The sequence below is a fragment of the Lampris incognitus genome, chromosome 3 (assembly GCF_029633865.1).
Source record: "Lampris incognitus isolate fLamInc1 chromosome 3, fLamInc1.hap2, whole genome shotgun sequence".
Classification (NCBI taxonomy): domain Eukaryota; kingdom Metazoa; phylum Chordata; class Actinopteri; order Lampriformes; family Lampridae; genus Lampris; species Lampris incognitus.
The window spans coordinates 65,579,202-65,651,290 of NC_079213.1; the positions used below are offsets into that span (position 1 = coordinate 65,579,202).

At 42.4% G+C, this 72,089-nt stretch overlaps 1 pseudogene; it reads left to right on the plus strand.

The window, feature by feature from the left end:
- Positions 1 to 21,793: 21,793 nt before the first annotated feature.
- Positions 21,794 to 23,585, plus strand: LOC130109793 (piggyBac transposable element-derived protein 4-like; annotated as a pseudogene).
- The last annotated feature ends 48,504 nt before the right edge of the window (positions 23,586 to 72,089 follow it).

Consider the following 72,089-nt stretch of genomic DNA (forward strand, 5'->3'; position numbering starts at 1 on the left):
CACTGCATTCAGATGAAGGCCCCTCTGTGCCAGCCCTAGGGTTTTATGATGGCCTTTGCTCTGCCATACGTAGATCGACTCGATTGCGACGATACAAGGAGCCCTCGACCTCTACCAGATATAACCGTGGGGCCACTTTCTGCAGACGCACTCCCCGTCGCCAGATGCCAGTCCTGTCCCCCGTAAGTGGTTTCATCCGAACTGCTTCTCCCACTGCGAGCACAGGTAAGTCCTTAGCAGTCCTGTCATAGATGAGTTTCGATATTTGTTTTCTGTGCCTCAGTTTGTCTACAACATCTGTAATGACGCGTGGCTCAAGAAGTGCATCAACCACTGGCAGAGCCGACTTCAAACGCCGTGACATCAGTCATTGGCAGGACTGCTGTCCATACCCTCTGTTGGGGTGTTTCTCTATTGTAAGATTGCCTTCCAGGCATCCTCGCCATCCCGTCATGCTTTCTTGCACAGGCTCTTTGCGATTTTGACCGCTGCTTCCACCTTCCCATTGGCCTTGGGATGTCTTGGTGAGGAGGTGATCTGGTCAAACGCCCACTCCACAGCGAATTGATGGAACTGAGTACAGGCGAACTGGGGCCCATTGTCGAAATGACCCTGTCAGGTTGCCCATAACGAGCAAATTGAGCCTTGCGTCGTTTTATTGTTGTCTCTGCGCTAAGGTCTGGCAGAACATCAATCTCCCAGAAATCTGAGTAGTGATCAACTACCATCAGAAAGTCTTTCCCACTGTGTTGGAAAAGATCCAGACTTATGATTTGCCAGGGGCGTGTGGGCAGTTCATGGCTCAGCATTTTCTCCTTTTGCTGCTCAATCGCATATTCATTGCATGTAGAGCATTTACTGACATAATCCTTGATTTCGCTCTGCATTCCAGGCCAGTATATGGTCTCCTGTGATTTTCTGTAGCGGGCCTCGCCGCCGAAGTGACTGCCATGTACTCTGGCAAGCATCTCAGGATGCAATGATTTTGGGATCACCACTCTTTGCCCCATAAACAAGACTCCGTTCTGGACACACGGTTCCTCTTTGATAGGCCAGAACTCTGACTGCCTGCTCTGTTTCATCCTTATCAGCGGGCCAACCCTTCAGGATAGTAGACTTCACGACTTGCAGCTGTCTGTCGTCGTCTGTGTGTTGCTGTATCTGTAGCAGCCTTTTGTCTGTGACATTCAGATAGTAGGCCATATTTATGTGCTCAATTGCCAGCTGCTCGACCACCATACTGCAGACTGTGTGCTCTGCATGCATAGAGCCAGGGTGTGTTTTGGAAGTGACAGCCCTGCCTAATGTGTCACTCGGACATTTCCGGTCCTGGTTTTTAAAAAAAAAAAAAACATATTTCTAGTTTTTCCCCTTATCCCACCTGATTAACACAATGACATATGGCCGGAACTCTTGTCGAATAACTCCCCTGGCTCACGTTTCCACAGGCAGGAGATAGTCGTTACACCAGCTTCCTTCAAACTCGTGTTGGCTTCTCTCGCTATTTTACACGCTGAAGCCTCGTATGGATTGCATCATCTTCAGGCCGCGAAGGAGGCATAGGGAGAATGCTTTCAGTTCCTTGGCTGCAGGCGCCCGGTGGGCCAGAGGGGTTGCTGGAGAACGACGAGTCCCTGAACACTAATGAAGGCCTTACCCCATGGATGCTCTGGCCGTGACCGGCTACGGCGAGTCTGGGATACGAACCTCCCAGCCACATGACGAGCGGGTTGCGAGAACGGCGGTTTATTCTGCTCGGCCACCAGAGCGGCCTCTGGTCCTGGTTTGTAGATCACCCCCGGGTGGTAATTCTGAAGAGCCAGTAATATGCTCTGCAAGCACTTGGGAGCGTTGAGGAGAGGCTTGCTAAAGATTGTTACGAGGGTCTTGTGAACTGTCTCCACTTTGATATTGTCTCGACCGTACAGATAATGATGGAAACTCGGGCAGGCAAATACTATGCTGAGGCATTCCTTCGCTATCTGCGCATAGTTTTGCTCTGTAGGCGAGTGCCCTCGATGCAAAAGCAATAGGCTATTGCTCCAGCATCCGACAGCAGCCCATGCCATGCTGACTGGAGTCACATAGTATCGCAGCACAGGTGTCTGTGTCACAAACTTTTATCTCCCTGACAGCAGGGAGCGGCATCGTGCCTCGGCAGCCAGTGCCAGACTGTGTCCTTGTCTGTGAGTCTCCTCAAAGGCTCGCATACTTCTGAGGGCCGTGGGAGAAAGTTAGCCAAGTACATGACGGATCCGATGAGTCTCTGCACACTCTTGACGTCAGATGGGGCTGGCATGTCCAAAACCGCTCTGATTTTCTCCGGGTCAACTTTTAGACCTGCAGCCGACAGGATGTGGCCATGGAACCGCACCTCAGACATTCTAAACTAAGCTTCTTGACACTGAGCTGTAGTTTCACTTGTTAACAGCGGTCCAGAAGGGCTACCAGCTTGTCATCATGGTCCTTGTTTGCCTCTTCCTCGCTGTCGCCACAACCAACGATGAGGATGTCGTCAGTTATAGGCTCCACTCCCTCAAGCCCTTCCAATAGCTCATGATGTTTCCTCTGGTAGACCTCTGCGGCTACTGACACACCAAATGCAAGTTTCCACCATCTCTTCCAGCCTCAGGGGGTCCAAAAGGTGGTCATGAGGCTGCTAGCCTGAGCCAGTTTACGCTGAAGAAAAGCATCTCTTGCATCGACCAGTGTGAAGACCTTGGCTTTAGGCAGCTTATAGCGCACATCCTCCAGTGTGGGCATGAGGTAATGCGAGTGCCTGGTTGAGAGTGCGGCTGTAGACATATACACAGCTTTTCTGGTCTTTTGACTATGACCATATTGCTGATCCAATCCGTGGGCTCACTGACTGATATGATCTGATCCTCTCTTTCATATTGGTCGAGCTGAGCCTTCTCAGCTTCCTTCATAGCCACTGGAACATTGCGTGGTGCTCTCTGCACGAACTGAACCACTGGATCCAAGTCGAAATGAACCACTCCGGGGAGTGCCTCCACAGGACCAGTGAAGACATCCTGATATGCTCTGACTGTACTTCTGGTGAGAGGCATGGTGAGGCTGTCGTCCACTGCGATGAGCCCTTCTCCTCTGGGACAGTGAAGTGTATGAGCCCCATCTCCTCTGACGTGGACCCTGACAGCAGTGGCAACTGTTGCGTACTTACGACCTCGAAATCCAGCTTGCATTTGCTGCCCTGTACAACACACTCAGTGGTAAGGAACCCAAATGATGACAGACCTTGGTCGGAGTACATTTTCAGTGTGGTGCTACTATGCTTTAGTTTCTCTCTGGGAACTTGTCCCTGAGACTCATGACGTAGCTCCTGAGTTAAGCTGGCATCTCTGTAGTTTGCCATTTAGGCGAAGATTGACAAACCATTTCTTGCCTTTTGGTTCCACTGCACCAATGCTTTCTGTTGCATACACATCATTTGTGTCCGTGACTGTGTTGCCTTTATCCATGTTCAGTCCCTCAACTGAGTGGAGTTTACCATCCTTTTTCTTATTTTTATTGCTAACTCTCGCAAAGTGATTGGCTGTGCCACAAGCATTGCAGAGCTTGCCATACGCTGGGCAGTGTTCTCTTCCCCACTCATGGGCCGTGCCACAGTATTTGCATGTGGAGAGGCCCCCAACTTGTGATCTGGGGTCCCACTCATTGTCTCTGTAGTACTGGCTGGTCTTTTGAAAGTTTGTTTCCCTACAACATTGACATTGTCCACGAGTGATCTCTCCTGCTCCATGGATCTCTACTGCACTGCATGCTTCAATAGCACTGGCTAGAGTAAAGTCCTTTTCCCTTAACAACCGTCTGTGTGTGCCCTCTTTAGCAATGCCGATGACTATTCTGTCCCTGATTAAGTCATCTCTTAGGGCTCCATATTCGCATGTGGAAGCTTTCTCCCTGAGCTGTGTCACAAAACAATCTACTGTTTCACCTTCCTCTTGTTTACAACAGCCAAAAACATAGCGATCATAAATCACATTTTTAGCGGGTTTGAAATACCTTTCCAATGAGTCCAGTATGACTGTCGCGTCTTCTTGCTGTGCGTCGGTCAGATTTAAGTTGTGTTTGTAGACATGTCGACATTCAACTCCCATGACACTCCTCAGAGTCGCCGCCTGGACCTTCTTGTCCTTGTCCGCCAGTCCTGTGGCTAAAGCATAACCTTCACATTCTGCTCGGAAGATTTCCCAATTCGCACTCAGGTTGCCACTGAGCTTCATTGGAGCTGGCGGGGGTATGGTCGCGGCCATGGCTAGTTACTGCGGTACGGCTAGCTAGCATTAGCAACCCAAAAAAAAAATATTTTAAAACTCACTTGACAGCTCAATATCCCTTCAGCCACTAAATCGCCGAATTAAAGGTCCACTTCTGACCCCATGTTTGAGCTAGTGGTGTGTAAAAACGAGACATACTCCAAGTTAACAATTAATGGGCTTTAGTGTTGAAGTGTAAGTATCACCAACACAGAGATGAACTTAGGCACGCAGGAGAATGCGTGCCTTACGTAACATTGACTACAGCTAACATCCACTGGGTGGTGGTATAATACCACCTGTAACACGTTACCAAGAGTCCTCCTCCCGTGTGGTCATCTGGGTCCTCCTGCTGCACAACCCATAACAGCAGTTGCTATAGTTATCCCTGACACAGATGGGCAGACTGACATGAATTTGTTCTTTTGATGACCAAAATATAAGTGGTGACAGTATAACATACATGACATCTAATGTACTATTAAATATTCTGGCAACACTTGTCTTAGACATACAAAATAAATGGACAACAACAATATAGAGGTAAATTGAGCCTCATTCTCATCAATATTAACAGGAAGCTATGAAAGGGAGTCAGTCTTGGACTAGCTTTCAGAAATTCTGACCGGTAAAGACAACCATTAATTTAGCATAGCTTGGAAGGCCTGTGAGTTCCTGTACCATTTCCTTTAAATGCCTTTGTTAAAAAGAAAGCAGACCAACTTTGTCCTTTAGACTCTGAATCTCTGCTCCAAGTCGAGCACACTCATTTGTTAATGCTTTGACTGTAGCTTTGCAGGCTGCATTTGAGCATAGTTCCACGATGCCTGGACTATGAGTGGCTTGAGAGTAATTGTGCTCAGTCTGCCTGTACTCCCATGGTGTTGTCGGTGTCATTGCTGGTGCTGGAAGGGGCCGCAGTCTCATGGTCAGTGTCACTGCAAGGGGCCAAAGTCTCAGTCCTTTTCCGTTTCATCTGCTGTGTGTGTTCAAACCTATTGTTGGCATAGATATTTTTCTGCCGCTGTCCAGCTGAAGTGTGTGCAAACAGGCTGGGTACATAATCAGGGCTCATGGGGTTGTCATTTTTTCTTCCTAAGCAGACAGGGACGAAAGAATGGTAGAATATTACATGTGTGCATACCATCAAGATATTAACCAACCTGAGCAAGGCAATTTCCCTTTCATCTTTTTCTCTTACATTTTTTGCTCTTATTCACCTTTATGCGGCACGTAAGTACTGTAATGTATACAGTGGCTTGCAAAAGTATTCATACCCCTTGAACTTTTCCACATTTTGTCATGTTACGACCACAAACATAAATATATTTTATTGTATGTGAAAGACCAACACAAAGTGGCACACAATTGTGAAGTACAAAGAAAATTATACATGATTTAAAAAAATTTTTACAAATAAAAAAAAAAAACTGAAAAGCGCAGTGTGCACAAGTATTCAGCCCCCTTTTCTGAGTGCAACCAATTGCTTTCAGAAGTTGCCTGATGATTGCTGAATGATCGAATGTTGACCTAATGACTAAATAGAGTCAACCTGTGTGTAATCTAATCTCGGTACAAATACAGCTGTTTTGTGATGGCCTCAGAGGTTTGTTAAGAGAATATTGGGGAGCAAACAGCATCATGAAGTCCAAGGAACACACCAGACAGGTCAGGGATAAAGTTGTGGAGAAGTTTAAAGCAGGGTTAGGCTATAAAAAGATTTCCCAAGCTTTGAACATCTCAGGAAGCACTGTTCAATCCATCATTCAGAAATGGAAGGAGTATTGCACAACTGCAAACCTACCAAGACACGGCCGTCCACCTAAACTTACAGGCCGAACAATGAGAGCACTGATCAGAGATGTAGCCAAGAGGCCCATGGTGACTGGACGAACTGCAGAGATCTATAGCTCAGGTGGGGGAATCTGTGCACAGGACAACTATTGGTCATGCACTGTACAAATCTGGCCTTTATGGAAGAGTGGCAAGAAGAAAGCCATTGTTAAAAGAAAACCATAAGAAGTCCTGTTTGCAGCTTGCCAGAAGCCATGTGGGGGACACAGCAAACATGTGGAAGAAGGTGCTCTGGTCAGATGGGACCAAAATGCAAAACGCTATGTGTGGCGGAAAACTAACACTGCACATCACTCTGAACACACCATCCCCACTGTCAAACATGGTGGTGGCAGCATCATGCTCTGGGGGTGCTTCTCTTCAGCAGGGACAGGGAAGATGGTCAGAGTTGATGGGAAGATGGATGGAGCTAAATACAGGGCAGTCTTGGAAGAAAACCTGTTGGAGTCTGCAAAAGACTTGAGACTGGGGCGGAGGTTCACCTTCAAGCAGGACAACTACCCTAAACATAAAGACAGGGCTACAATGGAATGGTTTAAAACAAAACATATTCATGTGTTAGAATGGCCCAGTCAAAGTCCAGACCTAAATCCAATTGAGAATCTGTGGCAAGATCTGAAAGAAGGTGCTTTCACTTGCACCTTAATAAAAAGGCTTCAACTGCCAGGGTTGCTCCAGTGTTCCTCTTTACCTTACTGTATATTTAGCCAAGTGCAGAGGTAAGTAAGGGTAGAACTATTGGGTTTAATAACGCGTTCCTTTTTAAAAAATAGCTGGGTAAGTGATTAATGTAATAAATCTAACCATTACTACTTTTCTCTCAAAGGGCAAGATAACGTTAGCTAGCTTACTACACAATCTGAATAGTTAGCTAGCTAACATTTGCATAATGTATGCAAATAACAAGCTTATGATACTGCTGTAAGCGGTTTCTTGGCAAAGGGAGCTAAAATATATAAATAATAATCAGCTAAGTTAAAGGCAAACGTAACCTAATGGTGACAAAGTGTTGACTGCACAATCTGGAGTTGGAAGTTGGCTTGTAGTGGTCCCTTCTGATTGAAGCCAGCCATTAATTCCGCTGATCTAGCTCCTTTGGGATTGCATAAAATTGTAGTCCAGGGTTTCACTGACGACTGTTGTTACAGCCAACAGCACAACATTTCCCGGGCATATTGAATGAACTTTTTTTTTTTTTGTGTCTAGAGACTAGAATCACAACTAGTCTATTCTGGCAGTAGTGGTTGTGCAGCTGTGACCCGGACACAAAAATGGCAGCGCTAAAACACTGACTTCACAGGGTATCTATGAATTGGTCATTTTGTAATTTCACAGGGACTACCTCCACTATTTCATCAACACGTGAAGAGAGACTTCATAAGAGACCATTGTTTCATCCCTCTCCATAATGATGTCCCTCTCCTTATCCACAAAATCCATAGTGTTCTGAATGTGATGTTCACTACTACTGCCTACCAACGGGTTAAGAATGGGGTTTGTGTGTTGAATGGAAGACGATGGGTCCTCGCTATGAATATCCTCATTGAACTGCATGCCAAAGGGCATTAAAGTCTATTGTGCTGGGGGATGATGGAAGGAAGGCTGCCATTGGCCAGTAGATAAAGATCTGATGTTGGTAGAGGGCCTGTGAAAGTAGGGGTCAAAAGGCTTGGGCGCCAGGAAGAAACTGAAAAAGCCACCAGACTCGATTGTGGTGTAGATTGTACTCCTCGGCAGGAGAGGAGGAATTTAGACTGGAGGGTTGCTGCTATCAAATAATCTTACAAATGGGTACATATTGTAAAACTAGTGTCTGGGTGTAATTGGTTCATTAAGAAAACAGTAATTCATGTTTTCAGTTCCAGTTTTGTTTCTATCTTGGACTGAAGCCTTTAAACAGCAATTTGATTACATAATAATAAAATCTTACTTTATTCAGACACATGGATCCATATAAAACAATAACAAATACAAAAAATATAGCTAGAACAGCATTTCACAAGTCCAGAATGATTAAAACCTATACAAACATTTATTCCAATGTTTCCAGAAACGAGAGTACCTTGTCATTTTGTGTAGGCTCATTTAAAACCATTATTACATTATTTGAATGAATTAGCCAGCACATAAATTTGTACATAAAATTCTTCAACACAGCACGTATGACTTGCACTTGTACATCTTGGAAGCTTCAGCAAGTTTCTGAATGCATCAATATATGCTACCTGCAGCTTTTTCGTTTTTGCTTTATAATTGCACCACAAGTGGGCAGTATAGAGTGGAGTACAGTAGGCCCTAAAAAGAGCAGTTTTAACCTCATCTATACACAAATGAAATTTGCATACCAGCATATTGCCTTGTGCATACAGTTTGCAACACTGGCGCTGCATATCATCGTCATCACATCATTCCCGATGATTTGACCCAAATATTTTACTTCGTTCACCACATTTAGTGCTTTGGTTCGCCAAGAAGAATGAAGGAAAATTTTGCTTCTGATCCTCCTTGGTTTTAACAGTCATAACACTTTTTAGAGTTAAATTTAATATCATGCTGCACACCATAACTTGAGCAGACTCTGAGCAGTTGTAAGCCAGCACTATAAGGGGACGGTATGACTAAGTCATCAGCATACATCAGATGGTTAATAAGATTATCCCCCACCATACAACCAGTCTTACACTCTAAACTTTTTGAAAGATCATCCATATACAAACTGAAGCGAACAGGCGACAGTATTCCACCTTGTCGGACCCCATTGGTCACTAGGAAGGCTGCAGATATACTCTTACCTCATCTGACTTGCATGGTTTGATATGAATACCAAAAGTCCTTATCGAATAAGAGGGGACCCCTCACGCTTGTAGTTTAGCAAACAATTTACCATGATTAACTCAGTGAAAAGCTTTTGACTCATCCAGAAAGCACATAAATACTGTAGTGTTGCGTCTTCCATACTTACTAACAACTTCCTTCAGTGCATATATGCACAAATCTGTGCCATGTTCATTTTTAAAACTAAATTGATTGTCAGTAGTTATGTATTCTTGAAACCTATCCCAGAGAATTTGTTCTAATACTGTGGAAAGTATGCTAGCCAGAGCCTATAATTTTCTATGCTGGATATTTTACCATTTTTGTCTTTTGTTACTGGCACTAGTAAGACAGACAACACAGTCAGGTAGGATGCCACGTATTAACAATCCAGAAAAACACACGGTAACACTAAGATTCTGTGGTTGGCATACTTCAGATGTTCTGCTGTTATTTGGTTAAGGCCACATGTTTTGTTCACTGACAATTTCTCAATGGCATAGCACACTTCATCAGGTCTAATAACCACATCATCACTGTTAGAGACATCACCAACATTAAATCCGTCAGTCTTTACGCAATTAAAAATGTCTCTATAGTGTTTTCTCCACAGTTGAGCAATATTTTCGGGCCCAGTAATCCCATCAATGCTGGATGGCAAGGGCATCTTACTATTATTAATAACCTTAACTTCTTTCCAGAAGTCATACTCATTATTCTGCTGAAGCTTTTGGCCTGCTCATTTATTTTAATAAAACGTACAGCATATTTAAGTCTAGAATTGGTGTATTTCTTATGTTCACACTCTGGCCATGCCTAGCTTTTCCTGATAAGACCCAGTTTTTTAAAGCTTCTTTGGCCTCTACACATAGTTCAGCTACATAGTCCGTCCTGGCCTGACATTATGTTGTTTACCCTTTTTAGCAGAATGATTTCCTGCCATTATTTAGACAATTCACAATTTTTTTTTTATACATAGATCATGCTTGTGGTTTTGGTTCTTACAGTTAATGCTGCCACACAGCATCAAATGGTATGTTCATATTACTTAGGCTCTTATCAGTAAGTGAATTACAATGCTTGAAGTCGTCTTCTGTAAGCCTGGACCAATCTACTTTCCCACTTTGTTCATGGTTATCATAACTGGTCAACTCAGGTAGACTCTTCACATTTAATATCATACACACAGGTATGTGAGCTGTTGTGGCCAGACCATACAAGATCTTCACTTTCTCTAAACATTCATGAACATTGGCTGTACATATAAAGTGATCCAGCCAGGATGTTGTATGCACATATACAGTGACCCAGCCAGGAAGTTGTATGTACATGTACATATATGTACAGTGATCCAGCCAGGAAGTTGTATGTGTGTGTGTATATATATATATACAGTGACCCAGTCAGGATGTTGTATGCCATGCTTCACTGGTATATGTGTAGCTATCTACTGGCAGCAGCACGTTACTAGAAAGTACTAACTTGCAATGTTGACAAATTGGATTAGGTGTTGACCAAATAAGGAATTATCTGCGATATCAGCATTCATGTTTCCCACGACAAATATACACATATATGCATTTTCTTTAATAAATGCACTAATAAAAGCGAGCATATTAAGGTATTATTCCTCATTTTGGTAAAATTCATGAGTATAAACATGTAAAATTATAAAGACATTCTTATGTACAACTTTGATTGCTATGCACCAGTCCACTTCTAATCTAGCCACACTGATCAGTGGATCATATTTCTTGTGCCAGAGAATGTCCACTCCCTTAGGTACTCTGCCACGCACTATCCTCATGCTTAGGTCTGTTGTGGACTCCCCTGCTCCATGGAAATCATTACTAACAGAATTAAGTTTGTCTAAATCTTGTTTAGCTAGTAACGTCTCTTGTATACACCAGATATCAGCCTTCTCCAGGAGCTCGTCTATAATAACACATTGCACTTTGTCCCCTCCGCTCTGATCAAGTAGCAAGCCACACAAGTCTCATGAATCACAAACCATATCTACATTGCATCAGATGCCCCAGCCTCAGGTACATGCATATTCTTTGCGGCAATAAGTGTTTTTACATCCACTGGCCCTGCAGTAGACCTGGGTTTGCGCGCCCCGTAGAAAGGCCACACAAAAATCCCTTCTGGCCAGAGCGGTGGTTCATCCGTTTCCCCCACATCATTGCACTCAGCGGGTATTTTAAAGGAGCTGAACCGACTTTGAGCGGTGTCTAGCTTTTGACATGTTGCATGGCAGCGGAGTTTGTATGGTATTACATAAGGGCACATGTGGGTATCTTGTCATTTCATGTGATTAGAGTGACAATTAATTGTGCAAGTAGCACAAGGCCATATAACCAGGGCAGAAAGTTATTAGAAGATAAACTTTCTCATGCCCAAAAGTATGATAAGTGACATTCCATCATGTAAGTGTAGCCATTATTATGCAGAAAATGGCAGTAGTAGTAGCATGTCAAGACAACCATTAGACTGTCAGAGGGGGATGACTGAAGACCTCCTAACGTGATCCTTGCATCGATGGAGAGGCTCCAGCTCCACCAACACGTCCTGATCAACAAGGTCCCTCATTAATAGCAGGACATTGACTGACGCAAGTAGATTGTTCACTAGATTTGTAAATGGTATAAAGACAGGGAGGCTTTTGTCTGAACTCCAGTCACCCTGCACACCTGACTCAGACTTTGTTGATATGTCAATAAAAGTCTTATTCTGAAGGATCCTCACCTCATTGGCTTTTTTTTTGTTTTTTTTTTTTTTGCAGTTTCTCTCATTGGCCACCACATTTGTCTTTCAGGTAATTAGTCAGTGTCTCGAAGACTAAGTCAGAGATTTTGTAGCAAACCAAAGTATTTTTCCCCAAGTGCTGGTTCGAACAATGCTGCTTGTCTTTCTCTCTCTGGGAGGATTCAGGCGGGTTTTGGGCTGCAGACTAGCATTCCCAGAGCCATTTTTTTGACGGGGGCCCGCCCTTGACATTAAAAAAAATTTTTTTTTATTCAAACGATAAATTTACAACAATAAGGCAAACATTACAATTGAAAACTTTTCATCTTCTAGAATGGAAAAAAAAAGAGCAGACACCACGAGATGTAAAACGTGTACACAAACCATACAAAAAAGGCAAAATAAATCAGTTAAGCAGAATAAACCGTAAAATAACCATAAAATAACAATCGTAATTAAGGCTTGACTAAACGATTGTTAGTTTTTAAGGTATTATGTTGGTCAGATCATTCTCTAGTAATCCATAGAGATCTTTGGCACATTTTGATTTCATTAATTCCAGGGACTTAATATTGAATTGAGTTTCATTATAGTAGCACATGAAGATGGGTGGAGTCTTAATACATTTAGCTTTATGAATAAAACATTTGGCTAAAACAAGTAAAACATTGATCAGCAGGTCCAATCTTTTATCTTCTAATACTACTAGTAAGTTCTATAATATGCATTGTTGCGGTTTTTCTGCTTAACCATTCCGTAAGTTTTTTTTCCAGAACAAGTGGGTCTAAGGGCATGAAACAGGGATGCTCTGTTGTTTCAACATCACCATTACAGAAAACACATTCATTATTCTCAAAGCCAAATCTTAATCTTAAAAATTCACCGGAAGGATAGAAATCATTCATTGTTTTGTGGTGAACTTCCTTTGCTTTGGATGGAACTGAGTATTTGGAGAATTTGGTTCTCAATTTGGATACTGTTGGTCAAAAATGTTTAAAATATAATTTCTATAATACTAGCGACACCGCCACGTCACGGCTCCGCCCTGCGCTTGAGCCTCCAGGACCAGGGCTCCAAGCGCCTGCGTCGTACTCTCCACGCCGCGGCCCCGGGCCCCCTCGCTGACCTGGAATAAGCGCTCGCCCTCCACTTAAACCAGTTCACTCCAGGCGCCCGCGCTACAGTCTCCACAACCCGACCCAGGGCGTACCCCCTCTGGCCAGACCAGGTTGCTCAATATAAGCGTTGGTTATTACCCGCTGTTACCGTGCGGAGATCCTCGCAGACATTTGTCTTGCACAACCATAGCCTGTCTCATGGCCTTAGACTCTGTGTTGCTAAGCAGGCAAGAAACAACAAGGCTGTCGCTGAAAGTCACAGGCGGGAGGAGGCTCGTCTAGGTGGTGAGACACAAAGCGAGGCATCCAGAGGAGTTGAATCAAGTGCAACTGGACTGGCATATATCCAGTTGCACTTGATTCAACTCCTTTGGATAACCATGACCTGGATGAATGAGAACATTCACAGACAAAGCGAGGCATGTTTTCACCAGTGTCGAGTCATTTCAAACAACTCTTAACGTTATTTGCGTCTTTTTGTGGCCCTCTGTGTGGTACAAAGCATTGGGCAGAGTTCCAAAATATTTTTTTTTTTGAGTTCTCGACCCACAATTTTCTCCGACCCGAAGTGGTTCACAGCCAGTAAGACAATGTCGTCCTGGCTCGGCGCTTTCATTTTGACGACGAGGGAGTTTAACAGTTCTTCTTCGATAAGACGTGCATACCTGTGGTTCTATTGGACATTTACTCGGAGCAGCGGGACCTCTACCGGCTGCCTCCGCCATCTTGTTGTTTTGTTTGTGAGAATTAATAATAAAACCTTGATTTACACCTTTAAAACATTAAATGTAGAAAGTGCTCCAAATTTGGGGTTTGATTCTGTGCTGGAAGAGCTGACATTTTCCGCAAAGGTTATGCCAGTTTTTACAACGGCATTCACATTTTGTAATGTATAGGGTTTTTATAGTCGTTAAACAGTAATGAATCTTCTCTTTTTCAGTTGATATTACTTTTTGGAAACATAATTTAGTACTAGAGCCCTCAAGATTGCCAACGTCGAAAGAAGCAGTACAATTCTGGACAAATTGGCCTTTGAATATGTATTGATGCATGCTCAATATACCCATCTACAGGCCAGTGGCCACTCTTTCAAGGATGAGGATGTGGACATCCTTGATGGGGAGGAACGCGGGTTTGAATGGGGGAGTCAAAGAGGCCATCTCTGTTAAGAAGGAACAACCATCCCTGAACCGAGGGGAGGGCCCGAGAGTACATCTGTCACCATCTTACAATGCTGTGCAAACTTTCCCAAATCCTCTGTGAATAGTCCACATGGCCACTGAAACTCAAGTTAATAGTCACGCCGATTTGCATATGAAACTGATCGTTTGTTTCGGTTGTTATGCAACTGTATGGTTTATAAGGGTGGGGATACCTGCAGTCAGGTGAGACTGAAGAGGTCACTCAGAAGAGTGATGAAACGTATCTGTCAATAAACGTTGTGTCCAGATGAACCGATTCAACCTTCTTAATTTTCTTTGAATATGTATTGGCTTGATGATAATGATCAAACAAGCAGCCGATCATCACATTAACATGCTAGAATCTTTGACGAGTTGTATTCCAAACATGGTCTCTTTTGATGTAAATGATATTGACATGTTTTTGTTTTAAAGCCTCTAGTGTATATAAGCTGATCAACTCAGTGAAAGAAACAGCTCATGGCAGGACCTGATGCTGACACAACACACCTTTGAGCTCGAGTAAGTAAAAGCATTATGAAGACAAATGTCCAGATGAATAATTTAACATTGATGTGATCTTCTTCACACATTAATTCATCTTGGGTAGTTGTAAAACCATAGAGATTCTTCTATATAATATATGAGAAGTGATTTTTTTTTTTTTGCACAGAAAAACTACATTTTTCCTAGGATTGAATGAAGCTATTGGTCTCTTCATTTTATCCTCATTTTACACAAGGCTTTTACGCAGTATTAGAACACAATTAGAATTACACTTCAACTTGAGCCACTGTGTATAAAGTGCTACCACGTTGGGGTTGATTCTGTGCTGGAAGAACTGATTCATCCATCAGTTATCCAAGCCGCTTTATCCAGATCCGGGTCGCGGGGATGCTGGAGCCTATCCCAGAAGTCATTGGGCGGCAGGCCATCATAGGGCAAAAAGAAGTGGAATCATTAAACACATATATTTCCGTATCTATTAATACAGTGTGTTTTAAAGTGGTAAAGGATGATGTTAAAATATGCTGAGAGCTATATCAAATCGGAAGAAATTATATTTTCAGCAGTTCATTGCCATATTTACAAAGGCATCCACATTTTGCAATAGAAAGTTTTCTATAACGTTTTTTTATGGTTAAATAAATGCATCTTCTCTTTTCTTAGTTAATATGATAGCTTTTTGAAAACAATTTGTCGTTAAGCCACAAGATTCAAACATTGAAACGTGTGATGCTAATGACACTGACATGTTTCAAGTATATACCATGATGGTCATCTCATGGTAGGATTTGATGCTGAAAGATCACACCTTTGAACTTTAGTAAGTAGAATAGAATTATTAAGACACATGTCAAGATGACTCCCCTAACTTTTGCACTGACTTGATCTTAACAGACAGTAAGGGCTTCATGTTGGGGTAGTTTTACTTGACCCGTGCATCATGGGAGAAGACTGCTGATTTTAGGTTTGTCAGAAACTTCAAATTGAGGCATTACTGAGTTGTGATTTCACAAGTGCATCTCTTCGAGTTTGTCTTTGTTGTGGTCAACAGATTTATTTTACTATGGAAAACAAATGCTTCAATGATAATCCTGATAACTAAAGTCCGCTCATCATGCAAAGCAAACACATTTTCACTTCCGCTTCAGCAACTTTCTCTAGAAGAAGTGGAAAGGGATGCAAAGTTGGGGTGTGACTGATGATAAACTGTAGACATGTCACCTGCCATTATGTAAAATTGGTCATTGATATTAGTAGAGCCGAGTCTACGCGTGGCTGAGGGAGATGGATCCAGAACAAGAGACCCAAAAGATTGGAATTTAGATTCAAGTCTAGAAGTCGGATTGAAAATAGACTTAAGGGAACGCCACCACCTTGTTTGTTTGCCCGAGCTACATGGGCATAAGTATAGTCGGGTGGGGGAAGCTTCATTTAAGTGAAGCAAAACATTTGGTTTCAGCCATGTTTCACATAACTCAATCATATTGAAACTGCTCAAGAATCAGATGATTTATTAGTAAGGCTTTGGTAGACAGTGATGTGATATTTATGAAACCAAATTTAAGCATCTTGTTGAAGTGATCAGTAGCAGGCAGAACTTTAGAATATTTTACCTCCTTTTACCTTTAGGACAGGTCTACACCCAAAAAGAGAGAGAGGGTGTGTGTGTGTGTGTGTGTGTGTGTGCACATACACACAGGGTGTAGTGATGCGTCTAGTGCAGCAGTGTGTAGTTGGAGGGAAGGTGCATGTGTTCTTCCAACCCGCTTGTGTCCTTCCTTCCCTTAGCTTGCTGCCACTGGCTAGCCTTTGTGGCAAATAGGGAAGCATGCTAGCGTGTAAGCCTTCCCTTGCCAGTACATAGCCTCTCCTTCACCAAGACTCCTGCCAGGCCTCCCCGTGGCCACACGTGGTAACTGGGGTCTTGCGGCCCCAGGCTAACTTGGCAGGGGATCTCGGAGCAGCAGTGGGCCCCAGAGATATGGTGTGCAGGCCCACCCTGGTGGACATGCCCTGGCACCTATCGACCGCTGCCTTGTGAGTGAGTCTGGGAAGACATAAGGCTAAGGGAGCTTACCCCAACAGAAAAGCAAGCTGTGGCGGCACGCTTCGAGGTGGTTTCCGAAAAACTGGATTTCCGGCAGCCCCCTGCAGTTGTGTGGAGGTGCCGGTCGTCTAGGGATCCCCCTTGCCATCGGAACCATCTCCTCTACAATCAAGTCATGTGGCGTTGGGAGAAGCGCACCCCCCATGGCACTTTAAAAACCATCTCTGCGCAGGTATCTTCTGCTATCTGAGTCCTCAAAGGACCCACAAATAGAAGAAGATGGTCATCATCGGGCACGATGGACAACCAGCAAGCAAAGTGGAAGCAGTGTGTGTTTGGGGAGAACATGTTTGTATCTTCATGTGAATGGAAGACAATGGGTCCTCCCTGTGACTATCCTCATTGAACTGCATGCCAAAGGACATTAAAGTATATTGTGTTGGGGGACGATGGAAGGAAGGCAGACATTGGTCAGTAGATAAAGATCTGATGTTGGAGTGTCTGTGAAAGTAGGTGTCAAGACCCTTGGGTGTCAGGAAGAAAATTAAAATGCCATCAGGCTTGACTGTGGTGTAGATTGTGCTCCTCAGCAGGAGAGGAGGTATTTAGACTGGGGGGGGGGTTATTATAAATCTTACAAATGAGTACATTTTGTAAAAAAAGTGTCAATGTAATTCATTGGCTAAGAATTTATTAGTTAATGTTTTTAGTATCAATTTTGTTTCTATCTTGGATTTATGCAATCAAACAGCCATTCTATTACATGATAATACCATTTTGATTTAAATCTCTAAAATATTTAATGTGGAAAGTGTTACAAAGTTAAGTGTGACTGATAATTAACCACAGAAATGTTTATGCTCTACCAATGTATAAAATTAGTAATTGATATTACCCTAATATAAGCACTGACAATGTGATTTAATTCAGTAAGTGCTTCATGTTGGGGTAGTTTTACTTGACCACCACGACTTGGCAGGAGACTGCTGATTTCAGTTTTGTCAGAAACACACTCAGATCACTTCAATTTGAGGCATTGCTGAGTCTTGATTTCATAAGTGCTTCTCTTTGGGGTTGTCTTAGTTGTGGTCAACATGTATTATACATCTGAAAACAAATATTTCAAAAACAATAACGCTGATATCTACTGTTCACTCATCATGCAAGTCAATCAGAGTTTAACCCCCACTTTTAGCAGCTCTCTCTGGAAAAAGTAGAAAGTGCTATGAAGTTGGGATGTGACTGTTGATTGCAGATATGTGCTCCATATACATTGAAAATGTGTTCTTGATATTGCCCTATTCTAAGCACTGACAATGCTTGTTCACACAGTAAGTGCTTTATGTTGGGGTAGTTGTAAAGACACAGCTTCAGTCCCTCCAAGGCAAATTTAATCTTTTCTCAGCAAAAAAAACAAAAAACAAAAAAACGAGAATTCATCCATGTATCTTCTCATATAGAGGTATAAATCAGTTTCTTCATTTTATCCTCATTTTGAATTAGTCAGAATTACACTTCTACTTAAACCACTCTCTTTTTACAATATAGTAGAAAGTGCTGTCAAGTTGGGGCTTGATTCTGTGCTGGAAGAACGGACATTCAGAAAAGTTTATGGCAATCATTACAATGGCATTCACAATTTTTAATATATAGTTTTTATGATTTAAAAAAAAACCCCAGTGAATCTTCTCTTTTCTCAGTTGATATAACTTTTTGGAAAGTTATGTCGACTAACAAACAGCGGATCATCACGTTAAAATGTCAGAATCACTGACGAGTCATCTTCCAAACATGGTCTCCTCTGATGTAAATGAGACTGCCATGGATCTTTTTTTTTTTTGAAAGCCTCAAGTATTTAAGATGGTAAACTCACTGAAAGAAGCAACTCATGGGAGGATCTGATGCTGACAGAACACACCTTTGAGATTGAGTAAGTAAAATAAACATTATGAAGACATGTCCAGATGACTAATTTAACTTTAACATTTTACAGTAATTAATTTGTTTGGTAGTTGTAAAAACATACAGATTCTTCTATATGATATATGAGAAAGTACTTCGATAAAGTTTTTTTTTGTTTTTGGAGAGAAAAACTGCATTTTGCCTTGGATTGGCGGAAGCTGTCAATCTCTCCATTTTATCCTCATTTTGCACAAGTTGTTTACATAGTATTATATCACAGAATTACACTTCAACTTGAGCATTAGAAAGTGCCATTAAGTTGGGGTTTGATTCTGCGCTGGAAGAACTGATATTTTCAGCAAAGTTTATGGCAATCTTTACAAAGGCATTCACAATTTTTTTTGTTATGGTTGTTAAATAATACTGAATCTTCTCTTTTCTCAGCTGGTATGATTTTTTTGAAACAGAATTTGGTCATTGAGCCACAAGAGTCATCATCCAAACATTGAAACTTGTGATTTAAAGGTGGTTGACATGGGTTGTTGTGGATGCTTCAAGTATATAGGATGGTCAGCTCACTGAAGGAAACAACTCATGGTAGGACTTCTTGCTGACAGAACACACCTTTGAGCTTGAGGAGGTAGAATTATTAAGATAAATGCCAAGATGACTCCCCTAACTTTAGCATTGACTTGATCTGAACAGACAGTAAGTGCTTCATGTTGGGGTAGTTTTACTTGAGCAGTGCAACATGGGAGAAAATTGCTGATTTTAGGTTTGTCAAACACTCAGATTATTTCAATTTGAGGAATTATGAGTCATGATTTCAGAAGTGCTTCTCTTTGGATTGGTTTTGCTCGTGGTCAATAATTTATTTTACTATGCACAACAAATGATTCAATAATAATTCTGATATCTAATGTTCATTCATCGTGCAACGCAATCAAATTTTCACTTCGACTTCAACAACTTGTTCTAGGAAAAGTAGAACAGGATAAAAATTGGGGTGTGACAGATGATAATCTGTAGAAATGTCCTCTACCATTATATAAAATTGGTCATTGATATTACCCTAATATAAACACTGACTATACAATTTAATTCAGTAAGTGCTTCATGTTGGGGTAGTTTTACTTGACCATGACAGCATGGCAGGAGACTATGCTGATTTCAGTTTTGTCAGAAACACACTCGGATCACTTCAAATTGAGGCATTGATGAGTCTTGATTTCATAAGTGCTTCTCTTTGGGGTTTTCTTAGTTGTGGTCAACAGATCTGTTATTGTACATCTGAAAACTAATATTTCAAAAACAATAATGTTGACATCTACTGTTCACTCATTATGCAATTCAATCAGAGTTTCACCTCAACTGGATGGATTTTTAAATTAAAATTTTAAATGTATTTTTTTATATATATATTGGTGTGGCTGTGTTGATAGACAGACGGCAGAAATGTATTCGTTATGCTTTGAACATGTGTCCTTGATATTGTCCTATTTTACGCACTGACAATACTTGTTCACACAGTCAGTGCTTCATGTTGGGGTAGTTGTGAAGACACAGCTTCAGTCCCTCCGAGGCAAATTTGAACTCTTTTCAGCAAAAAAACAAAAAACAATAATTGATCAAAGTGTCTTCTCATATAGAGGTATCTATCAGTTTCTTTATTTTATCCTCATTTTGAATACGTTATTTACACAATATTAGTCAGAAGTACACTTCAACTTAAACCACTCTCTTTTTTCAATGTAGTAGAAAGTGCTGTCAAGTTGAGGTTTGATCTTACGCTGGAAGAACTGATATTTTTAGCAAATGTTATGGCAATCTTTACAAAGCTATTCACAATGTGTAATATATAGTTTTTTATTGTTGTTAAAAACACTGAATCTTCTCTTTTCCCAGTTGATATAAGTTTTTGGAAACAACTTGGTCATTGAACCACAAGATTCATCAATCAAACATTGAAATTGTGATGTAAATGAGACTGACATGGGTTGTTAATGCTTCAAGTATATAAGATGGACAGCTCACTGAAGGAAACAACTCCTTGTCACAACCCCTCTCCCTTGACACCTGCTCACCCCTCCTTCACTCTGGCACACCTGCCCATGGTTTCAATCAACACACCTGCTGGCCATCAAGCAATCACCCCCTCTCCCTTGACACCTGCTCACCCCTCCTTCACCCTGGCACACCTGCCCATGGTTTCAATCAACACACCTGCTGGCCATCAAGCAGTCACCCTCACCTTTAAGAAGCCTCCACTGTGGACCAGTCTTCGCTGGAACGTAGCAATTCATGGTTTGTTGACTAAAGGTTATTGCACGTCCAGTCCCAGTCCTAGCCTGCATTCTCTGATGTTCGTAGTTTTTGCATTCTTGCCTGCCTGTCGGATTTTTTGCTCTCTGCTCTTCAGGACTTCAGCCTGTCAGTCTCCCTGCCACTGAGCCAACTCCTGCTCTACTCCTGGGATCTGCCACTTCAATAAAGACTTGATTTTTTCCTTACCTGGTTGTCCCGTCTGCTTTTGGGTCTTTCCAGATACGTGACACTCATGGTTGGAGTTTTTGCTGACAGAACACACATTTGAGCTTGAGTAAGTACAATAGTATTATAACAAAAATATCAACTTTAACCTAGCATTTAGTTGATCATAACAGATCGTAAGTGGTGCATGTTGTGCATGTTTTACTTGACCAGTGCAACATGCGAGAAGACTGCTGATTTTAGGTTTGTCAAACACTGAGATCCCTTCACCCTGAGGCATTGCTAACTAGTGATTTCACAAAAAGTGTGTCTCTATGGAGTTGTTTTGGTTGTGGTGAACAGATTTATCTTAATGTATGTTGTTCGGGTCTGTGGGACCTGTTTTCATTTTTTATCAAAAGAAAAATGATGCGATTAATTATTTTTTCAAACTCATTGGCCTTGGCTCATTTTCTGTGAAGAAGATATATCAGATCACATTTTCAATGACCGCCCACCGTACACCCCCCCTACACATGTATATTTTACATACAGAATGTTCGGGTCCACTGGACCCAGGGCTAATAAAAGTGTGGGAATTGTAGGTCCTGTGTACCTTCACTCTGTCCTCCTGTCTGGGCCTTATGTTAGTATATGTATGAGTGTAGGTGAGTTTTGTGCCCCTGCCATTCCTGCACAAGGTTGCAACATTGTTACAAAACTCAAGCACCAACACCCTCTGATCTCACGTTCCCCGCACATTTTACCCTCTGTCTTGTGGGAATCTTTATTACTCTTTCCCAGCTGCAAATTGAGGGCTGGACACAATACATATAGCTTTGCCAGTGTGGTTCCTTATCACAGCTGATCAAGATGGCTAAAAGATTCTCTGCTCAGAGGGCCTTGCAAATGGTTTTGGATGAGAGCAAAGCTTTTGATGATGTAGGAGAAGAGCTTTCAGAATGTGAGGATCACATTTCTGAAAATTCAGAGTCTGACAGTGACTTTGAAGAAGAGGATGAGATTGAGCATCAACTAGCTCAAAAACGAAGATGAGCCACAAGACCAGCCCAACAGCAGGCATCCCCAGCACCAGCCCATCCGCAGGTATCCCCAGGACTAGAACAAGCCCGTCAGCAGCTATCAAGTGAAGAAATATGGATGTCAAAAAATGGTGAAATTGAATGGTCTTCTTGCCCAAGAAATAAGCCACCCTGCATGGCTGCCAATATGATATGGATGCAACCAGGCCTGACACGGATGGCAGTTACTCATGTGCAAGACATCGAATCTTCTTTTGAGCTTTTCATCCCAGATTCCATCAAGAAAATAATTCTGGATTGCACTAATATAGACGGGAGGCGTGTTTTTGGAGAGAGGTGGAAAGAGATGGACCAAACACATTTACGTGCCTACTTTGGGGTTCTTATCCTTGCTGGAGTTTTCAGGTCCAAAGGGGAATCCACAGAGTCTCTGTGGGATGCAGAAACTGTTAGAGAACTTTTCCGGGCAACAATGTCTCTGGAAAACTTCCGCGTAATTTCCAGGGTTATCTGCTTTAGTAACCGAGACGACAGACCAGCTCGACGGCAGAGAGACGAGCTAGCTGCCATCAGGACAGTGTGGGACAAGTGGGTGCACCGCCTCCCCCTGTTTTACAACCCTGGGCCTAATGTCACCATTGATGAGCAGCTGATGCCATTTAGGGGTCGCTGCCCCTTTAGGCAGTATATACCATCTAAACCTGCAAAATATGGTATAAAGATATGGGCTGCCTGTGATGCCATTTCCTCATATGCCTGGAACTTCCAAGTCTACACAGGGAAACCTGATGGAAGAGCCTCTGAGAAAAATCAAGGAATGAGAGTTGTACTGGACATGACTCGGACTCAGTGGACACAACATCACATGCGACAATTTTTTTTATCTTGCACAAGCTGGGACAGGAGCTCCTAAAGAGGAAGCTGACCACGATGGGAACTGTACAAAAAAACAAGACTGAGCTCCCACCCCAACTGCTGAACACAAAAGACAGGGCTGTCAAGTCCTCCAAGTTTGTATACACAGCTGACACGTTCCTGGTATCGTATGTGCCAAAGAAAGGCAAGAATGTGGTACTAATGAGTACACTGCACAGGGATGGGAGAATCTGTGGCCTGGAGCATCAGAAGCCAGAGATCATCATGGACTATAATGCCACAAAAGGCGGGGTGGACGATATGGACAAGCTGGTGACTGCATACAGCTGCAAAAGGAGGACCCTATGCTGGCCACTGGTTATATTTTTTGACATGTTGGACATCTCGGCGTACAACGCCTTTGTGATCTGGATGGCACTGAGCCCACAGAGGGAAGCTCCAGAGGAGACGCCTCTTTCTTGAGGAACTGGGAAAGGCACTGGTGAGACCTCAAATCCAGAGAAGACATGTTCCAAGAACCCCAGCCTCTGCAGCCATCATGAGGAGGATTCAGGAGAATACTGGTGCCCCATCCACCCGACCTACAGAACCACCATCTGCAGAGCCTGAAGTAAGTGTGTGATGCTGTTGCAGTATATGTCTGACACTGGCCTTGTGTGTGTGAGAGAGAGAGGGAGAGGTGTGTAAAATTCCTGATCTTTTCATTATTCTAGGTTAGGGCCTGCAGCAACAAAAAGAAGCACTGAAGTGTGTGGACCCAAGAGAGACAGAAAAACACAATATACATGCATCAAGTGCAAGAAGTACATATGCAACACACACACACAGTAAAACTGCCCCTCGTGTTGTATAGGCTGGTATGAAAAGGCAATGTGTTCAATGGGGCTGATGTGTTGTCTAGACTGACATGGTTACTGTATGTGTTCAGCTTGTGTTGTGTAAAATGATCTGAATGGGTAAAATTCCTAAAGTTCAAATAAATGTAAACCAATGGTTATGAAAAACCTTGCTTAATTTGTAAATTTGTTGAATTTTCTTTTTTATTACATTTTATTAAAAAATAAAAAACGAGTAGCACTTTAATTCATAAATGTGATATAAAGGTGAAGGGCAAATTGACCATATTTGCTGTTTATTGCTTGTAATTGGGATGAAGTAATCTTCTGTTGAGCATTGTAATATAAAATTGTTTGATTATGTTGAAATAAAAACCCAAAAATGCAGCGGGTCCACCAGACCCGCAAACACTGGCTGTGTAACAAAAATATGAACACCACACTTAATATGCAGCACAATTCTGATATCTAATGTTCATTCACCGTGCATCCATCCATTCATCTATCCATTATCCGAACCACTTATCCTGCTGTCAGGGTCGTGGGGATCGTGCAAAGTAATCAAATTGTCACTTCCTCTTAAGCAACTTTTTCTAGGAAAAGTAGAAAGGGATAAAAGTTGGCGTGTGACTGATGATAACTTGCAGAAATGTCCTCTACCATCATGTAAAATTAGTCATAGATATTACCCTAATATAAGCACTGACTATATGGTTTAATTCAGTAAGTGCTTCATGTTGGGGTAGTTTTACTTGACCACCACAACTTATCCTATTTTTTTAATGTCATTTACACTATTAGTTAGAATTACACTTCCACTTAAACCACTCTCTTTTACAATATAGTAGAACGTGCTGTCAAGCTGGGGTTTGATTCTGTGCTGGAAGAACTGTCAGCAAAGCTTATGGCAATCTTTACAAAAACTTTCTCGTGTTGTAATAACAGTTTCATGGTTGGTAGACAATAGGGACTCTTCACTTTTCTCAGTTGATGTAATTTTTTGGGGAACAATTTGGTCATTGAACCACAAGATTCATCATCCAAACATTCAAGCTTGTGATGTAAATGAAGCTGACCTGGGCTCTTGTGGATGCTTAAAGTATATAAGATGGGCAACTCACTGAAGGAAACAACTCATGGTAGGACTTTTTGCTGACAGAACACACCTTTGCGCTCGAGTAAGTAGAATATAATTATTAAGACAGATGTCAAGATGACTCCCCTAACTTTAGCATTGACTTGTTCTTAACAGACAGTAAGGGCTTCCTGTTGGGCTAGTTTTACTTGACCAGTGCAACATGGGAGAAGACTGCTGATTTTAGGTTTGTCAAACACTCAGATCCCTGCACATTGAGGCCTTGCTAAGTTGTGATTTCACAAGTGCTTTTCTTTGGAGTGGCTTTGGTTATGGTCAACAGATTGATCTTAATATGCAACACAAATGATTCAATAATAATTCTGATATATAATGTTCATACATTGTGCAACGTAACCAAATTTTCACTTGGGCTTCAGCAACTTTTTCCAGGAAAAGTAGAAAGAGATAAAAGTTGAGGTTTGACTGATGATAATCTGCAAAAATTTCCTCTACCATTATGTAAAACTGGTCATTGATATTACCCTAATATAAGCATTGACTATGCGACGTAACACAGTAAGTGCTTCATGTTGGGGTAGTTTTACTTGCCCACCACAACTTGGAAGGAGACTATGCTGATTTCACTTTTGTCAGAAACGCACTCAGATCACCTCAAATTGAGGCATTGATGAGTCTTGATTTTTCACAAGTGCTTCTCTTTGGGGTTTTCTTAGTTGTGGTCAACAGATCTATTATTGTACATTTGAAAACAAATATTTCAAAAACAATAATGCTTATCTACTGTTCACTCATAATGCAATTCAATCAGTTTCACCTCAAATTTAGCAACTCTGGAAAAAGTAGAAGTCAGGGTGTGTCTGTGTTGATAGACTTCAAATATGTGTTCCATATGGACTGAAAATGTGTCCTTGATATTTTAAGCACGGACAATGCTTGTTCACACAGTAAGTGCTTCAAGACACAGCTTCAGTCCCTCCAAGGCAAATTTAATCTCTTCCCCTCAAAAAATTTTTAAAAAATTGTTCACCCAACTTTCCTTATATAGAGGAATATATAAGTTTCTGAATTTTATTCTAATGTGTGTGCCATTTACACAATATTGGCCAGAATTACACTTCCATTTAAAAAGCTCTTTTACAATATAGTAGAAAGTGCTGTCAAGTTGGGGTTTGGTTCTGGGCTGGAAGAACTGATCATTTCAGCAAAGTTCATGGCAATCTTTGCAAAAGCTTTCACATATTGTAATAGTGGTTTTATGGTTGGTAAACAATTTGGTCATTGAGCCACAAGATTCATCATCCAGACGTTGAAACTCATTGAAGGACCTTTTGCTGACAAAACACACCTTTGAACTTGGGTAAGTAAAATAGAATTATTAAGATGTCAAGATGACCCCCCTAACTTTAGCATTGACTTGATCTTAACAGACAGTAAGTGCTTCCTGTTGGGCTAGTTTTACTTGACCAGTGCAACATGGGAGAAGAATGTGCTAATTTTAGGTTGGTCAAACACTCAGATGCCTTCCCATTGAGGCCATGCTAAGTCACGATTTCACAAGTGCTTCTCTTACAGGTTGTCCGCACGCATCATACAATGCAAAACAAATTTCCCTTCCATTTCATCAGCTTTCTCGAGAAAAAGTGGAAAGGGCTACAAAGTTGGGGTGTGACTTATGATAAACCGCAGACATGTCACCGACCATTATGTAAAATTGGTCATTGATATTGCCTTAATATAAGCACTGACTATACAGTTTACTTCAGTAAGTGCTTCATGTTGGGGTAGTTTTACTTGACCACCACAACTTGGAAGGAGACTATGCTGATTTCAGTTTTGTCAAACTCACTCGGATCATTTCAAATTGAGGCATTGATGAGTCTTGATTTCATAAGTGCTTCTCTGGGGTTTTCTTGGTTGTGGTCAACGTCTATTTTCGTACATCTGAAAACGAATATTTCAAAAACAATAATGCTGCTATGTACTGTTCACAAATAATACAATTCTGTTTCACCACCACTTAAGCAACTCTGGAAAAAATAGAAAGTGCTATGAAATTGGGGTGTGACTGTGTTGACAGACTTCAGATATGCTCCATATGCATTGAAAATGTGTTCTTGACATTGCCCTATTTTAAGCAGTCCCTCCAAGGCAAATTTAAACTCTTCTCTGCAAAAGTGTTCATCCAACTACAGTGGCTTGCAAAATTATTCATACCCCTTGAACTTTTCCACATTTTGTCACGTTACGATCACAAACATAAATATATTTTATTGGAATTTTATGTGAAAGACCAACACAAAGTGGCACACAATTGTGAAGTACAAAGAAAATTACACATGATTTTAATTTTTTTTTACAAATAAAAAAAATGAAAAGTGCGGTGTGCAAAAGTATTCAGCCCCCTTTTCTCTGAGTGTAACTAATTGCCTTCAGAAGTTGCCTGATGATTGCTGAATGATCGAATGTTGACCTAATGACTAAACAGAGTCAACCTGTGTGTAATCTAATCTCAGTAAAAATACAGTTGTTCTGTGACAGCCTCAGAGGTTTGTTAAGAGAATATTGGGGAGCAAACGGCATCATGAAGTCCAAGGAACACACCAGACAGGTCAGGGATAAAGTTGTGGATAAGTTTAAAGCAGGGTTAGGCTATAAAAAGATTTCCCAAGCTTTGAACATCTCACGGAGCACTGTTCAATCCATCACCCGGAAATGGAAAGAGTATGGCACAACTGCAAACCTACCAAGACACGGTCGTCCACCTAAACTTACAGGCCGAACAATGAGAGCACTGATCAGAGATGCAGCCAAGAGGCCTGTGGTGACTCTGGACAAACTGCAGAGATCCACAGCTCAGGTGGGGGAATCTGTCCACAGGACAACTATTGGTCATGCACTGCACAAATCTGGCCTTTATGGAAGAGTGGCAAGAAGAAAGCCATTGTTAAAAGAAAACCATAAGAAGTCCCGTTTGCAGTTTGCCAAAAGCCATGTGGGGGACACAGCAAACATGTGGAAGAAGGTGCTCTGGTCAGATGAGACCAAAATTGAACTTTTTGGCCTAAATGCAAAACGCTATGTGCGGCGGAAAACTAACACTGCACATCACTCTGAATACACCGTCCCCACTGTCAAACATGGTGGTGGCAGCATCATGCTCTGGGGGTGCTTCTCTTCAGCAGGGACAGGGAAGATGGTCAGAGTTGATGGGAAGATGGATGGAGCCAAATACTGGGCAATCTTGGAAGAAAACCTGTTGGAGTCTGCAAAAGACTTGAGACTGGGGCGGAGGTTCACCTTCCAGCAGGACAACGACCCTAAACGTAAAGCCAGGGCTACAATGGAATGGTTTAAAATAAAACATATTCATGTGTTAGAATGGTCCAGTCAAAGTCCAGACCTAAATCCAATTGAGAATCTGTGGCAACATCTGAAAACTGCCGTTCACAAATGCTCTCCATCTAATCTGACTGAGCTTGAGCTATTTTGAAAAGAAGAATGGGCAAAAATTTCAGTCTCTAGATGTGCAAAGCTGGTAGAGACATACCCCAAAAGACTTGCAGCTGTAATTGCAGCAAAAGGCGGTTCCACAAAGTGTTGACTCAAGGGGGCTGAATACTTTTGCACACCGCACTTTTCAGTTTTTTATTTGTCAAATGTTTTTAAAATCAAGTATACTTTTCTTTGTACTTCACAATTGTGTGCCACTTTGTGTTGGTCTTTCACATAAAATTCCAATAAAATATATTTGTTTGTGGTCGAAACGTGACAAAATGTGGAAAAGTTCAAGGGGTATGAATACTTTTGCAAGCCACTGTACTTCCGCATATAGAGGTTTGCATCAGTTTCTTCATTTTATCCTAATTTTTTTAATTAGTCATTTACACAATATTAGTCAGAATTACACTTCAACTTAAACCAATGTAGTAGAAATTAATATCAAGTTCAGGTTTGATTCTGTCCAGGAGGAACTGCCATTTTCAGCAAAGTTTATCGCAATCATTAAAAAAGGCATTCACATGTATTAGTGGTTTTATGGTTGTCAAACAATAGGGACTCCTCTTTTCTCAGTTGATATAACTTTCTGGAAACAAAATTTGGTTGTTGAGCCGCAAGATTCATCATCCAAACATTGAAACTTGGGACGTAAATGAGATAAGACATGGGCTTTTTTTAATGCTTCAAGTAGACACATTTGAGCATGAGTAAGTAGAATATGATTATTTAGACAAATTGCATGTCAAATGTCGCCATCCTTATAAACAATACAGTAGCATAATGACAGAAAACAGCGATTAGTTTCATATGCAAATAGCCATGACCATTAACTAGAATTAAAATGGCCAATTGTACTATTTGCAGAGGACTCAGGAATAGTTGCGATGATGATGATAATAATAGTAGGGTGGCGCAGTGGTTAGCGCGGTAGCCTCACAGCAAGAAGATCCTGGGTTCGAGCCCCGGGGTAGACCATCCTTGGTGGGTCATCCCGGGTCGTCCTCTGTGTGGAGTTTGCATGTTCTCTCCGTGTCTGCGTGGGTTTCCTCCGGGGGCTCCGGTTTCCTCCCACAGTCCAAAGACATGCAAGTTAGGTGAATTGGCAGTACTAAATTGTCCCTAGGAATGAATGTGTGTGTGTGTGTGTGGGCCCTGTGATGGCCTGGCGGCCTGTCCAGAGTGTCTCCACGCCTGCCACCCAGTGACTGCTGGGATAGGCTCCAGCTTCCCTGCAACCCTGAGAGCAGGTTAAGTGGTTAAGACAATAGATGGATGGGTAGTAATAATAATAATAAAAGTTTAATTTACACCTTTAAAACATTAAATGTAGAAAGTGCTCCAAAGTTGGGGTTTGATTGTGTGCTGGAGGAGCTGACATTTTCAGCAAAGGTTATGACAGTCTTTACAATGGCATTCACATTTTGTAATATACAGGAATTTTATAGATGTTAAACAATAATGAATTTTATCTTTTTTCAGTTGATATAACTTTTTGGAAACAATTTAGTCCATGAGCCACAAGGTTGCAAACATCTAAATAAGCATCACAATTCTGGACAAATTGACCTGTTTTGAATATGTGTGTACTTGACCGCTACAAGTTGGAAGGAGACTATCCTGATTTCAGTTTTGTCAGAAGCACACTCGGATCTTTTATTTTTTCTGCTTAGCACCACTAATGGTGGCGCAGTGGTTAGCGTGGTCACCTCACAGCAAGAAGGTCCTGGGTTCGAGCCCCGGGGTAGTCCAACCTTGGGGGTCGTCCTGGGTCATCCTCTGTGTGGAGTTTGCATTTTCTCCCCGTGTCTGCGTGGGTTTCCTCCGGGTGTGCCAGTTTCCTCCCACAGTCCAAAGACATGTAGGTCAGGTGAATCGGCCATACTAAATTGTCCCTAGGTGTGATTGTGTGTGTGTGTGTGTGTGTGTGTGTGTGATGGCCTGGCGGCCTGTCCAGGGTGTCTCCCCGCCTGCCGCCAAATGACTGCTGGGATAGGCTCCAGCATCTTCGTGACCCTGATAGCAGGATAAGTGGTTCAGATAATGGATGGATGGACTTCCACTAATGCAACTTTTTCTTGAAAAAATGGAAAACACTACAAAGATGGGATGTGACTGTTGATACACTCATGAAATGTCCTCTACCATGATGAAAAACTGGTCATTGACAGAACCCTAATATAAGCGCTGACTATACAGTTTGCTTCAGTAAGTGCTTCATGTTGGAGTAGTTTTACTCGACCACCACAACTTGGCAGGAGACTATGCTGATTTCAGTTTTGTCAGAAACACTCGGATCACTTCAAATTGAGGCATTGATGAGTCTTGATTTCATAAGTGCTTCTCTTTGGGGTTTTCTTAGCTGTGGTCAACATCTGTTAGCATACATCTGAAAACTAATATGTCAAAAAGAATAATGCTGATATCTACTGTTCACTCATCATGCAATTCCATCAGAGTTTCACCTCAACTTTAGCAACTATCTCTGGAAAAAGTAGAAATTGCTATGAAGTTGGGGTGTGGCTGTGTTGATAGACTGCAGATATGTATTCTACACTTAGCACAAAAATTAAGGAAATTGGTGTTTGGTGGATTATTTCTTTGTTGTAACAATGCTTCTTGGCAATAAATCTTATACCATTGGAAAGCCTGTTTATTTCTCTTTTAAATGGTGCCACATTTGTAAGGAACATGCGTTTGTGGGATGAGCAGCAGAGCTGAGTATGTGGGTTGCGCCCATGAAAAGATTTGTCAAATCTTCTCTGCCAATGCCAAACAGCTTATTTTGCTGTTGCTACTGACTCTTGTTTTTAGCTTCTGGTACCCCAGGTGCTGACAATCAGCTGCCTGGTATAAGACTTATTGCCAAGAAGCATTGTTACAACAAAGAAATAATCTACCAAACACACATCTCCTTACTTTTTGTGCTAAGTTTATATGCATTGAACATGTGTCCTTGATATTGCCCTGATTTATGCGCTGATGATAGTTCTTCACACAGCAAGTGCTTTATGTTGGGGTAGTTGTAAAGACACATAGCTTTAGTCCCTCCATGGCAAATTTAAACTCTTCCCTGCAAAAAAAAAACAATTCATGTAACTATTTCCTTATATAGAGGAATATATGAGTTTCTGTACAATATCCTGATTTTATTCACATCATTTTACACAGTGTTAGAACACATTCAGAATTACACTTAAGCCACTCTTTTAAAATATCATAGAAAGTCCTATCATGTTGGGGTTCGATTCTGCGCTGGAAGAACTGACATTTCCAGAAACGTTTAGGGCAATATTTATAAAGGCATCAAACATTTTGTAATATATAGTTTTTATGGTTTTTAAACAATAGTAAAACTTTCTTCTCAGGTAATATAACGTTTTGGAAACAATTCAGTCTTTGTGCCACAAAATTCATCATCCAAACATTGAAACTTGGGATGTAAACAAAGCTGACAGGGACTCTTGTGAATGCTTCAAGTATATAGGATGGTCAGCTCACTGAAGGAAACATCTAATGGTAGGACCTCTTGCTGACAGAACACAACTTTGAGCTTGAGTAAGTAGAATTATTAAGATAAATGTCAAGATGACTTCTCTAACTTTGACTTGATCTGAACAGACAGTAAGTGCTTCATGTTGGGGTAGTTTTACTTGACCAGTGTAACGTGGGAAAAGATTGCTGATTTTAGGTTTGTCAAACACTCAGATCCCTTCACGTTGAGGCAGTACATTCCAAATATTTATTGGCAAAAATTAACATCAATTATAGCTTTTTACACGTTTATCTTCAATAAATGCCTCGTTTCCATCCTCAGCACATCTGTGTTTGTCTCTTGTCTTGTATAAGCTTAACATTTTTTTTTTTTTACTTTTAACAGCCCAACAGAGTAGGCCTGTTGTCATCTGACCCAGGCTCACTGAAACATCAAATTATTAATACTGTTGTCATCTGACATCCACATGCACATCATGTAAAGTTGTGAACACTGTTTTTTGACAGACAGCAGGCCTGTGTGTTATTTTGGCTCTAACAGTAACATTTTTTACTGAGTCTGTGCCACCCTGTTCATTCATAAACCAATAACAGTTTGTTTTTTTGACAGGCAGCATGTGTTATTTTGGCACACACAATAACAATAACTTCTTGCTTACATTTTTTTACTGAGTCTGTGCCATCCTGTTCATTCAGAAACTAATGGCCACCTTGGGCTTGTGTACATGTGACCAGGGATGGGATGTCAGGTGTGATGCTTATGACAGCCAGCCTAAAGTCCTGGTGTACATGGAGTGTATTGCAGGCTGTTGTTTTTATTGTTACAAGGGCACTGAAGGATGTCTCACACACGTGTAGTGCTGAATGAAGGGCAGAATAACCCTCGTAACTACGTGTTTGGCCAGTCTGGGTGCAACAGCGTGTTCTTTTACTATCCGAAACTTTTTGTGTTCGTTCTCCTGGAAATATTTCTTTGACACTGAGTCGGCATGAAGGTCAGCAAGCTCATCATAGCAGCAGCCCCAACCGTGCAGCATGCAGCAAGGTTCTTGTAGGGCAGATTGTTGGATGACAGACAGGAGTCCACAGCCATAAAAATATCCTGGCCTTTTGTTGTTGTGGTTAGACTGGTAGACATAAGAATGTCTTGTTTCAAGTCATCCCCATCAACATATTGAACATAAACGATGAGCACAGACTCGTCTGACACTGTTGTCGTTTCATCCAACTGAATGGCAAAGGGAACATTCCTAAGCTTCTCATGCAGCTGGTTCTGACAGTCTCCAGCCATTTTATCAATTCTATCTTTGAGGGTGTTGTCAGAGAGTGGGACAGTTTTCACTTTATCGACTGCGCGTGGGCCACACAGCCTCTCTACAATGTTCAGACAGGCGGGATTGATAAGCTGCTCTCCAACAGTGTGTGGCTTTTTAGCCTTGGCAGTTAATAGCCAACACTCAAATGACGCCTCCATGGCTCTGTGCAAATCACTGCCTGCTCATTCAAACGTTTTTCTGATGTCGGTGGATCTTCTTGATAGCACCACCTGCTTTTTCCTCTCAAAAAATTCCTGACCTTCACCAACAGTCTCTTGATGTTTTGTCTCTTGGTGTCGTTTCATTTTGCTTGGCTTCATGCTGTCATGAGGTAGTTTCTCACCACACATGACACATTCTGGCCGAGACTCATCCCGTCCTTCCATAAAACCAAAGTTAAGGTGGCTCTGGAAATAAAGCCTTACTTTCCTTCTTGACGCTGAGTCATCCGCACTTTTACATTTCTCAGCCATTTTGTTTCATTCATGAAGTGCTGCTGCTGACTGCAGGAACAAACAAAGATGAGCTAACATTAGCTGTTAGCTGACTAGCTACCTGACAACACCGCCCGCTCACAGTTTGATAGCGCAGACTGACGGGTCACAGAGGTGTGGTTACTAGGTGTAGCCCAACTGAAGTTTAGAGGGGAGGGGGGCAAAAATGTATCTTTTTAATATTTTTATATAGACTTTTGTATAAAATAAATTATCCAGTAAGTGAGTTATGATGCTTTTATTTAACGTGCACTTTTACCTCAGAGCAGAAAAGCCTTGTGCACGCCCTGTGATCTTAGGCACCCCCCTCAGAGCAGACAAAGCCTCGCGCACCCCCTGGGCTCTCAGGAGCCCCCCCCCCAAGGGGTGCGTGGACTCCAGGTTAGGAACCACTGCCCTAATTTAAGCACTGATAGTGCTTGTTCACACAGTAGGTGCTTCTCGCTGAGGTAGTTGTAAAGACAAATGGATTCAGTCCCTCCAAAGCTAATTTCAGCTTTTCTCTGAAAACATTTCATCCAAGTATCTTCTCATATAGATTTTATCCAGAAGTCAGTTACTTAACACATTCCTTTTCTCAATGTACCATTTCCTATTCAGCCTGTTTGCTGCCTCAAAGCGGTAATTGTCAGACTTACTGATTTTCACTTTTATTATAGGCACTTATAGCTGAGTATCCTCAGCATAGCAATGAAAATTTATTCCATGTTTGCGTATAATTTGGCCAAGAGATGAAATATAAAGAGAATTAAGTAGAGGGCTAAGAACCGAGCCCTGAGTTACGCCCTATTTAACCTGAGAAAATTTTGATGCAGTATTATTATAGCAGACAGTGTTTTTCCAGATACGTAGGATTTCTGCCAAGAGAGAGCTAAGCCGGAGACACCAAAATTACAATTTATTCTAACAGTACACAGTGATCAATGGTGTCAAAGGCTCCACTGAGGCCCAGTAGTAGAAGCACAGAAGTGGAATCAGTCCATAGCTAGTAGAAGATCGTTCACCACTCTGATTCAGAGCAGTTTCAGTGGAGTGACAGGCCCTGAAAGCCAATTGAAAAGATTTGTATATGTAGTTTTCTTCTATATGTGTTGAAAATTGTTGATACACAACTCTCTCTGGTACTTTAGAAAATAACGGAAGATTAGAGACTGGTCGATAGTTATTAAGAGACCCTGGATTGAGGTTCAATTTTTTTAAATAGAGGTTTAACCACAGTTATCTTAAAACTGCTGGTAACAGTGCCAGTAGTAAGTGTGATACATTAACAATGTCGAGCATTTTAGGTCTCAGGAAAGGCCAGATTTGCTTAAAAAGTTTTGCTGGTAAGGGGTCAAGTAGGCATGTGGTTGGTTTAGAAGCTGACACAAGCTTAGTCAAAGTATCAAGAGAGATAGTCTCAAAAGCTGTAATAACAGGGACTATCAGTAACTCATTGTTTAGGTATGAATTTGCTGAGACAGGATCCGCAGGAGTATTTGGACTTGAATAACTAATTTTGGTTTTGATCTCATCAACCTTACTGCAGAAAAACTCTAGAAACGTATGGGCTGTAAATGGTGAGCAGCTAATACACGGCTGCATTTTAGTAAGTTTAGATAGTGTCAAAGAGAAATGGAGAGAGTAAAGTTGTAAAAACCTGGTAAGGTATTTTATTACACCCTCTTAAAAATCTCATTATGATAGTAACCTCCCTGCTTGCTGGAGAAACTGTGGAAACCAAAATGCAAATCATTACAATATTTTCTGGGATTGCCCATTATCAAAGACGATTGGAGAATGGTACACAATGCCCAACAAGGCATTTTTAAATATGAAATACCCCTAGAAAGTAAGACCATATATTTTGGATTCATACCTCAAGAATGGTTGAAAAGAGATAAATATTTAATGAACATACTGCTAGTGGCCGGTAAAAAGATTCTTACCAGGAAATGGTTATCAATGGAGAGCCCAACTTTAAACACATCGATGGAAATCACAATGGTCAGTCATACAATGGAGAAGATAACAGCATCTGTCAATCATAAATTGGAGCAATTTGCTTTACACTGGGAAAAAATGGTTTGAATACCTAACACCCCATAGGCCTGATTTTATTTACACAAATCAATGATTATGATGTAAAGAAAAATCCCTCCCTACCTGTACATATTTTCTCTTTGTTTGTTCTTTCTTTTCTGTAAGTGTATAAAAAAAAAGAAAAAAAGAAAGAGAAACAGTGAGTAAGAGCCAGGAGGTCGATAGAGTATCGCAACCTGGACTGAGTCAAGTCTATTCATGGCTGAGGGAGATGGACCCAAAAGATTGGAATTTAAGTTCAAGTCTAAAATTCAAATTGAAAATAGATTTATATATTAACGCAACACCCCCACCTTGTCTATATGCCCGAGCTACATGGGCACAAGTATAGTCGGGTGGGGAAACTTCATTTAAGGGATGGAAAACATTTGGTTTCAGACGTGTTTCACATAACCCAATCATATTGAAACTATGTTCAAGAATCAGATGATTTATTAGTAAGGCTTTGGTAGACAATGACCTGATATTTATGAAACCAAATTTAAGCATCTTGTTGAAGTGATCAGTAGTAGGCAAAACTTTAGAATATTTGAACTTATTTTACCTTTAGCACAGGTATACCTACACCCAAAAAAGTGTGTGTGTGTGTGTGTGTGTGTGTGTGTGTGTGTGTGTGTGTGTGTGTGTGTGTGTGTGTGTGTGTGTGTGTGTGTGTGTGTGTGTGTGTGTGTGTGTGTTGGGGAGAACATGTTTGTATCTTCATGTGAATGGAAGACGATGGGTCCTCCCTATGACTATCCTCATTGAACTGCATGCCAAAGGACATTAAAGTCTATTGTGTTGGGGGACGATGGAAGGAAGGCAGACATTGGTCAGTAGATAAAGATCTGATGTTGGTGGAGGGTCTGTGAAAGTAGGTGTCAAGACGCTTGGGTGTCAGGAAGAAAATTAAAAGGCCATCAGACCTGATTGTGGTGTAGATTGTGCTCCTCAGCAGGAGAGGAGGTATTTAAACTTGGGGGGGGGGGTTATTCTTATCCATCTTACAAATGGGTACATATTGTAAAATAGTGTTTGAGTGTAATTCGTTGGCTAAGAATTAATTAAATCATGTCAGTTTCAATTTTGTTTCCATCTTTGACTTAAGCAATTAAACAACCATTTGATTACATAATAAGATGTTGATTTAAATCTCTAAAACATTTAATATAGAAAGTGTTACAAAGTTAGGTGTGACTGATGATTAACCACAGAAATGTTCTCTAACATTATGTAAAATTGGTCACTGATGTTACCCCAATATAAACACTGACAAAGTGATTTAACACTGGAACGACCGGGATTTCGCTCTGTGATGGCCTAGCGGCCTGCCCAGGGTGTCTCCCCGCCTGCTTCGCAATGGCTGCTGGGATAGGCTCCAGCATCCCGCGACCCTAAGTAGGATAAGCGGCTAGGATAATGGGTGGGTGGATGGATGACCGGGATTTCACTCCTACCTAAAACGACCATGGGTGGTCAAATTGACAGCCGGCTTTTAAACTCTATATTCTGTCAAGATAATTACCCAAAGGAGATATTGATGCATTACATGTGTTAGTATGTCTGTTAAGAAACGACTGACACCAAAATTAACATTTTAACAACTTTAATACTATTTTTTTGAACAATTTCAAATGGCTGCTGTCCAATGCCTGTAATATTGCAACGCCTCGGTGGTAATCATGGTGCTTCTGAAATGGCGTCTGTCACCAAACGTGTTGGCAATAATCAAAAATCAAGTTTAGACTATTTCTCTGCACTGGAGAAGGCTAGTTTTTGGGTTGCCCAAATGACGGGCGACTATGTTAACCAGTCGATGAAAGGGTCAGACCCGTTAGCCAAGGGCTAGTGAGTCTAGTCATCCGTGGTCATTACACTACCCCCCTCCTTTCAGGAGCACATCCCCGTGCTTCAGCATATCAGCTCCCTCACGCCTCTGGGCAAACACGCTTCCAATGGCCCACGGTTTCACCATCCCACTTCTGACACCAATGTAGCAAATTCGGGGGGCAGCCAAGAATCGCCGCAGCCAGGACGCGAACCCCGGTTGCCCGCACCATGGGTGATTATGTTAACCAGTCCGTTTAGTTGACTGGTTAGCGCAGTAACCGTGGTGGTCTGTAGGATGATGTTGGAGACCAAGAACAGGAAAAGAGTGAAGGCAGAGCCAAGAATCAAATGGTGGAAGTTGAAGAAGGAAGACTGTTATGTGGCATTCAGGGAGGAGTTAACACAGGCACTAGTGGGTAGTCAAGAGTTGCCCCATGGCTGGGCAACCACTGCAGAAATAGTGAGGGAGACAGCTAGGAAGGTACAGCAAATTATTCAGAGGAGGAGGTTGGCAAAGAAGTGGGATAGTCACAGAGATGAAGAAAGTAGACAGGAGTACAAGGAGATGCAGCATAAAGTGAAGCAAGAGGTGGCAAAGGAAAAGGTGTATGGTGATTTGTATGAGTGGTTAGACACGAAGGAAGGAGTTGTATCAATTGGCTAGAAAGAGGGACCGAGGTGGGAAGGATGTGCAGCAGGTAAGGGAGATCAAGGATAGAGATGGAAATTTGCTGACAAGTGAGGGGAGTGTGTTGAGAAGGGGGAAGGAGTACTTTGAGGGGCTGATGAATGAAGAAAATGAGAGCAAGAGAGGGTTGGATGATGTGGGGATAGTGAATCAGGAAGTGCGGTGGATTAGCAAGGAGGAAGTGAGGGCAGCTATGAAGAGGAAGAGTGGAAAGGTGGTTGGTCTAGATGACATTGAGGCATGGAGATGTTTAGCAGAGATGGCAGTGGAGTTTTTAACTAGATCATTTAACACAATCTGGGAAAGTGAGAGGATGCCTGATGGAGAAGAAGTATACTGGTACCAATTTTCAAGAATAAGGGTGATGTTTAGAATGGTAGCAACTACATAGGCATAACAATGCCTGCATTTCCTGAGGAAGCTGAGGATCACCCGTCTATCCCCCCAAAGTCTCACCAACTTCTTTCACTGCACCATAGAGAGCATCCTGACCAGCTGCATCTCAGTGTGGTACGGCAACTGCACCTCAGTAGACCAGAAAGCTCTGCAGCGGGTCGTCATGGCAGCCCAGCATATCACCAGTACCCAGCCCCAGGCCATAAAAGACATTTATCACAAACACTGCCTTCGAAGGGGTCTCAGCATCAGCAGGGATCCCACCCAACCCCAACCATGGACTATTCTCCCCCCTGCACTCTGGGAGGTGCAACAGGAGCCTCAAAGCCCACACTACCAGGCTCAAAAACAGCTTCTTGCCCCAAGCTGTTGCCTACCGAAACCTGGCTACCCACTGAATATCTGTGGATGTATTTAAATATTTTGTACATATGTCCTTTTTTAACTTATTTTTAGCTTTTGTTCTTGATCTGTGGATATCTTTTACTGTGTTTAACATGTGCCTGCACATTGTTTTTAATAATAATAAATTGAATTGAATTGAAGTTGATCAGCCACAGCATGAAGATATGGGAAAGAGTAATAGAAGCTAGGTTAAGAGGAGAGGTGATGATCAGCGAACAGCAGTATGGTTTCATGCCACGAAAGGGCACCACAGATGCGATGTTTGCTTTGAGAATGTTGATTGAGAAGTATAGAGAAGGCAAGAAAGAGTTGCATTGTGTCTTTGTAGATTTAGAGAAAGCTTATGACAGAGTGCCGAGAGAGGAGGTGTGGTATTGTATGAGGAAGTCAGGAGTTGCAGAGAAGTATGTAGGAGTGGTGCAGGATATGTATGTGGGAAGTGTGTCAGTGGTGAGGTGTGCAGTAGGAATGAGAGATGGGTTCAAGGTGGAGGAGGGATTACATCAAGGATTGGCTCTGAGCCCTTTCTTGTTTGCAATGGTGATGGACAGGTTGACGGACAAGATCAGGCAGGAGTCTCCGCGGACTATGATGTTTGTGGATGACATTTTGATCTGTAAAAAGAGTAGGGTGCAGTTTAAGGTGAGCCTGGAGAGGTAGAGGTATGCACTGGAGAGAAGAGGAATGAAAGTCAGTAGGAGCAAGACAGAATACATATGCATGAGTGAGAGGGAGGACAGTGCAATGGTGAGGATGCAAGGAGTAGAGGAGATGAAGGTGTATGAGTTTAAATACTTGGGGTCAACTGTCCAAAGTAATGGGGAATGCAGGAGAGAGGTGAAGAAGAGAGTGCAGGCAGGGTGGAGTGGGTGGAGAAAAGTGCCAGGAGTGATTTGTGACAGAAGGGTACCAGCAAGAGTTAAAGGGAAGGTTTACAAGATGGTTGTGAGACCAGCTATGTTGTATGGTTTGAAGACAGTGGCACTGACGAAAAGATAGATGGCGGAGCCGGAGGTGGCCGAGTTGAAGATGCTAAGATTTTCATTGGGAGTGATGAAGAAGGGCAGGATTAGGAATGATTATATTAGAGGGACAGCTCAGGTTGGACGGTTTGGAGACAAAGCAAGAGAGGCAAGATTGAGATGGTTTGGACATGTGTGGAGGAGAGATGCTGGGTATATTGGGAGAAGGATGCTGAATATGGAGCTGCCAGGCAAGAGGAAAAGAGTAAGGCCAAAGAGGAGGTTTATGGATGTGGTGATAGAGGACATGCAGGTGGCTGGTGTGACAGAGGAAGCTGCAGAGGACAGGATGAAAGGAAAATGGATGATCCTCTGTGGTGACCGCTAACAGGAGTAGCCGAAGTTTGCAGTTGTAGATAGTGTGTAAGAGAAATCTGGGGTTTTGTTTATTAATATTGTTTAAGTGAGAGAGATTTTCTGTTTTTGCAGGAGATAAAGCACGCCTGTATTTCAGTAAACACTCATGCCAAGAAAGGTAAAACTTCCAATTTTGATTTCAGCCATTTTTGTTCAAGTCTCCTGCAGGCCTGCTTAAGAGCATGTGTCTCATTGTTAAACCAGGGTGTAGGCATTTTAGTCACCTAGCTCTGGGAGTGAGAGGTGCAACTGAATCAAGGTGACTAGAGAGGGCCCCATTTAAGTCACTAGTGAAATTCTCAACAGAGTCACTCTCTACAGTGAAAGGAGTCAAGACTTCAGGCAGCTGCTGGCCAAATCCAGCTACAGCGGATGGACCAATGTGGTGAGGGGCAATTACATCTGTGCCAACATTAACAAGTCAGACCAATGATTCTTCAAATTTGATAAGAAAATTACCTGACAGATGTGGTTGGCAAGACTGAGATTAGAAAAGGGAAATCAAGAGTGTTACCCACTGCAATGAGTCAGCTCTTGAACAAACTGAGCGAACCCAAAAGTATCAACAAGCACCAGAAAGGCTTTACTTAGAGGATCAGCAGCCTTATTCAGATGACTATTGAAATCACCAAGATTTAGAATCTCACCAGAAGGAGTAACAAGACCTTGGACGAATTCTCGAAAGTCTTCAAGAAATAGTGAGTGAGAACCAGGAGGTCGATAGAGTGTCACAACCTGGACCGAGCCGAGTCTACTTGTGGCTGAGGGAGATGGACCCAGAACGAGGGCCTGATAAGATTTGAATTTAGATTCAGGTCTAGAAGTCAAATTGAAAATAGACTTTTAAATTAAGGCAACACCCCCACCTTAGTCATTTGCCCGAGCTACATGGGCATAAGTATAATCGGGTTGGGGAAGCTTCATTTAAGGGAAGGAAAACATTTGGTTTCAGCCATGTTTCACATAGCCCAATCATATCAAAACTATGTTCAAGAATCAGATGATTTATTAGTAAGGTGTTGGTAGACAGTGATCTGATATTTATGAAACCAAATTTAAGCAGCTTGTTGAAGTGATCAGTAGTAGGCAGAACTTTAGAATATTTTACCTCCTTTTACCTTTAGGACAGGTATATCTACACCCAAAAACAGAGAGAGGGTGTGTGTGTGCGTGCGCGCGTGTGCGTGCGCGTGTGCATGTGTGTGCGTGTGTTTGGGGGAGAACATGTTTGTATCTTCATGTGAATGGAAGACGATGGGTCCTCCCTATGACTATCCTCATTGAACTGCATGCCAAAGGACATTAAAGTATATTGTGTTGGGGACGATGGAAGGAGGGCAGACATTGGTCAGTAGATAAAGATCTGATGTTGGTGGAGTGTCTGTGAAAGTAGGTGTCAAGACCCTTGGGTGTCAGGAAGAAAATTAAAAGGCCATCAGACTTGATTGTGGTGTAGATTGTGCTCCTCAGCAGGAGAGGAGGTATTCAGACTGGGGGGGTTATTCTCATCAATCTTACAAATGGGTACATTTTGTAAAAATAGTGTCTGAGTGTAATTCGTTGGCTAAACATTTATTAATTCATGTTTTCAAATTTCAATTTTGTTTCCATCTTGAACTTAAGCAATCAAACAGCCATTTTATTACATGATAATACCATTTTGATTTAAATCTCTAAAAGATTTAATGTGGAAAGTGCTACAAAGTTAGGTGTGACTGATGATTAACCACGGCAATGTTTATGCTCTACCAATGTATAAAATTGGTCATTGATATTGCCCTAATATAAGCACTGACAATGTGATTTAATTCAGTAAGTGCTTCATTTTGGGGTAGTTTTACTTGACCACCACGACTTGGCAGGAGACTATGCTGATTTCAGTTTGTCAGAAACACACTCAGATCACTTCAAATTGAGGCATTGCTGAGTCTTGATTTCATAAGTGCTTCTCTTTGGGGTTGTCTTAACTGTGGTCAACATATCTATTATTGTACATCCGAAAAACAATATTTCAAAAACAATGCCAATATGTGCTGTGCACTCATTACGCAATTCAATCAGTTTCACCTCCAATTTAGTAACTCTTTTCTGCAACAAAAAAAACCAAAAAAAATCATCCAACAACAATTCCAAAAACAACTTAAACCACTCTGTTTTTACAATATAGAAGAAAGTGCTGTCAAGTTGGGGTTTGATCCTTTGCTGGAAGAACTGGTAATTTCAGCAAAGGTTATGGCAATCTTTACAATGGCATTCACAATCTTTAATATGTTGTCTTTTTTTCTATAAAAACATTGAATCTTCTCTTTTCTCAGTTGATATAACTTTTAGGAAAGTTATGTCAGCTAACAAACAGATGATTATCATGTTAAAATGTTAGAAACACTGACGAGTCGTCTTCCAAACATGGTCTCTTCTGATGTAAATGAGACTGCCATGTTTTTTTTTGTTTTTTTTTTGAAAGCCTCAAGTATTTAAGATGGTCAACTCACAGAGAGAAGCAGCTCATGGGAGGACCTGATGCTGACAGAACACACCTTTGAGCTTGAGTAAGTAAAATAAACATTATGAAGACAAAGTCAAGATGAACCCCTTAACTTTAGTTTTGTCTTGAGCTTGTTCACAAAGTAGGTAATTCATTCATTTAAATGTTTTATTAGTAGTAGTCAACAGATTTTATTTTACTATGGAAAACAGATGTTTCAGTAATAATCCTGATAACTAATGTTCACTCATCATGCAATGCAAACAAATGTTCACTTCCACTAATGCAACTTTCTCTAGAAAAAGTGGAAAGGGCTACAAAGTTGGGCCGTGACTGATGATAAAAGAGTGAAATGTCCTCTACCATTATGTAAAATTGGTCATTAACATTACCCTTATATAAGCACTGACTATACGGTTTAATTCAGTAAGTGCTTCATGTTGGGGTAGTTTTACTTGACCACCTCAACATGGAAGGAGGCCACGCTGATTTCAGTTTGTCAGAAACACACTCGGATCACTTCAAATTGAGGCATTGATGAGTCTTGATGTCATAAGTGCTTCTCTTTGGGGTTTTCTTAGTTGTGGTTAACATCCATTATTGTACATCTAAAAACTACTATTTGAAAAACAATAATGCTGATATCTACCGTTCACTCATCATGCAATTCAACCAGAGTTTCACCTCAACTTTAGCAACTCTCTGGAAAAAGTAGAAATTGCTATGAAGTTGGGGTGTGGCTGTGTTGACAGGCTGCAGAAATGTTTTCGATATTCATTGAGCATGTGTCCTTGATATTGCCCTAATTTACACACTGACAATACCATGTTGTGGTAGTTGTAAAGACACGGGCCTTAAATCCCTCCAAGGCAAATTTCAACTCTTCTCTGCAAAAAACAACAATTCATGCAACTATTTTCTTATATAGAGTATAGGTTTTTGTATATTATTCTAATTGTATCCATGTCTTTTACACAGTGTTAGAACACATTCAGAATTACACTTTGACTTGAGTCACTCTCTTTTACAATACAGAAGAAAGTGCTGTCAAGTTGGGGCTTAATTCTGTGCTGGAAGAACCGATATATTCAGAAGACTTTATGGCAATCTTTAAAAAGGCATCGACATTTTGTAAAATATAGTTTTCTTTTATGGTTGTTAAAAACAGTAAATCTTCTCTTTTCTCAGTTAATATAAGTTTTTGGAGTCAATTTGGTCATTGAGCCACAAGATTCATTATCCAAACATCGAGATGTGTGCTGTAAATGAGACTGACATGGGCTCTTGTGGATGCTTCAAGTATATAAGATGGACAACTCACTGAAGAAAGCAACTCGTGGTTGGAGTTTTTGCTGACAGAACACACCTTTGAGCTTGAGTAAGTAGAATTATTAAGATGAATGTCAAGATGACTCCCCTAACTTTAGCATTGACTCGATCTGAACAGCCAGTAAGTGCTTCATGTTGGGGTAGTTTTACTTGACCAGTGCAACAAGGGAGAATATTGCTGATTTTAGGTTTGTCAAACACTCAGATTATTTCAATTTGAGGAATTATGAGTCTTGATTTCAGAAGTGCTTCTCTTTGGAGTGGCTTTGCTTGTGGTCAACAATTTATTTTACTATGCAACACAAATGATTCAATAATAATTCTGATATCTAATGTTCATTCATCGTGCAACGTAATCAAATTTTCACTTCGACATCAGCAACTTTTTCTAGGAAAAGTAGAAAGGGATAAAAGTTGGGGTGTGACAGATGATAATCTGCAGAAATGTCCTCTACCATTATATAAAATTGGTCATTGATATTACCCTAACATAAGGACTGACTATACTGCTTACTTCAGTAAGTGCTTCATGTTGGGGTAGTTTTACTTGACCATCACAGCATGGCAGGAGACTATGCTGATTTCAGTTTGTCAGAAACACACTCAGATCACTTCAAATTGAGGCATTGATGAGTCTTGATTTCATAAGTGCTTCTCTTTGGGGTTTTCTTAGTTGTGGTCAACAGATTTTATTTTACGATGGAAAACAAATGTTTCAATAATAATCCTGATAACTAATGTCCACTTATCATACAAAGCAAATGAATGTTCACTTCCACGAATGAAACTTTCTCTAGAAAAAGTGGAGAGGGGTACAAAGTTGGGATGTAACTCATGATAAACCATTATGTCCTCCACCATCATGTAAAATTGGTCATTAACATTACTCCAGTATGAGCACTGACTATACAGTTTACTTCAGTAAGTGCTTCATGTTGGGGTAGTTTTACTTGACCACCACAACATGGAAGGAGACTATGCTGATTTCAGTTTTGCCAGAAACACACTAAGATAACTTCAAATTGAGGCATCGATGAGTCTTGATTTCATAAGTGCTTCTCTTTGGGGTTTTCTTGGTTGTGGTCAACAGATTTATTTTACTATGCAACACAAATGTTTTAGTAATAATAATGGTAACTGATGTTGACTCATCCTACAATGCAAACAAATTTTCACTTCTGCTTCGGAAACTTTCTCAAGAAAAAATGGAAGGGCCTACAGAGTTGGGGTGTGACTGATGATAAACTGTAGACATTTCACCTGCCATTATGTAAAATTGGTCATTGATATTACCCCAATATAAGCACTGACTATACAGTTTAATTCAGTAAGTGCTTCATGTTGGGGTAGTTTTATTTGACCACCACAACTGAATCAAGGTGACCAGAGAGGGCCTCATTTAAGTCACTAGTGGAAATTCTCAAGAGTCAGTCAGTCACTGAAAGGAGCCAGGTCTCCAGGCAGCTGCTGGCCAAATGCAGCTACAGTGGAGGGACCAATGTGGTGATTGGCAATTACATCTGTGCCGCCATTAACTGGACAGGCCAATAAAGCTTCACATTTGATGAGAAAATGATCTGACACAGCAGATGTGTTTGGCAAGACATTCAGACCAGAAACAGCTACAACCTCTAGATGAAACCAATTCAGGGGTGTTACCACTGCAATGAGTCGACTCTTGAACGAACTGAGTGAACCCAAAAGTATCAAAAAGCACCAGAAAGGTTTTACTGAGAGGATCAGCAGCCTTATTCAGATGAAATTTGAAATCACCAAGAATTAGATTCTCACCAGAATGAGTAACAAGACCTGAGACAAATTCCTCAAAATTTTCAAGAAATAGTAAGAGCCAGGAGGTCGATAGAGTATCGCAACGTGGACTGAGCCGAGTCTGAGGGAGATGGACCCAGAACAAGAGCCTCAAAAGACTGGAATTTAGATTCAAGTCTAGAAGTCAAATTGAAAATAGATTTATATATTAAGGCAACACCCCCGCCTTGTTTATTTTCCTGAGCTACATGGGCATACGTATAGTCAGGTGGGGAAGCTTCATTTAAGGGAAGGAAAACATTTGGTTTCTGCCATGTTTCACAAAACCCAATCATATCAAAACTTTGTTCAAGAATCAGATGATTTATTAGTAAGGCTTTGGTAGACAGTGATCTGATATTTATGAAACCAAATTTAAGCATCTTGTTGAAGTGATCAGTAGCAGGCAGAACTTTAGAATATTTTACCTCCTTTTACCTTTAAGACAGGTATATCTACACCCAAAAAGAGAGAGAGGGTGTGTGTGTGTGTGGGGGGGGACATGTTTGTATCTTCATGTGAATGGAAGACGATGGGTCCTCCCTATGACTATCCTCATTGAACTGCATGCCAAAGGACATTAAAGTCTATTGTGTTGGGGGACGATGGAAGGAAGGCAGACATTGGTCAGTAGATAAAGATCTGATGTCGGTGGAGTGTCTGTGAAAGTAGGTGTCAAAAACGCTTGGGTGTCAGGAAGAAAATGAAAAAGCCATCAGACTTGATTGTGGTGTAGATTGTGCACCTCAGCAGGAGGGGAGGTATTTAGACGGGGGGAGTATTCTTATCAATCTTACAAATGGGCACATTTTGTAAAAATAGTGTCTGAGTGTAATTCGTTGGCTAAACATTTATTAATTCATGTTTTCAAATTTCAATTTTGTTTCCATCTTGGACTTAAGAAATTAAACAGCCATTTGATTACATAATAATACGATTTTGATTCAAACCTCTAAAACATTTAATGTAGAAAGTGTCACAAAGTTAGGTTTGACATGATTAACCAGAGCAATGTCCTCTAACTTTATGTAAAATTGGTCATTGACATCACCCTAATATAAGCACTGACTATACGGTTTAATTCAGTAAGTGCTTCATGTTGGGGTAGTTTTACTTGACCACCACAACTTGGCAGGAGACTATGCTGATTTCCGTTTTTCAGCAACACACTCAGATCACCTCAAATTGAGGCACTGATGAGTCTGATTTCATAAGTGCTTCTCTTTGGGGTTTTCTTAGCTGTGGTCAACATATCTGTTATCGTACAGCTGAAAGCACAAATATTTCAAAAAGAATAATGTTGATATCTACTGTCCACTCATGATGCAGTCAATCAGTTTCACCTCCAATTTAGCAACTCTCTCTGGAGAAGGTAGAAAGTGCTATGAAGTCAGGATGTGACTGTGTTGATAGACTGCAGAAATGTGTTCTATATGCATTGAAAATGTGTCCTTGATATTGCCCTAATTTAAGCACTGACTATGCTTGTTCACACAATAAGTGCTTCACGTTGGGGTCGTTGTAAAGACACATAGCTTCAGTCCCTCCATGGCAAATGTCAGCGCTTCTCTGCAAAAAACAACAATTCATCCAAGTATCTTCTCATGTAGTGGTATCTATCAGGGTCTTAATTTTATCCTCATTTTGAATGAGTCATTTACACAGTATTAGTCAGAATTACACTTCAACTTACCACACTCTCTTTTACAATATAGCAGAAGTTGCTATCAAGTTGGCGTTTGGTTCTATGCTGGAAGAACTGATCATTTTTTGGCAAAGTTTATGGCAATCTTTACAATGGCATTCACAATTTTTAATTATTTTTATGGTTGTTAAAAACCAGCGAATCTTCTCTTTTCTCAGTTGATATACATTTTTGCTAAGTTATGTTAACTAATGTTAAAATGCTAGAATTGTTGATGAGTCGTCTTCCAAACATGGTCTCTTCTGATGTAAATGAGACTGCCATGGTTTTTTGTTTTGAAAGCTTCCAGTATGTAAGATGGTCAACTCACTGAAAGAAACAGCTCATGGGAGGACTTGATGCTGACAGAACACACCTTTGAGTTTGAGGAAGTAAAAAAAACATGATTAAGAACAATGTCAGGATGAGTCCCTTAACTTTAGCATTGACTTGATCTGAACAGACAGTAAGGGCTTCATGTTGGGCTAGCTGTACTTGACCAGTGCAACATGGGAGAAGACTGCCGATTTTAGGTTTGTCAAACACAGATCCATTCAAATTGTGACATTGAAGAGTGTTGATTTCACATGTGCTTCTGTTTGGAGTGGTTTTATTTGCGGTCAGCAATTTATTTCACTATGCAACACAAATGGTTCAATAATAATTCTGATGTCTAATCTTCATTCACCATGCAACACAAACAAATTTTCACTTCCACTCATGCAACTTTCTCTAGAAAAAAATAGAAAGGGCTACAACGCTGGGCTGTAACATGATAAACCAATGAAATGACCAATGAAGCCACAGCCCTCATTTCATTTTTAACATGTGCCTGCATATTGTTTTCAATGACAATAAATTGAATTGAATTGAATTGAAATGTCCTCTGGCATAATGTAAACTTGGTCATTAACATTACCCTAATATAAGCACTTACTATGAGGTTTAATTCAGTAAGTGCTTCATGTTGGGGTAGTTTCACTTGACCACTCCAACTTGGAAGGAGACTATGCTGATTTATTTTGTCAGAAACACACTCAGATCACTTCAAATTGAGGCATTGATGAGTCTTGATTTCATAAGTGCTTCTCTTTTGGGTTGTATTAGTTGTGGTCAACATATTTTATTTTACTATGGAAAACAAATGTTTCAATAATAATCCTGATAACTAATGTTCACTCATTATGTAATGCAAACAAATGTTCACTTCCACTTTTGCAAGTTTCTCTAGAAGGAAAGCTACAAAATTGGGATGGAACTGATGATTACATGAATGTCCTCTACCATTACATAAAATGTGTCATTAACATTACCCTGATGTAAGCACTGACTATATTGTTTAATTCAGTAAGTGCTTCATGTTGGGGTAGTTTTACTTGACCACCACAACTTGGAAGGAGACTATACTGATTTCATTTTTGTCAGAAACACACTAAGATCACTTCAAATTGAGGTATTGATGAGTCTTGATTTCATAAGTGCTTTTCTTTGGGGTTGTCATAGTTGCGGCCAACATAGCTATCTTCGTGCATCTGAAAACAAATATTTCAAAAAATAATAATGCTAATACTTACTATGGGGTGATACTCCGGTTTGAATTGAAAGATGACTAATGTGTCAGCTAAACCAGAGTTTCATCTCTGATTACATTGAAAGATGGCTGTGGCTTTGTTGATAGACTCCAGAAATGTATTCTATAGTCCCTGAAAATGTGTCCTTGGTATTGTCTTAATTTAAGCACTGACCATGCTTAATTACACAGTAGATGCCTCATGCTGGGGTAGCTGTAAAGTCAAATGGATTCAGTTCCTCCAAAGCTAATTTCAAATTTTCTCTGAAAAAAAAAACTACTTTCCATGTATTTTCCAATCATCTTCTCATATAGAGGTACCTATCAGTTTCTTTATTAAGTGGTACCTGTCAGGCTTACTGATTTTCACTTTTGTTATAGGCACATACACCTGAGTATCATCAGCATAGCAATGGAAATTTATTCCATGTCTGCGTATAATTTGGCCAAGAGGTGAAATATAAAGAGAGTAAAGTAGAGGGCCAAGAACCAAGCCCTATGGTACGCCATATTTAACCTCAGTTAATTTTGACATAATATCATTATAGCAGACACAATGTTTTTCCAGATACGTAGGACTTAAACCAAGACAGAGCTAGGCCAGAGACACCAACATTGCTATTTATTCTAACAGTATACAGTGATCAATGGTGTCAAAGGCTGCACTGAGGTGCCGTAGTCGAAGCACAGAAGTGGAATCGGGGTCCGTAGGAGATTGTTCAACACTCTGGTCAGAGCAGTTTCAGTGGAGTGACAGGCCCTGAAAGCTGACTGAAAAGGTTTGTATTAGGGGTTGACCGATATGGCTTTTTTTCAGGACCATTGCTAATTATTGGTAAGTTACGGAAGCCGATAGCCGATATTTGGGGCCGATTTTCAGTTGCAGTAAATGTAAAACATTCCGTGCTAAAATTTACAGCAACACAAACTTCAACACAAGGATGCTTTCAAATGAACATATGTTTAATTGAATTTTGTGTAAAACAAAATGTTTGAAAAAAAATACAAATAAAGTGCATGATGTTCAAGGCACTACATAACAATCTGAGTGGAATTATTTTTTAAATAAAAATAAATAACATTCAAAACATAACAATGGAATGAATTAAACTGCATGGCCAGGCACTAAACTTTGATCAAACTGAATAAATGTAACAAAAAATAACTCCACATAAATTGGTTAAAGTGCTCCCAGCAGGCTTTGACTGAACTGAATGAAAAATATATACATTATCGTCATTATTTCCCCTTTCTCTTATCTTTAAAGTGTTAGTTTGGGTTTTTTGAACTGGGGTTGTACTTATCAATAGTCAGTGTATTACCTGCAGTAGATGGGATAATTTATTTTTTCGCTGTCTGGCTGAAACTGTTTTGGTCTGATTGTCAAATCATAGGAAACTGGTAAAGTTAGTCTGGTGACATATTTCTGTGCATACGCACCTTCTGGTAGTATGCAATGGTTTCTGTCCACTGTTGCTCACCCAGCTGCAGGTATATACGTGTGTTTTCAAATGTTTACAGAGAAAGAGTGGCACGAAGGTGTCCGGGGGTGGACTGATGTTTCACAAGTGCTCACCGCACACCAGCATAAAATCCAACTGTATACCCAACAAAATTTATACCCAATAAAAAATAATATTGAAATAGGCAATAGGCTATTAGAGTCTGAAATTGTAAATTAGCTTACTTTTGATGATTAGAGCAGGAGATGATGGGGCTTGGTACTGAAGACTGAAAGTATTTCATTATAGTTCAATGAGTTAGGAATGGATTAAGAATGAGTATATTAGAGGGACAGCTCAGGGTGGACGGTTTTGAGACAAAGCAAGAGAGACAAGATTGAGAGGGTTTGGACATGTGTGGAGGAGAGATGCTGGGTATATTGGGAGAAGGATGCTGAATATGAAGCTGCCAGGGAAGAAGAAAAGAGGAAGTCCAAAGAGAGGAGGTTTATGGATGTGGTGAGGGAGGACATGCAGGTGGCTGGTGTGACAGAGGACAATGCAGAGGACAGGAAGAGGTGGAAATGGATGATCCGCTGTGGCGACCCCTAACAGGAGCAGCCGAAAGTAGTAGTAGATAGTCCAATGAGTCAGTCAGTTCTCTTTAAAAAGGGAGCAGAGACAAAGAGTACAGTCTATGTGTCATCATTGATGCCCTGATGCCAGTTTTTAACCAACTTACAGTTGAAAAGAATCTCTCAATAGTGCAACTTGTTATGGGTAGGTGACGAGGGCCCGTAGGAGACGATTCGTTTTGGGAAATATGTCACTGGGGCATGCGTCGAGCACTTCATCAAGTGATGGAAATGCCCTGTCACTGTGATCTTTCTTTTCAACTGCCATACAAACACTTCATGTTCTGCATCATCCACAGTGATGGAAAAGTGTGTGCTGGCGGGCTGTATTAATGCCTTGTCACCAAAGGTGTTTGACCGAGGCAAGCAATCGGTAATCAGCAGCAGCTCTCATAAACCCGTACTTGTCCACCTTAAACTGAGTGTTCAGTTCCGTGATCTGCCTGTCTAGTATAACATTCCATATATTTTTAGGTCTGAGTTGTCTTTTACACATGATGTTTTGCCCATGATAAACCCAACCTGCATATTGCCCAACTTAGCTGGCAACTTCCTCTTTCGAGACCCAGTGACATCCCAGCTCAGAATGTCACATTTCTTCATCAGATCATCTGTCAGTGTCATTACTTTATCAAATTCATTTTCTATATTCCTGAATATATTGTCTGTGAATGTTCTCATTCATCCAGGTCATGCTTATCCAAAGGAGTTGAATCAAGTGCAACTGGACTTGGTATATATCCGGGAAGACTGTTGTTCTTGGAGGCTAGAAGCCTAGCCTCAAGAAGCCTAGCCTCCAAGAACAACAGTCGGTCACTAACGGCTCCAACGACTCTCATGACCACTGAATAATGAAGTCGAAACTAACAACCCCAACGACCGTCGCTGCTAAACAAATGCAAATCAATAGCTCCAATGGCGACGGGCGCGGCTGGACATCGGAGCACAGGAGAGCCACGCATATCAATAGCTCCGATAACGACGGGCGCGGCCAAACATCGGTACACAAAAGAGCCACTCATATGGCTCTGTTAGCGACGGGCGTCGGTAAACATCGGGACACAAAGAGCCATGGACATCTATAGCTCTGACAACGACTCCTAGAGGATAAATTCTGAGTCTCATCACCAGCCAGTCAGACTAGCTTGGTCTAGTCAGAAAGGCACGAACTGAGGAAGCCTCTTGGATGAGAGGCGAAACGTCTTCACGGATATATACCAAGTCCAGTTGCACTTGATTCAACTCCTTTGGATATCCTGAATATATTGTAGCTCTCCTTTAGACACTCAATTAGAGCAATGCAATCTGTAGCTGATACAGTGGAAGATTGCAAGCCCTTAGTGGCTTGTCACTCATTTCAAACAACTTATTGAATATAAGCCCATCCATCCCTCCATTATCCAAGCCGCTTATCCCAAGCGGGGTTGCGGGATGCTGGAGTCCATCCCAGCAGGCATTGGGCAGCAGGCACGGACACACCCTCTACAGGCAGTCAGTCCATCACAGGGCCAACACGCACACAATCACACCTAGGGACAATTCATTATGGCCGATTAACTTGACCGACATGTCTTTGGACTGTGGGAGGAAACCGGAGCACCCGGAGAAAACCCACGCAGACAAGGGAAGGACATGCAAACTCCACACAGAGGACGACCTGGGATGACCCCCAAGGTTGGGCTACCCCAGGGTTCAAACCCAGGAGCTGCTTGCTGTGAGGCAACCGCGCTAACCACTGCGCTATAGATAGATTGTTTTATTAGGGTCAGGATTAGCCTCTCGCTAATGTATTAGCACGTGAAAATGGAAGAAAACAAAGAGCAAACTGCTAATGAGCCAATAATGGTGTACAGTGTCTATTTAGCATGTAATTGCATACATTCATAATACACTAGTATTACTGGTTAAACAGCACAGATTCTGTAGCCGAACTTAAGGTCACACGAGCTACAGCCAAACAGTATGCTAGTCACATATCAAGTAATGAAAGTTAGCTTAAACTTCGAACAATCCTTAAATCAAGTCAAATCAACAGAAACTAACCCCTATAGGCGGGCATATTAAACATCTAAATTATTATTTACAGGCATTGCTTCAAAGAAACTCGACTCTAAACAGACGGATAATCTACTACTACTACTACTACTACCACCACTTTTGGCTGCTCCCGTTAGGGGTCACCACTGTGGATCATCCGTTTCCATTTTTTCCTGTTCTCTGCATCTTCCTCTGTCACACCAGCCACCCGCATGTCCTCTCTCACCGCATCCATAAACCTCCTCTTTGGCTTTCCTCTTTTCCTCATCCCTGGCAAGAAACCTGTCTCTTATTCTAGCTTTTTTTCTTGAATGTCATAAGCATGGCTTCGCCATCTTTCAGTTTGGACAGAAGTTTAGATAAGATGCACTTCATGTTGGTGGGGTTGTTCATCTCATTCATGTAATCCACATCACTCAGTGTTATAACATTCAGTCAAGAATAATGGAAAGGTATTCAATCCCTTTCTGTCTTCCGGCTTTATCTGAGGCCATTCCATTGCCCTCTTATAATTGTGGCAATTGTCAGCTCATCTCCATAGTGATGATCAAGCAGTGCCCTAGCTTCTCTGTAAGCCCTGTCTGGCCTCATGTGCTCACAGCTACGAATGAGATCAAGTGGCTCTCTACCCATAAACTACTCTAAATAACACAACTGATCTTGTTGGCTGTCAGTTTTACTATTGATGGCATGCTCAAAAGCCCTTATGAAAGATCTGTAAGTAAGAGGATCTTCTGTAAACACTGGAATGTCTCTGTGAGGGTGTTGAGATAAACTTTGCTGTTTGATGGGCATCTCAGTGACCTCATTTTGGCGCTGCAACACTTCATAAAGGCCTTCAGTGGAAGAGTCAGTAGGCTGGGCATTGTCTGCAGTAAGCCTTGATGGACATCTTCTTCTGGCTGAAGCATCAATTTGAACATCTGGCTTTGGATTGAAAACTGGAAAGGGCTTACTATCTCCGCAATGTAAATAATCACCATCAATGTCATGTTTTTTCTTTTCTACATGGTACATTTGTAGACCTGGTTTTAGGTCTTGGGTTTGACTCGAAGTAATCATCCTTTGAATCTTCAGTCTCTTCAAATTCTTCATACACCTTTAAACTCGCATCGGAAGTGGCAATTGCAGTTTCAATCTCCAGTTGCTCCTTGCACTATCACCACCGGGCCCTCCTCCAGCCAAACTGGGCGCTCCTCCCCAGAGGCAAAGCTTCTGAACAGGCAAGCCAGGCAACTACTTGGGGCCCCAGGCAGTAGGGGGCCCCCGAGGGCTGACAGATTTTACTCCAAAGCAGTGACTGCAACCCCCTCTGCCTTAAACAACCAATGGACGATTTACAATGACATGACGTGCACTGCCTGCACTCTTCGATGGACATACATAATGGCGATGAACATACATAATGGCGATGAACGCTGGTTGGGGGCCCCTCCTGAGAATTTTTGCCTAGGGCCCCAACAGACCCTAGCATCGCCACTGCTCCTCCCACGTCAGGGCTCGCCGATCCACACCGCAGTTTACACCAGCGCTGAGGAGAGCTCCTGCCCCCTCTCTGGACACTGCTTGGCATCCTGCGCATCATATTCTTCACAAATTTTACAAGTCCATTATAATTCTGCTTATCCTCTTTCCATGTGGTATTGTGTAAATTGTGTAAACGCAACATCCATTGCACGTTGTCCGTCTTGGGAGAGAAATCCCTCCTCTGTTGCTCTCCCTGAGGTTTCTTCCTATTTTTTCTCCCTGTTAAAGTTTTTTTTAGTTTTTTTTAGGGAGTAGTTCCTTATCCGATGAGAGGGTCTAAGGATGTTGTGTTGCTGTTAAGCCCGCGGAGGAAGATTTGTAATTTGTGATATTCGGCTATACAAATAAAATTGACTTGATTTGACTCTGTCCATTCTTCTCCATCCCGGCCGTCATCACAGCGGAAGATTTTCAAACCGTCCACTCCCCCTCCGACCACACGTATCATTGCTCACTCGATTGTGAGAAATATAAAGAGAAAATCTGCGACAACTTTCTGTTTTCCTCGCGCTAAGGGAACTGCCATCATGGAGAAAATCCCTAACAAGGGCGTAAGTTTGGTCTCGGGAGAATGTGCGCACCGGTACGTACCCAGCAAAAAAAACCCCAAAAAAACGTCCATAGCACGCGACGCCCCCTAAAAGTCCTCTCCGGACGTCCGGTAAATGTCATTGTGTAGGGTTTCATTATGTCCCGGCGACGTTATTGTGGGATTACAAGGATGTTAGGGGAAAGTCTTCTAGACATCGCAGGGACTTTATTGTGGGCCGAGGACATTACGGGGACATTAGCAGAAAGTCTTCTAGATGTCTCCTGGGCGTCGCAGGGACGTTATTGTGGGACGTCCCGAGGACATTACAGGGACATTAGCGGAAAGTCTTCTAGACGTCCCCTGGACGTCATGTGAACGTTATTGTGGGACGTCCCGAGGACATTACAGGGATGTTAAGGGGAAAGTCTTCTAGATGTCCCCTGGACGTCGCGGGGACGTTATTGCGGGACGTCCCGAGGACATTACAGGGATGTAAACAGGGGGAAAGTCTTCTAGACATGGACGTCGCGGGGACGTTATTGTGGGGCGTCCCGAGGACATTACGTCGCGTGGGCGTTATTCTAGACGTCACGGGGACATCAATTCTTTGAACGTCCCGCAATAAAGTCCCCGTGACGTAATGAAAACCCTACACGATGACATTTACCGGACGTTCGGATAGGACCTTTAGGGGACGTGCTGGGGATGTTTCTTTGTTTGCTGTGTAGCCGGGTGGTAAATCTGTTAAATATGTTAAATGATTTTCCACTTAAATTTAGTATAGTTTAACTGTTAATATATGTAATTGTTACACTGTCAAGCCATGTAAAATGTCATTTGATGTATTTAAATTGTGAGGCAGATTGTGAGCGTATTTTTATAATTTTGGTTGTCATTGCATGTTTTGACCAGTAAGTGGCAGTGGCGGAGTTTTATTGTAACTCCGTGCAAGTTATCCAAGTGCATCTTGGGTATTCTTTCTTTTTTTTCTTGTGTGGAGCGCCTGAAGATTGCGGTGTGACAGTGCTCTGACTCCGTAGTAAGTAAGGGTAAATATCTTGTGAAATATACCTGTAACATTATTCCAAACAATATTGTATGTCGGTAATTTGACAAGATGGTTTGATTTAGACGCTACTGGAGTTGATGTTCGGTGATTTTGGGCGCGAGCCGTCGACCGCTGTTCGCCATTGCAGGCATGACAAGGTAATGTTGGCGTGAATAAAGCCACACCATGCCATTGTATTTGGGATGTAAAGGTTTTATATGCATTTTAATTCTGTTTAAAGGTAACTGACAGAGTGAGAAGTTGCGCGATCTTCAGGAAGTTCCACGTCTTTGTTAAACCCTGTTTAACGTACATAGTCCACTGCCGTATTTTGCACCGTATTTTGTATTTATTTCCCTTTTTTTAAAATCTTTTCTGTTAAACTTGCCACATCTGTGAACATTTATGATCTGTTTGCTCGAAAGACACAGGAATGTATGCACTCAGTAAAACGATCTGCATTCGAAGGTTCTGTCAGATGTATCGGCGTAGCGGTGGAGATTGATACAACTTGACACTATTAGTATCTTTAGCCTTTGGCATATTTATTTTCCATCAGGCTCATCATGCGACCATGTTGTCGCATGATCTTGAATCAACAAGTCTACCGGAACTGGTAGGCTACCAACAGAAGAAGTGGCAGTGACATCACATCCTGATGCACTGCCTAGTGTAAACATTGCCCTCTGGTGGACAAATAATATTATTGCCCTCTACTGGGCACAGGAGTTATATCCATTACTATGAACACAATAAGTAAGGGCGTACATTATATTATAATAAAACATTCAACACCCCCACTCGCACATAGCTTATTGTGGTATAACAGTGCAATGTAGAAAACAATAACCAAAAATATTCCCGCTATTTGGGGATTAGTTACCAAAATAACAAAAATACAATGAGTCACACCATACATGGCGTTTTAGCAGTTCAAGTACCAAACAAGTGCTGAGCAAACTTTTTAAGTTGTAGCTTTGTGGCTGGTTTGGTCATCAAGTCAGCGATCATGCTGTCAGTAGGACAGTATTCCAGAGATATCTTACCACTACTAACAGTCTCTCGTATGAAGTGATATTTAATATCAATGTGTTTACATCTTTGGCGATTAACTGGATTTCTTGCTAAAGCAATTGCTCCTTGGTTGTCATCATAAACCTTAGTTTGTGCATATTTGTATTTATCCATACCCTTGAGTAGCTGATGTAAATACATACACTCCTGAATAGCTGACGCTAAGGCCATGTATTCTGCCTCGCAGGTAGATAGTGCAACTGTCGGTTGTTTCCTACTCTTCCAAGAAATGAGAGAGCTTCTCTCACTTAGGCTGACACAATATCCCGTGGTGCTACGTCTATCAGAGACCTCTAAGGCCCAGTCAGCATCACTGTGGATTATAAGCCCTAGCTGACTTTTGTAATCCCTTTTAAAACATAAACCACGGTGACTTGTACCCTTGAGATACCTGAACACGTGCTTTACTGTGTTCCAGTGCTCCTCAGTTGGATCAGAGAAATGTTGGGAAAGTTTGCTGACCACAAAACTTAAATCTGGCCTAGTGCAAGTAGCCAAATAAATCAAACTCCCAACTGCCTCTCGATACAACCTTGGATCTTCCATTTTTTCTGCATCCTCTGTGTATTCTAGTTTTGCCTCGCATGGGGTCTCTCTAGACTTACAGTCTTGCATCCCAAACCTGGAGAGGATTTTATTCACATACCTCTCTTGTGACATAGTGACTTGGCTCCCTGACTGGTGAAAATCAATCCCTAGAAAATGATTGAGTTTCCCCAGGTCTTTCATTTTGAACCTAGCGGTGAGCATCATTTTTACAGTTTTCACAACATCCTCATTGTTAGCGGCAATGATTAGATCATCAACCCATACAATAATGATTACTTTTTCATTTTCCTTTTCCCTTGTGTATTGACAGTTATCAGCAGGATTTTGTTTGAAACCATTTTCTGTGAGGTATGCATGTAACAGAGCATACCAGTTCCTGCCGGACTGTTTAAGTCCATAAAGGGACTTCTGTAGTTTGCATACTAGTCGTTCTCCGGTTTTTGATACCTCCTCATAACCTTCTGGTTGTTCTAGGTATATCTCTTTATCTATTTTTGCATGCAGGTATGCAGTTTTTACATCCATCTGATGTAAAACTAAATCGTCCTGCACTGCTTTCTGCATGACAACTCTAACAGTAGTCATGTCAGCTGTCGGCGAGAAGGTTTCTTCGTAGTCAATACCTTCCTTTTGGCTGTAGCCCTTAGCTACATATCTAGCCTTACATTTTTCTGACCCATTAGCGTCACTCTTTAGGGAATACACCCACCTGCCCCCCACTGTCTTTTTGCCTGGTGGCAACTGGGTGATTTTAAAAGTCTCATTCTCTTTCAGTGACTGCATTTCGTCATCCATAGCATTTTTCCACTGTTTTGACTTTGTTGACCTGATAGCTTCCTGAAAAGTTTGTGGTATGTCACAAACAGCTCTGTAACAAGCATCTACACAAATTACCAGTGTGTCTGTTGTATCAGTGTCGTATTCCTGTAAATGCGCTGGCATTCTCCTATTTCTAGGTGGGTTCCTTCTAACTCCCCCACTGCTTGGCTGTTCACTCTCGACCTCAGAAACATCACCACCAACACTTTGACCTGATGCATTTTCATCATCATTTATCTCATTGTCATAGACCATGGGTTCTACCTCCCTGTCCTGACATTCACTGTGTGGTCCCTGTGTCTGTGTTTCTTTCTCTTTAGGGGTCCTATTGTTGAACTTCACCAACCTGTGTCTTGATACCTTCTGTGTGTCAGGAAAATATACAAGATAAGCAGGACTATTCTTATCGTAGCCCACGAAAACACCCTCTTTACATCTGGAGTCCATCTTCCCTTTCTCTTGTGTGTATGTAAAACACACAGACCCGAATTTCTGAAGTCTGGACATGTCTGGTTTCTTGCCTGTAAGCATCTCATATGGTGTTTGCTGGGTGCGTTTACTATAGCACCTATTTCTTACGTGTGCTGCGGTCTGCACAGCATGATTCCACAGTGTATCTGGTAACTTGCTGTCTAGCAGCATACACCTACCCATCTCAAAGAGGGTTCGCCAACCTCTCTCCGCTGTACCGTTCTGGTGAGGTGAATAGGTTGCGGATGTTTCATGTTTTATGCCATTTTTGGTTAGCAGTGCTCTGAACTCTTTACTGGTGAATTCGCTCCCATTATCTGAGCGAATTATTTTGACCTTTCCAAAGGGGGCGGAGTCTGCTAAGTACCTCTCTGTGGCCTGTAAGGCATCACTTTTGGATTTGAGAAAATATACGGTCATCGCACCCGAATAATCGTCTGTAAAAGACTGTGCATACTTGTGACCTTCTAGACTTGGGGTTCTCATGGGACCAGCAAGATCCGTATGGACTAGCTGAAGAGGCTCTGTAGCCTTTTTATCTGCCTCTCTATTCCGTGTTTGTGTGAACTTTCCTTTAGTACATATCTCACACATCTGTGCTGGTCTAACAGCACTACCTCGTATTTCCATACCTCTTACCACACCCATTAGTTTGCTTACATCCTCGTAGTTGCAATGCCCTAAAATCTCATGCCATGTTTGCATGTCATGGCACACACTGCAAGTATCAACATTTTTCACAACAGTGGGTAGGTAGAACAAATTACCACTTTCATGGAAATCAAACCTGGTACCCTTCTTGGTGAGCATGTGACTGTCCCCTCTCTTAAAAGTCACTGTCGCCCCTGCATTGGTTGCTCTTGCCACTGAAAAGATGTCGTGCGGGTACGTCGGCATATACAATGCGTCCTGTAGCTGTGCGGTTTGTTCTCGTCCATCGCTGTCTAGTAGAGAGATCAGCGCCGTCCCTCTGCGTTGCGCTGTCCCCGTGCACTTAGTTCCATCTGCCAGCTCGATTGAATGGGCGTCGGGCTGGAAAGTGTTATCGAAGCTCTCGAACATGGCAATATCAGTCACAATGTGAGATGTCGCCCCAGCGTCCACCATGATCCCTTTCTTTTTCACATTGGCTGGTGGCCTGTCGTTGCTCGTCGTCATGAAGAGGAAGTCCCTGTCGTTCCTGCTCTCCTCCTCTTCGTCCTCTGCAACCTTTCGGGCTCCGTCTCCTTTTCCCTTCTTCCTGCACACTGAGTCAGCGTGCGAGTTGTTCCTGCAGTGACTGCACCACACTTTCTGGGTGCACTTGGTCCTGACATGTCCTTTAACACCACATCGGTAACACGTCAGAGTGGCTTCCCCATCTTTTCTTTGTGTCTTGGTGCCTTGTTTGCTTTGCTTAGTGTTAGTCTTCATCACAGTGTCCGCAGATCCAGACGTCCTCATCTTTTCGGACTCTTCATACACCCTCAATCTTCTCTTAAAGTCTTGGAATGTGACATTGTCCTCATTTTGTGTTACATGGACAGCCAGTGGTCTGAATGAGTCAGGCAGTCCATTCAAGATGGTGGCTACAAGTAGCCCATCACTTATATTCTCTCCTGCATCGCGGAGAGCTGTTATAATATTCTCTGCCCTTATTATGTAATCTGTAACAGTCTCAGTTCCTTCCATACTTATAGTGGTCAAGGATGTGTACAGATTCAGAATCCTTGGCTTGCTTTTACCTGTATAGTGCTCTCTTAATATTTTTAGAGCTTTGCGGCCATCTTCAGCAGCATCGTGTCTTATTAATGACAGACTCTTATCATCAAGTGAATTTACTAATTGTGCATAACAGTCTGCATTTCTTGCTATATCTGTAGCTATAGCGTTAGCATCGGCACCGTCGGCTGGTGCTTGTAAAATAGTGTCTTTTAATTTCAGAATGTGTAACCGGCTAAGAAATCTTGTCTCCCACAGATCGTACTTATCCTCTGCTCCGTCGAACATGGGCCTCATTAACTGCTGTTGTAACAAGGAGACCGTTCCTGCTGCAGCCGCCATTATCACTTTCTTTTCCAAGTTCAATCTCCAAACGTTGAACTGCGGCTTGTAGAAACTCTCGTTGCGCGCTTTTCACTGCATTTTCAGCGGGAGTCTCTCGGCGCCGTCTTCAGAAGCCCTTTTAGCCTAGCTAGTAGCTTCACTTGGCTAACAGACAAAAGTTCGTTTTTCTGTTACCTTTCCTTGCTCTAAACTGGCATGACTGGGCCCATAACCTTTCAGATGTATCGGCGTAGCGGTGGAGATTGATACAACTTGACACTATTAGTATCTTTAGCCTTTGGCATATTTATTTTCCATCAGGCTCATCATGCGACCATGTTGTCGCATGATCTTGAATCAACAAGTCTACCGGAACTGGTAGGCTACCAACAGAAGAAGTGGCAGTGACATCACATCCTGATGCACTGCCTAGTGTAAACATTGCCCTCTGGTGGACAAATAATATTATTGCCCTCTACTGGGCACAGGAGTTATATCCATTACTATGAACACAATAAGTAAGGGCGTACATTATATTATAATAAAACATTCAACAGGTTCAAACGATAAAATTAAAGCTACAAGAACCCCGGAAGTAATTGTGTCCTGTGTGGTATCTAATTCCACGGGCTACATAATTTTGGTACCAGGAGTGGGGTGTAGCTAAAACATTTTTTTTTTAAATTGGCAACAGAGTGGCTTATTTTTACTTAAAAAAAATACGGCAGTGGTGAAGATTGCTGGTGACGTCCGTTGGAGTCTGAAGCCATCCTGCTGTGGAGGTGGTGACCAGCGAGAGACGACGTGAGGGCATCTAAGAGGTTCTGCTGCTTCCTGTTTCACACGACTCAGCCGTACCAGCGCAGAGGACTCCAGCGCTAACTTCAGCTACAAAGACCAAGATCCAGCAAGGCTCCAAGTTAAAGACTGTCCTTGTAGTATCCTTGAACCAGGTTTTGAACTAAATATCCTCATTTATACTGGACTGAGTAAAGATTAATATATCATTATGGCTAGTGATTCTGGTGATGAAGGGAGTTCACATAATGATAATGGCCACACCTCAGGTGGCATAATGGGTATAGGTGAAGGTGCTACAAAAGAAATGCAGACCACCATGCAAGAGCTTGCCATACTGCGAGATGAGCTCACCAGGTTAAATGGTGAAGCAAGGGCTCAGAGAGCAAGTGATAACAGTGCACCCACACGTTCATACATCTACGTTCCAAGAGAACGCCAGATCCAAGCATTTAGTGGGGAGTGTGGTACAGACAGGAGATCTGTCGAAGAGTTTATTGAAGAGGTTGAAAGGGTTTTAAGATACAGAGAGCAAACAACAGAAGAACAATGTGACTATATACTATCTCTATTGCGTGGCCCTGCATTGGAAGAGGTGCGACTATGCATGAGGGGTCAGTCAGTGGGGCCCAGTGATTTATACTCTTACCTGAGCAATGCATTTGGGGAAAAGCGCAGTTCCACACAGCTTTTGCAGACCTTTTACAACCGTAACCAAACTGATGGAGAAGACCTCCGTGACTACTCCCATGCACTATCCCAGATTTTGAGCTCTGTAGTGAAACAGTCCACAGATGTAATACCTAATGAGAAAACTGTGCTCAGAGACCGGTTTATTGAGGGTTTAAGAGAAGCAGCACTCAGGCGTGAACTCAGGAAAATGGTTAGGGACAAACCAGAGAGCAGTCTTCTAGATGTGAGGAACGAGGCCCTCCTGTGGGAGATGGAGGACAGCAGGTCTCATCGTCCCAGGGTCATAAAGAGCAACCAAGTTACATCAGAGGTTCCAGAAACCCAGTGCTCTATTATTAAAACAAACAATGACCAAGGTACTGCATTAAATGATGTTCGGAGAGCAGTAGCCCATCAAGAAAAACAGCTAGCAGAGTTAGGCAAAACACTCGCTGATCTAGCCTTTGCTGTAGGTGAACTGAGTAAGCGCAGCACTCAACAGACATTCCTAGAGCCCAAGCCACGACCTAGACCCCAGCCAAAGTTCACACCAGATGGTCAGCCTATCTGTTTCAAGTGTAGAGGCATAGGTCACATTGCAAGAAAATGCTCACAGGCCAGAGGGGGTCAAGGGGACGCAACACCTAGTTCTTATGTAGTGCAGGAAAACTCGCACCCTCAGTTGTCATGAGCCACACAACTCGAGGGGAGGAAGCTGGCTCACCAAAAGAGACTCCAGACAGAAGCAGGATCTTAGAGCGTGCAGTCGGAGAATGTAAAACTGTTGAGGTGAAACTACGAGGTGTTACAGTGTCCTGCTTACTTGACACTGGTAGCCAGGTCAGTACAATTTCTGAGAGTTTTTTCAGGGAACACCTGTCGGTGAAAGGCGAAGACATTCACCCGGCATTTGAGTGGTTAAAGATCACTGCAGCTAATGGATTAGACATACCCTATATGGGCTATGTGGCGCTTGATGTAGAAGCCATGGGTCTGACTATCCCAGAGCGAGATTTTCTGATAGTTAAAGATTCTGAACACTCTTCCTCTGTTCCAGGTCTAATAGGGATGAACATTGTCAAAAAATGCAGAGAGCTAGTACACTGAGTTTGACACCACACTGCAGGAGAGGTTTGACTCAAACTGGAGAGAGGCTTTTAATCATCTTCATGCAGTACATGCAACAGACAGATTCTCTTTCGCTAGGGTAGCTGGTAAGGATGTAGTCCATATACCTGCTTCATCTGCTGCTACAGTTATGGCTAGGGGACTCAGGACTGTGAGTGAGGATGGTTCTTTTTTGTTGCTGGAGTCTGTGGGTGTCCCCGTTCCTGGAGGTTTGGTTGTTGTGCCTACTTTGGTTTCATCGGGAAATCACATTTTTCCAGTCCGAGTCATGAACATGTCTGATGAAGATATCTGGCTAGGGCCACGGACTAGGCTAGGGGTTTTGACTCAGGTAGACTGTGTGAAAAGTGATGAGCTTTGTGAGGTACAGTTCCAGAGAATCTCAGCAGACACTGAACAAGTGAGTATCAGTGAACACCCCGAAACACCGACAGATGTGCAGGAAATTCTCGGCAAGCTCAATTTTTGTGGTAGCCCAGAACAGCAAGCACAGCTGACTTTGTTACTGGAGAAGTACTCTTTTGTGTTTGCAACAGAAGATGAAGATCTAGGCCACACTGACAAAGTACAACATGAGATCCATCTGACAGATGACATACCTGTAACACAGCCATACAGTACAGTGAAGTCAGGGAACATATTGGCAAGCTGCTTAAAAAAGGGGTCATTCAAGAAAGCTCTAGTGCTTATGCTTCGCCCATAGTACTAGTGAGAAAGGCAGATGGTAGTCTGAGGCTATGTGTCGATTACAGGAAACTCAACTCAAAGACAAGACGTGATGCATTCCCGCTCCCGAGAATTGATGAGAGATTTGATGCGCTGAGAGGGGCAAAGTTCTTTTCGACCATAGATCTGGCGAGCGGATACCACCAGGTAGCTATGCATGAGAGAGATCGGACTAAGACTGCATTTACTACACCGTTTGGTCTGTATGAGTACGTGAGAATGCCTTTTGGTGTTTGTAACGGTCCAGCTACATTTCAGAGACTTATGCAAGTTACTATGAATGATCTCATTTTTCAGATACTCCTGGTCTACCTAGATGACATCTTGGTTTTTTCAGAGACATTTGAGCAGCATTTGGAGAGACTTGAGACTGTGTTTAAGAGACTGGCAGAGACGGGCCTTAAGGTGAAGTTGCAGAAGTGTGCTTTTCTACAACAGTCAGTAAAGTTTTTGGGTCATCAGGTGTCAGCAGAAGGTATAGGAACTGACCCCTCCAAGGTCTCTGCTGTTAAGAACTGGAAGGTCCCAACCACTGCCAAAGAGCTGCAGTCGTTCTTGGGTTTCTGTAGTTACTACAGGAGATTCATTCGAGGCTTCTCACAGATTGCCGGGCCACTGCATGACCTAGTCAACAAATGTTCAGGTGTGAAAAAAACAGGGAAAGTAGGTCACCAGTTTTGTAATATGTGGACACCAGAGTGTGACTCTTCCTTTGAGCAGTTAAAGGAAAAACTTACCTCTGCTCCCATTTTGGGTTTTGCCGATTTCACACAACCATTTGTAGTTGAGACAGATGCTAGTCAGCATGGATTAGGCGCTGTATTGTGTCAGCAGCAAGGTGACACCAGACGTGTCCTAGCATATGCTAGCCGCAGACTACGCCAGGCTGAGAAGAATGACCGAAATTATAGTAGCATGAAGTTGGAGTTGCTTGCCTTAAAATGGGCAGTTGCTGAAAAATTCAGGGGTTACTTGCTTGGTTCAAAGTTTGTTGTCCTGACTGATAACAATCCCCTCTGCCACCTCAAGACAGCCAAGTTAGGTGCTATAGAGCAGAGGTGGGTAGCGCAACTGTCTGTTTTTGATTTCGAGGTTAAGTACCGTCCTGGTTGCAGTAATGCCGCCGCAGATGCTCTCTCTAGGCAGGAGTTTGCAGGGGAGCCTGAAACAGACCCTGACTCGGATTTTGACGACTGTATCACTGTGTGTAACCTGATTGAGTGAGGAACAGTTCTGGATCCTGGTCTTGTCTCTAGAGGTCTGGAGTGTTACAAAGTGAGACAGATCCATGCTGGGGAGTCGAGGTCTGGTGAGACAGGTACTAAACAGGGCAACACCCCCACACTGCCAGGTTATACCAGAGAGGAGCTGGTAGGTTTTCAGGCCGGTGACCCCACCCTAAAAGAGTTTAGGGCATTTTGGGATCGGGGGAGGAGGCCATGTCCCAGAGAGAGAGAAGCCCTGTCTAGTCAAGTGAAAAGATTGTTGAAACAATGGAGATGCATACAACAACGAGAAGGGTTGTTGTACAGGGTTATCACAGACCCACGTCATGGAGAAGTGTGGCAGTTACTCGTGCCTAGTTGTTTGAGGGACCAAGTTCTAGAAAATGTACATAACAACATGGGACATCAGGGCATAGAGCGCACTGTAAACTTGCTAAGAGGGAGGTGTTTTTGGGTAGGGCTATGCGAGGATGTGGAAAGCTGGGTTAAAAACTGCGAGCGGTGCATTTTGACCAAGATGCCTCAGCCAAAAATCCATGCTCCAGTTCAGGCATTCCTGGCCTCCCGACCTCTAGAAGTGGTGGCTGTTGATTTTACAGTGTTGGAGGCAGCTTCAGATGGCCGTGAAAATGTCCTTGTTGTGACCGATGTGTTTACAAAGTTCACACAAGCGTATGCTACCAAAGACCAGAAGGCTGACACTACAGCTAAAGTTTTGCTCAGGGAGTGGTTCATGAAATATGGGGTCCCAGAGAGACTGCACTCAGACCAAGGTCGAAATTTCGAGAGTGAAATTATAGCAGAGCTGTGCAAACTCTATGGGGTTAAAAAGACACGGACAACTCCCTACAGGCCACAGGGAAACGGTCAGTGTGAAAGATGCAATCGCACACTCCATGACTTGTTAAGGACACTCCCACCAGAGAAAAAAAAGCGTTGGCCAGAGCATCTGTCTGAAGTAGTATATGCCTATAATGTCACTCCTCATTCCACCACAGGGTACTCGCCTTATTATTAGCTTTTCGGGGTACAGCCACATCTCCCAGTAGATGCTTTATTAGGGCGTGAGTGTGTGTCAGACAGGAAACAGGATTGGTTGTCTGTTCATCAGGAGAGACTCCGACAGGCACATGAGAGAGCCAGAGAGTACTCAGAGCAGAAGGCAGCTGAGAGGATCTCACTGCAAAATGAGAAGGTGTATTGTCCTCCTGTGGACATTGGTCAGTTGGTTTTCCTACGTCACAGACCCCCAGGTAGACATAAGATTCAGGACACATGGACCTCAACAGTCTACAAGGTAGTTGACATCCAGGGTACCACACACACTGTTGAACCTTTTGAGGGAGGTCCCATTAAAAGAGTTCATAGGTCAGAGTTGCGACCTTGTGCGAAACCAGTTCCCAAACCAAGAACTAGAACTAGGTTACAGACCACTACACAGCCTGTAGCTGAGGATGAGCCTGAGTCACCTGAGGCTGATTTTGTTATTGTTGAGGAAGTCATCCCTCGCCGGCTTGTGCAAGTACCTAACCTGCCTCTTGCAGCAGAAAGTGTTAGTTTACCTGTGACAGCACCCACAGATGAGAGTGACGGTGAAGGACCTGAGGAAGGTTATTCAGATATGAGAAATTGTGGCACAGAAACAGAATGTGTTAATGATGTGCATCCAAACGTTAGCGACAGTGACTTGCCCATTATTGAAAACAGGTACAGGCCCGCACTAACAGAGGATGCTGGTGGAGCAGGACGTAGAACCTATGCACCTAAACCTGCCATTAGGAAAAGCAAGCGGGAAATGGCTGGATCTCATTCAAACCCATTTCATCTGCCAAAGTCAGCCTGTAATGCAGTCTCAGTCAGCACAGACATGGTCTCTAAGGTTTTGACAAGCCTGGGTGCTGCTCTCTTTGAAAAGGCCTTGCAGGGAGTATTTGAGTCAGTTCATGTTTCGTAGTCACCGAGGACGTTGACTATATTTGCAGGGGAGTATGTAGCCGGGTGGTAAATCTGTTAAATATGTTAAATGATTTTCCACTTAAATTTAGTATAGTTTAACTGTTAATATATGTAATTGTTACACTGTCAAGCCATGTAAAATGTCATTTGATGTATTTAAATTGTGAGGCAGATTGTGAGTGTATTTTTATAGTTTTGGTTGTCATTGCATGTTTTGACCAGTAAGTGGCAGTGGCGGACTTTTATTGTAACTCCGTGCAAGTTATCCAAGTGCATCTTGGGTATTCTTTCTTTTTTTTTCTTGTGTGGAGCGCCTGAAGATTGCGGTGTGACAGTGCTCTGACTCCGTAGTAAGTAAGGGTAAATATCTTGTGAAATATACCTGTAACATTATTCCAAACAATATTGTATGTCGGTAATTTGACAAGATGGTTTGATTTAGACGCTACTGGAGTTGATGTTCGGTGATTTTGGGCGCGAGCCGTCGACCGCTGTTCGCCATTGCAGGCATGACAAGGTAATGTTGGCGTGAATAAAGCCACACCATGCCATTGTATTTGGGATGTAAAGGTTTTATATGCATTTTAATTCTGTTTAAAGGTAACTGACAGAGTGAGAAGTTGCGCGATCTTCAGGAAGTTCCACATGTCTTTGTTAAACCCTGTTTAACGTACATAGTCCACTGCCGTATTTTGCACCGTATTTTGTATTTATTATTTCCCTTTTTTTAAAATATTTTCTGTTAAACTTGCCACATCTGTGAACATTTATGATCTGTTTGCTCGAAAGACACAGGAATGTATGCACTCAGTAAAACGATCTGCATTCGAAGGTTCAAACAATAAAATTAAAGCTACAAGAACCCCGGAAGTAATTGTGTCCTGTGTGGTATCTAATTCCACGGGCTACACTGGGTAAACTCTGACCCATGCGTACGAACATTTTGGAGACAGGGGAAATTGGCGACGCACATGGTGAGGTGGTGAATTGAAGCCAGATTGTATAATGCTGCCTCTCACATTTAATTTCACTTAATATCAAACGTTAATTATCGATCCACGTTATGATAAACATTCAAATCAGTGTTATTTTTACTTGCGCTGAAATAACAAAACCAACGTAAACAAAAGAAAATGTGTTCACCTATAAAAATTCCATCTTCAAATGATGTCCCAGGGTGATGGATAGGTATACCACTGATTGACGCGATCATTTTGGCAAGGTGTGAAGCAATCAGTCTGATTGTTGCAAACATATAAATACTGCGGTGACACTCGTGCGTAATGATGCACGGTGGATGCGTTGGCGCTGTTAGAGGACTACGCGAATGGAAGGATTAGGACGGAAATAGTGTTCAGGGACCACGAAGTTTTCTTGGCCCATGATGATGACTCGCTAATAAGCCGATTTAAATTCCCTAGAGCCGTGCTCTTGGATCTATGTGCTGAACTGGGTCCAGCATTACACAGACCAACCCAACTGAACCGCGCCATCCCGGTACAAATACAGGTACTAACCAATCTGGGGTTTCTGGCAACCGGCTGTTACCAACGGGAATTAGCCAACATATATGTTTGATATGATTAACAACATATGTTTACCTTTCTGCCTAAAGCACCTAATGGGAATGATATAATTCTGTTAAATTTTATTCTTGGGTCTGGGATATCGCAGCCGTTCCTGAGGGCAATAATGTCTGCCGTCTTGGATGGCATCATTAATATGAGTAGTCGATACGTCAGGTTTCCTTACACTGTGGGACAACAGGCCAACATTGAAAGGCAATTTGCAGCAATTTCCAGTTCCCCAAATGTAATCGCTACAATTGACTGCACCTATATTTCTATAAGGGCTCCATATGAAAATGAAATTGTCTACGTTAATCGAAAGCATGTGACTTCAATTAATGTCCAAGTCGTATGTGACTCCAACATGGTCCTGACGAATATAGTGGCATGATGGCCTGGCTCAACACATGACTCCTTTATCCTGACGCATAACAGTGTAGGGAAGGGAACAGACTCCAGGCAGGCGCTGTGCGTGATGGCTGGCTTCTTGGTAGGCTAATAAACGTATTGTATAAATTCTAACCGTTCAATCCTGATGTATAATTACTCTTCCCTTTATAACCTGCAGGTGACAGTGGCTACCCCCTCGGGCTCTGGCTCCTCACCCCATTTCCTATATTGCTGCTCACGCTCGTGCGCGTTCAGTTGTGGAACTTTATCTTTAGATGCCTCAGGTGGAAGACTTTTGTACTACCTGACAAAAGTCTGCAAGATCACCAGGGCGTGTGGCTTTCTGCACAATATGGCACTGAGGATTGGCATTCCTCCGCCCCCCTCCCCCAGCATGAAGACCCTGACCCACTGCCCCTACCAGACAAATAGGCTATCAACAGGGAGCAAGCGCCAGTAATGAGAGACGATATCAATGAATCACACAACGCAGATGGTAACGTGCGGCAGCGGCCATTTAGTTGAAACAGGAAGAACAACGAGACTGCGACGCAGGCAGACCGGAAGGGAGGCTTGGTAACTATAGCAACCACAACCACTACTGGCGTCACCCCTTTTTTTTCCAAAAGAAAGACCCCCCCTTCACACAGTACAACAATACCACCACAGAACACCAGGCAACATCACAGCTCAGACTATATAACTAGACTTGTAAGGTAAGACAAAACATTATCACCAGTACACACGAACAACTGGCCTAAAGTTCAAAGTCCTCTAAATGCCGCGGCAAGCGCCGGCGACACTCCGAGCGTCGAGGTGCAGCATCGGGTGCAAGAGCAGGCACACACTCGCCAGGGGAGCTTCCCCCAGGCTCGACCTCGACAGGAGGAACAGTCTCATCCCCCAGCCTCATATCGTTATCACAAGGCAGGCAAGGTGCAAGTGGGGGCTCGGCAATGGCTGGCGGTATGCCAGGGCAGTTCGAGGCAGGGTTGTCCCAGACCTCATCAGACGCGAAATCGTCCGCGAGGGGTTCAGAGGCTGTAGAGGGACCTTCCACTTTGTAGCAGTCACCCAGCCTGACCAGTTCACCAGTACACCAGTTCACCAGGTCAAATGGCGGGAGGTACGGCCACACGACCAGAGGGCACCTTTGACTTCATGCTGTACGGATGGTTGGTGACATGCTCTGAGTGTTGTTTCAAGATGAGGTCCTGGTCGACCACAGGCAACTGCCTATGGGAGAACTGGTCACGCTGAAGCAGCATTCCACGGGCAGACAATCCACGCGACCTAACACGACTGTTCAGGTTGGCCGTAGTGACAGAGGGTAACAGGGGAGTAACAGCCCTATAGTTAGGCTCGAGACGAAGAATCTCCCCCTGAATCTCTTGAACAGCCTTCTCCGCCACTGGGTTCTTACTGACATTCTTGGCGTTGCCCACCTCAACAACTAGTTTGTGCATAGCGAGGGCCCCATCCCCTGCCAATGCAGCAAAACCAGGGGCAGGGTCAGTCCTGATCACAGCAAAGGGGCCGTTGAGAGGGCACAGTCCCATACATAAGTGGGTTAAAGCGTCCCTGAGAGTGTCTCTGCTCTCGTCGTCGATGAGACAAGACAGCGTGAAAGACGTGACACACTCCCGGACAATCAGAATGAACCGGCGGTCCCGCCTGAACACATCAGCCGCGAAAGAAGACCCGACGACTTCCGGAGGGTCACTTGTAGACTGGTCAGATACGAACGCAGGGGCTTTCTTCAGAGCTGCACACTGATGGCAGCCGCTGGAGACATGTTGCACAGCAGAGTCCATATCCAACGCGTAGAAGTAGCGTTGCACACCTGTCTTCAACTGGGTGCGGGTGGGGTGATCGAGCTTGATATGGAGAAAGGTTAGTAGGCCATCGAGGACAGACCGAGGCACAACGATGCAGTCTGTTGAGGCTGCGAGGGGTGTGTGCCGGTGAACAACTAGGAGGCCGTCCTTAGCCACTGTGGTGACGTTCAGGTAACGTTTCACATCACAAATGTTAGTCTGCTTCTTGGATGGACGCGTACCCTGACGGAGGTGAGCGCGGGTCTGTCTGAGGTCAGAGCATCCTGCCTGTATGGCAAGCCAGGCCGACCTGTTGGTGAAGGGCAGAGGTAGGACAGGTCCCATGTTCATCCTGGCCTGGAACGGACCCACAGCGTCATTATATCCTTCAAAGTGGGGATCAAACACTACATCAAACTCTCTATGCAGGGCGCGGAAC